The sequence below is a fragment of the Rhopalosiphum padi genome, chromosome 2 (assembly GCF_020882245.1).
Source record: "Rhopalosiphum padi isolate XX-2018 chromosome 2, ASM2088224v1, whole genome shotgun sequence".
NCBI lineage: Eukaryota > Metazoa > Arthropoda > Insecta > Hemiptera > Aphididae > Rhopalosiphum > Rhopalosiphum padi.
Genome location: NC_083598.1, coordinates 2,490,070 through 2,562,158, shown reverse-complemented (window position 1 = coordinate 2,562,158; position 72,089 = coordinate 2,490,070). Strand labels below are relative to the sequence as shown.

At 28.7% G+C, this 72,089-nt stretch overlaps 2 protein-coding genes across 3 annotated transcripts; one reads left to right on the top strand and one right to left on the bottom strand.

Annotated features, from left to right (window-relative positions):
• Positions 1-22,067: 22,067 nt before the first annotated feature.
• Positions 22,068-38,798, top strand: LOC132921655 (coiled-coil and C2 domain-containing protein 2A). Of its 2 annotated transcripts, none has more exons than XM_060984803.1 (25): positions 22,068-22,426; positions 22,551-22,679; positions 22,740-22,829; positions 23,669-23,761; positions 24,348-24,444; positions 24,787-24,960; positions 25,202-25,337; positions 25,401-25,518; positions 25,617-25,927; positions 25,985-26,188; positions 26,241-26,420; positions 26,488-26,742; positions 26,806-27,042; positions 27,117-27,222; positions 27,289-27,495; positions 28,067-28,260; positions 29,173-29,284; positions 29,345-29,532; positions 30,688-30,883; positions 31,859-32,011; positions 32,936-33,101; positions 33,883-34,004; positions 36,001-36,279; positions 37,137-37,520; positions 38,459-38,798. In XM_060984803.1, exons 1-25 carry the CDS (start codon positions 22,331-22,333, stop codon positions 38,645-38,647), a joined length of 4,416 nt encoding a protein of 1,471 aa, XP_060840786.1. In that variant the 5' UTR covers positions 22,068-22,330; the 3' UTR covers positions 38,648-38,798. The 2 variants fall into 2 exon arrangements, with proteins under 2 accessions (XP_060840786.1, XP_060840784.1); XM_060984801.1 differs by having other exon boundaries at positions 24,781-24,960.
• Positions 38,799-43,974: 5,176 nt separating this feature from the next.
• LOC132921029 (GTP-binding protein GEM) lies at positions 43,975-71,666 on the bottom strand. The gene is made up of 7 exons (XM_060983834.1): positions 71,269-71,666; positions 64,550-64,927; positions 58,298-58,462; positions 57,482-57,781; positions 55,046-55,134; positions 53,852-54,050; positions 43,975-44,296 (listed from the first exon to the last, which is right to left on the bottom strand). The coding sequence occupies exons 2-7, from the start codon at positions 64,908-64,910 to the stop codon at positions 44,037-44,039; spliced, it is 1,374 nt and encodes a 457-aa protein (XP_060839817.1). The 5' UTR covers positions 64,911-64,927; positions 71,269-71,666; the 3' UTR covers positions 43,975-44,036.
• Between the last annotated feature and the right edge of the window lie 423 nt (positions 71,667-72,089).

Genomic DNA, 72,089 nt, shown 5'->3' with positions numbered 1-72,089 from the left:
AATCCGTTAGTTGTATTTTGTTTTTATAAAGTTCAGAAAGCCGAAAGGTGACGTATCAAAATAAAACCTTTCGTGAAAACAGTACTGTACCTGCTACAAACGTTTATATGTAATCGTATATTGTGTATTCGTAATAAACGATAATATTGATCACATACATTGGTTACCGTTTAGATTTGGATATTTAAAGGTGAGTTAAATTTATTATTGTATTACAATTTGAGATGTACCCCGATATCTAAGCAAATAGAATTTGAAGTTCTCTTTGAATTTTATGAAGAGGCCAATCTGTTAGATTTTTCTCTACCATAACTGGTATAAAGAGAATCTGTAAACTCAAATCCCAACTTTTGACCACTATGATGCTAACTAGTTTTGTATTGAATTTGGCTAAAGAAAATACGAGAACATAAAAATGTCTTACCTCGATAATACTAAAAAATAAAGTATACTTTATATACCCATATAAGGGTATAGAGTTGTTTAATTATTTTGGGCAACTTTTGAATGTAATAAAAACTGATCACAAAAAAAAAAGTTATCCATTCAGAGAGCGTGCTAAATTACCGGTTTCTAAACGTTCTTTTTAAACAATAAACTATAATTTAAAAGTATGTATTTGATGACCTAACATATACTTATGTGTAAGTATCTATAAAATATCCAAATAAAGAAAACTTCTATAAAAATTCGTTTTAGGCATATTTTATTAGTTATAGCTCCGATAATAACTGAATATTCTATTAATAAAAACAAATACATAATATTTTTATAACGATATTCTGTTTTAAGGAAAATAATAATAATAATAATAAATTTATGTTAGCGAGTATTATTAAAATATGAGTATTGTTTACAATTTCATATTAACCAATATTAAACAACACAGGACAGACTACAAAGACTGGTTATCGCAGTCGATCAGCTCACTGCGTTTCACACTGTATTTAATAAATGGAAACATTATAATAACTGAGAAACTTTCAATTCGATTTTTGAATTATATAGGTTTGTACATCAACATTTTCAAAACATTTACCGAATAAAAAAATTATGGAAAAAGCTGGGTTTTCTTGAAACATAAGTTTATACCGCAACAGGATATTGCTCAAGTAGTTCGAAAAATATCAAAAATTTTGAAAATATAATTTGTACTTTAAACATTTTAAATATCAAAATTTGCATACATTTATTATTGACGGAATAAATATGGGGGCCAGTATGTTCGGTGAATCACCCCGTGAATAGGTTTTCCGACAGTCGCGCGCGCGATCGTATCTGCCGACCGTCCACCGGCGCAAATGAGTTTTCGAGGAAATTAAATTGGAAACGCTCCCTCGGGGGGGAGCGGGCGAGCGATCGTGCCCGCCGCACCAGCCGGTCGCGCAAAACAAACAACTGTCGAGTGTAGCGCAGTGCGTCGCCGCCTGCAGTGTATAATTTCGCGTCGGCCATCTGTCGGTGCGATCGCCGCGAACCGCCGGACTTTGTGCGCCCCGCCCCGTCCCGGCCAAAGTGCGCGACAACCACAACTCGCGTATCGACCCGGTCGACGACTACGCCACCGCACGCCGTCCACAATATTACACTGCGTACGTCTTGTCGGATCTAGGACAGTTGGTCGAAAACATTTCATCAAAACATCTATAATAGTGACAGTTCAACAAAAACGATTCGTCAATAACGCACATACATTTGTTCAAAATACCTACTATTTTCACCACTAGTTTACAAACAATAGTATATATTATATTATTGTGTACTTGATTTCCAATGAGGTTTTTATTTATTGCACTGGAATTAAATGCAATCAAGTCGTCGACATTTATTAATCCGACACTAATAAATAATAATTAGGGCTAGGAAAAAGACGCGCTATAAACCTACAATAAAGGCATTAAAAAATTGCCAATAATATTACAAAAAAATGCATTTCAACCAGGAAAATGCAACCAACAAAGACTTGACAATGTAAAAGTTTAGCCGAAAAACATATTTAATACCAAAAAATAATTTTTTAAACACATTTTTATATGTTCAAACAAATTAATTCTTAAAACGACTATTTACGCAATTTAATAAATAATTAAAAAAGTAAATTAAAAACTGTTTAATTAATTTTAGGTACCAGTTTATTAAATAAATATTCAATAAGACAATATAAGATAATATAATTTTCTTTGATATTTTGTAATATTTTGAAAAAAAAATCTGTACAAAATCACGAAATATACATAGTAATTGAATTAAACTAAATTAATAAACAATAATTTAGATAAATACGTACGTAAATGTTCTACAAAATAAATGCCGAATATGCGTATGATTAACAAAAAATAAATAAAAAGCTAATAAACTGATACAAAAGTACCAAATATAATATCATAAGAAAAAGCAAAAACAACAAAAACAACTGGAGTATTGTGAAAGAAAATGCAAAAGCTACAAAATCCTAACCTTAATAATAATTAATATACGATAAAAATAAATAACCACTTATTATTAATACAAACAATACAAATGTTTTTAATTTTAAATATCGTTATAATATTATTATACCAAACAGTATTTAGGTCAAACTATACATGACGTGTAATATGACTGTGACTATGTGCAATTCTACCTGTATACCAATTGAAAGATAATAGAATGGTTTTGTTTGAGGGAATTGTCAATGATTGAACGCAAACGTTAGTTGTGAAATGGGATTTCAAGATAAACCAAAAATAAGTTTTATATTATTTGACCAATTCTATTTTTGACGAATTATGGATTTGACCAATAAACCTTTTTACGAAGTGTCTGTTTTTTAGTTTTTTATGAATAGTCGCTGTTGATCAATTCGCCGGAAACCTGTCGTGCAGTCATAAATCGTATACCAGCGATAAATTATTTTTATTTCGAAACAATTTATGTACAAAAATACAAAATTGTCATGCGACGTTCGACTATATAGTTATTTATTTTTTAATTTTTAGAAGTTATTTATAGCACTATACTTTTAAGTTAATAATTAATGCTGCAACTTTAGTTTAATTACCATTCTGTTGTTAAAACTTGATTTTCCAAGTTAATGTTTTGAAAATAAATGGTCTATTTAATTTAATTCAATTACGTAACACGATAGAACATTAAATAAAAATAAACAAATGCATAATTTATTTATATAATATTTCTTAGTAAAACAATCGACTGTCGATAAAAACTTGAATTTTATAATTAGATATATTATTGTAATAGATAAAATAAACACATGTATATTCCATTGGGAATTGGTATAAAACAAATATTTTAAAAATAACTAGAAAATTATCATAAAAAATAATAAAATAAAAACGCACACATATTACAATAGTATTTAAATGGTGAAAAATATCATTATAATAATGCATTCATTTAGTATACCATTTAGCGTCATAATAAGATACTGATCACCTAAAAATTATTGATGTTTTTGAAACTATATATTTACATAATTCTTATAATCGTATTACTGTAATTTTTAGTTTCAATTGCTTGAAATAATATGTTGATATTTTTTTCTTGCTTTGATAGTTTTTTTAGATTAGACTTAATTTTATTAGGGAACATTGAAAATGTTCTAAAATGTTAAGCGATTTTAGATCTCATTCGAACTTTCATTAATATAGAAATTCCATACTCAATATATTCCAAATTTTCTATTCCAACTGCTTTAATCAATATATAGTATTATAAAATGATTTTATTATTGTTAATTTTTTTATCCGAATTGTTATTAATGTTTTGTTAAAATTGCTCACAACGGCAACGTATCCTAACCTATTAACAAATCGGCATTTTCGACATCCTATTTTCGCCCGGTACTCGATAAAATGAATGTACTTAAAATAATAATGATAACAACCGTGCTTGTTGCAGCATAGCAACAATGCACTATATTATATGAACGGAAGCGAATATTTTTTAACGCCGGATTTCCCGTCATCGTCACGCCCAAGTTTTATTATTTCTAATTGACGCACGACAACGCGTGACTCTCCCTCGGGTTCACATCGCGATATTCTGAATTTTTTAAACTGACATTCATTTGTGTCTTATGGCTGTCGTATTATTATCTTTTGTAATGCAAATTACTATTTTACCACAGCTTTATTAGTTTATCGCAAGCCAGGCAGTATCTTGTCTACTTATTTTAATATTCCTGTATTTTACATTTCTCAAGGCTATACTCAATTTAAAATAGGTAGAAACAATATTATTAAACAAAGATATAAACGTAGTGTATAGATTATAGAATTATTCTTCTTTACTTTTATCAGTTTTATCAAAATAACAGAAAACAATTTAGGGACATAATACAAGTGTACTTACCTATATTATAAGATAGCCATATAAACATTATATTGCCATAATCTTTGACAAAACTTGAAATCAAAATGAAATTTTTTAGTTTTAATTTTATTATTATGCTTATAACCATTTTAGTTTCTTCTGAATTCAGTTTAAAATATTGATTTTGTAGTCTTATTATTTTTATATTGTTAAACTATGTTTATTTAAATTGTTTTCTGATTTTCTATTAGATATTATTGATTTTTAACATAATTTTTTTTGACCAATTTTATTATTGTTTTTTTTTATTTTATTTCAATATATTATACCATTATCTACGACCTACGTCATTAAAAATTTAAATTTTGATAAAATTTTTGATTTCTCATAAGATTTGTACATAATTCAATAACATAATCTAGAGACATAAATATTTATAAAACTTCACATCACCCACATTCAATAATTGTGTAAATTGGAAATATAGAAAATGTTAAATAATATTATTTGTATTACCCAAAATTGAATAAACACTGTAGAATCTCCGGATTTTCCATATTGTTTATAACACAAAAATATTCATATTTAATATATTATTTTCTTTATTTTATTAATATTTGGCATAAGTCAAAATCATTAAATATAATTTTCCTAAGCCTTATAAGTGTGATATAATTTATATTTAATGAATATAATACAAACATTGATCACACGGCGTCGTAGTTAGGCAATTTAGGTACATACTTATCATAAGGATATTTTTTGTGGAGATTTCGTATTTAAATAATAATAATAATATAATGTGATAAATGATAATAACATATGTTTTTATTTCTAGTCCATACATATTAATACATTATTAATAAATCTAAAAAAAGATAATAATATAGATTTTTATTGATGGTCATGAGTATTTCTTACCTAACCATTCATCAATAGCATGTCCTATTATAGATATATTTCATATTGTTTTTTTATTTATTGAGCAGATTTAACAAGACGAGATTAGATTTTAAGATTGGGGTGATTTCCGCTTATTTTAAAATCATTTTTTCATTTGTTATGTCATAAATTTATATTAAATAAAAAACTTAGATTAAAACAAAATTTTTTTAGACTATATAAACATTAGTAAAATTATTAATGCGATATAAAAATAACATAAAAGAAAATGCTGTACTCATTGAATCGTATTTTTGAACATGCTTAATAATCTCTTTTTATCTCGTCTAACATTAAAAAATATTATAAAATTAATGATTCGATTAACTACGTAAAGGATATAATAGGAAAAAAAATTATTTATATTATTTATACACAGTACACACATCCGTAAATACATATCGATATATTATATAAGCCTATAATAATACTGTTGTGAAGACCAAATGGTCTTTAAAAACCGATCGATAAAATACGTGGGGTCCCGCGGAGTGTGCACGAAACTGGAACCGATATAATACATAATAATATAAACTAATGTTATATAATAATATATTAAATTGAACATCGGTGACGGCGACGGCGCGACGACCGTCTAAGGTAAACAGAGTGGGTCGGTAATTACTATTACTTTAAAAATCTGATCCCACTGATCCGTAACACGGAGTATAACTCCATCTGTAGTTCGTATGTATAATATTATGTACATACGAACTATAGAAGACTATTATAATAACCTTGTCGACTTTTTACAGGTATTACAAATAATATGAGTTACTGCTTATTTATGACGTCTGCAGAATGTCAAGCAAATACATATAGCCATACAAGGCACATAAATAAAGGCGCAGTGAGGGTTGTGGTTTTCATACCGAAATGGACATTTTTTCAAGAAAAATGTGTTGTCTAGACATTATATCCACATCAAAATCTTCATGATTTTTACAAAAAACGATTTTGAGTGATTAAATGTGTTAATGAAAGTTAAACTACGACCGCCTATGCTCTAACAAAATATAACATTATTATTAAATATAACTGAAAAATATTATATATAATTTTCCCAATCGTTAGTCGTCACTATTTGTTTTTTCAAGTAAAGTATAATAAATACCTATGTTGTATAAATATATCATAGTAATAGTTATTATTATCTATATTACTTTAACAATTTAAATGGTAAAAATGGCGAAATTATTTTACGATATATTTTCATTCAAACTGACTGATTTTCACGTTTCAATTTCATTCAATTTACTCTTATCAACATACACAAACACACAAATATAATAATACATTATACTCGAGTAGCATCTGTTTTAAATAATAATAATAATATGATGCATATATTGGAAAACAGCAATTCTCAAAACACGAGGCACGCACAACGAGTTTACCTATTGTGTAATAAATTTTAAATACGCTCATCGTTAAATAATGACGACGATAATAATAATAATACAATTTTATATTCTTATGTAATATATAAACAAAAATACACCATAATATAGCCATTTACTGCAAATCCGGCAAATCTGTTAGACGTAGGTACCATAATAATTATATTTAAGACAAAAGTACGCAAGAAATTCGACAACAATATAATAAAATATAATAATAGATACCATATAATTAGTTACATCATTATTTGTAAGCAATGTGTTTTTAGAGACCACTTATTATATAAAAAAAGTTGATAATAACAATACATATTGTGATATTTTTTGTATAAAATCGTGATGTGTACCTACAGCTGATTTCATTATCGGAGGCGTAATGTTAATGTTTTTTTCCGGGTGTGTCAGCTTTACAAGGCAGTAAGATTTTAAAATTTCACTGGAAAATTTATAAATAAGTAAGTACAGAATTTTTAAAAAGTTAAGAAATGGTCATTATATTAATTATTGGGATTGATAAACGATAATATAATAATATGATTATTAATTAACGAGGTTACTAAATATTTTAAATTATTAATGTACAGTTTGCACATTTGTGGGCACCTTCCTTATGATATTATTTCATGTTTCTGTTATCTTAAACTACCACATTTACTCAATGCATATCGTAGCATTACAGATTGAAAATATATTTTCGTTGATATACATATTATAAAGAAAAAAAATGTTATTTGTTATTATTTTATGTAGGTATTAAAATATGCATTCAATAAGATAACTACAAAGCGGGCTTTCTTTTAACATGGTGTTTGAATTAGATACTAATGAACAGTTCAAACATATATTGTGGATTCTTTTACACTTGTAAGGTTTTGCAATGCATCCAATATTCAATTCAGCTCCATGCGGATACGGTAATATCACAAAAATGTATTTTTTAATTAAAATAGGAATATCGTTTTGTTAAATATGAATACATATTATATATGTGTTAATCGTGATGACGGCCTTTACAGTAGGCAAATAATTTTCAATAATTTTAAGACTACCCCCTCTCCCCCCAACTGACCGATCAAAGGACTCCCTGCGAGTTATTATAATATATGATACAACGGCCGTAGACCGTCGAAAACGCACTGCGCGTGGTATATATTATAATAAAATTATTATAATTTGTTACTTAAACATACCATATACCTGCTTGTTGTTTACCTAACCTTGTAGGTGTACGTTATATTATTGTTGTATATTACTCGAAAAATCGCGTTCAGCCACCGCCTGCGTGACGTTTAATATCACTACGTAATAATAATATGTTATTATACGTATAGGCACACCAATGGCGTACAACTTTTTTTTTGCAAATATATTATACGGAGTGCGTGCGTGGTGTCGCGTCGAAAGCAACATAAGGTGTATGCACAACAATACGAGCGGGCGCGATGCGATTTAATTCGGATACGCGAGCACATATGGCGGGAATACTGTACATAATAATATTATAATACATAAATCGTGTTTTTGCGTTGTGCGCGGCAGATTTACGTGCGAATCGTTGTGCAATGCTCTCTCGCAAATAAAATATAATGTATAGAACCTACTCGCGCGAATCGTCTCTCTACTCGTCATAGCAATATTATACGTCGTAGTTTTATCCGAATAATTATATCGCCTGTAGGCACGATCGCCACCACAATATAATATGATATGCGTATGTAGGTATACGCGCGTGTAAAGGTAGGCGAAAAGAGAAACGATGATATAAATTCAAAATCGATTTCTACTCGACATCGCTTACCTGTCTCGTAGTACGTATCAGCGGCGAGAGTACACGATAATAATAATAATAAATCACAAGGTTTTCGAACGATTTTCCCACATTTTCGTGTTTATATTTTAATTATTTTGGAATTCCATACATTCTAATTTTGATTTTTAAGTACACTTAAAGGAATATATTTTCAAATAAGATTTTATATTATTTAAGGAATTTCCTGAGGCGATACCTGTTACTTCAATTTCTTCTGACAAAAACTATCCTTTTTTATTTAACAGATGATTTTTTAGGAATGTATCTAAATTTAATTTTTAACGAATAGTTTCCAAGTTATCATCAGTACGTATGTTCTAAAAATAGGGGAAATAGGTTTAAATTATTTAAATATATGGGAGGTTTTAATGATATTATAATAAATAATAGTCATACTATAGTTAATATATTAGAATGTTATAATTTGTACAAATATCTGAGTTTAGTAAGACAATAAGTATACTACATTAAATATTACATCTATTTTATATATTTTTTAAATTATTTATAGAAAATGTTACTAAAAAAGTAACCTAATTATTAGTTTATTGTAAAAAAAAATGATAGTCTCATTTTAAAAACGGAAGTCTATAAGTATACAGCCTAAAGAACACCCCTGATATTGTAAAACAATCTAAGTATTTAAAAATATGACCTTTAAGTATGTACTTGAAAATTCTAAAAATCATAATTTGGATAAATGCACATTATTAAAAGAAAAAAAAGGAAGTGAGGTGAGCATACTTGGTGAATCATCATGTTCATATAATCGTACAGTTATCTAAAAACAATATAAGGCTATAAAACTAAAATTATCAATAGTTAATACAATTACTATCTAGTGATTAATGTAAAACTGGGCAAGTTAATTAATTATTTTAACTTGTTAAGTTAAGTTAATACAGACAAATGTAAGTTAATTTAAAAGTTAAAAAGTAGCTAAGCTAAAGTGTACATTTTTTTTAAATATCTTAAAAAAATTAGCTATAGGTTGATTATGATAAGTCATAAGTGCCTAAGCTTTGTAAAATAATCTTTTGGTATTATAGTAATACATTCATATCGTCAAACAATGCATTGCTTTTAGCAATTTTTTAGAATATAACATCTTGTACATGTCATAGGTGTCCCAGAAGCATATATGTAAGATTTTCTTAAGGAGGAGGATATGAAATCATTTTTAGTGCTGTTGCAACCTTTTAACTTCAGTTACCCCATATAAGATATTTTATAACCATAACTATTGCTATAACTGTACTGCTTATACCTGTTCTAAAAAAAATGGGCAAGGAAGTGGATCTATCCCCCTTATCACCCCCTCATCTAAATAAATCACTGAGGTGTACTATATATAGTATACCTATGATTTTGTTTGTGAAAACTGTTTTTACGAAATAGTCATAGTCGTCGTCGTCGTCGTCGTCGTCGTTGTTGTTGTTGTTTTTGCGTTCTCGTCTAACGAAAGTGTATTTAAAACGATTCGCACCGTTTAAGTACGCCTACGACACGACGACGTGTGTGCGTGTGTCGGCGAACACGAGATTTTCGCAAAACACCATTCGTGACGCGACCTCGCGCGGTGCGGCGGGACCCGGCGACAGACGCCCGTGGGTTTTCGTGGACCACGTACGCGCGCGGCAACTCCGCGAGGCGTAAGTTTGTGTGTAATAACTGTCCGTCGACGAGTCGTCGTCGGCCGTATTAGTATAATATACGTACGCGTAGTGCGTGTAGGTGTGCATGTAAACTCGTACGACTCGCGAAATGTAATATCGTCGCCGTTATTATACCGTAATAATAATAATAATAATAATAATAATAAGGTCAGACGAGAATATTATTATTGCGACGGCGGCGTATACGAAATAATATTGTAATGTGCGAAACCCTCGCAAAACGTCGGCGACCAACGCGCGAAAAGAGCGTATATTGCGTTGTCGATATTACATTATTATTATTATTATTATTATTATCATGCGAACGTCGCCGTGTAAATACACACGTCATGATAATAGTAATATATATATATGTGTATCCAAAGCTGGCAGCTGTTATGAATTATATGCGATCGACCGATAAACGACGACGGGAAATCGAAATCGCCAATAATATATCATATATATATATTATGGTCGGTATGTAGGTATAGGTGGGTGTAAGTACGCGTCGTCCTCCCGGCTACCGTTTAACGCGATTTTTTTTTTCTTACGAGTCTTACATAGTTTTGGTTTTGGTTTTTTACAACGCCACCGCGGAGAGAAACTTTTTACGACGTTCGTAAAAAACGCGACTGTAATACACTATATATATTAGATACAACCAATCCATATATTGTCTATAATATATACGAGCGTACCTATATATGTATAACTATATATATATATATATATGTAAAAAATATAATCTCTCCCTGCGGGCCATAACTATAATAATAATAATAATATTAAATCAACTGCGTATATCTAGGTATATATATATATATATGTACATAAACACCGGCGTAATTATTATTGCTATATAATATAATCGATCGAGATATATATCTAAATGTAATGATAATATATGTCAAATTAAACGCGTGTACTTAATATTAATATGTTATATTATGACGTATTTCATATTTGCGGGTACCACCTACTTGGACCAACTAAACCCGAAATTTCGCAACGATCGATGCTAAAACCGTGGGTAGGCTTATCAAGATATTATTTTAAAATTCTATATTTGTTTGTACACTGAGTGATTCGTACCGCATCCACTCCATTTTTTCGTTAAATAATGCATTTTTAAAATTATGATTTTTGGAATTTTTAAGTCTACTTAAGGACCACGATTTCAATTGTTGAGATATTTCATACAATTTAAGAAATATCCTGTGACAAAACTAACTTCTTTTTTTCAAATGAATACCTACTAATATATATTTACCGTCAATTAATAGGCAGATGATGTTTTTACAAATTATTATTATGTGTCAAATCAATATTTGTACGAGTAATAGTTTCTGAGTTATTAAAATATACCTACTTATACACTAAGGATAATAGCTCTTAAAAATGGATGGTTTTCCAAAAATAAAAAACATGCAATATTATTAGATCTAGTATTTATTACTATTGGTAAATGTTTTAAATTCTAAAAAAAAATAATGTATGAATAATAATTGCTAAAATTATCTAAAATTATAATTTATAAATTTAAATCATCAAACCCATTATTATGAACCTATTGAACTGTGGATCGTGATACACACAATTAAATAACTCAACTAACTTTGAATTTATGTTTAAATAAATATGCATTTTCAAAAAATCATCTGATTAATAATGTATAGAAAAACAGGCTGTGAACAGTGTGAACATTAAAGGACATAACAAATTTACGTACTTATTTGAAAATATTATCCTTAAGTATATTTAAAAAATTCAAAGATCGGAGCTTAAATCAATTTATAATTGAACGAAATAATCAAGGTGAGCAATAAGCATGCTTAGTGTCATATAAAATATAGTAGCTTACTGGCTTATACGATTTACTTTTAGTAATATTTCAAATTTATATATACTGTAAATTATTTGAATAATAATATTATGTATATAAATATAGCAATCCAGATTAAACTACATACTAACATAGTATGTAACGTCAAGTACAGACTTATATATTATATAACAATATAACTATTAACTATAATAGCGATAGCCAATTCAAAATAATGGAAAATAATTCGTCTTATATGTTCACCAAATCATTAAAATTCAGAAAAAACCCCTTATAATTTAAAAAGATTAAAAAGTCTAATAACATTTTTAATTGTTCAAATGGTGGACTCTGAGACGCTAATAAATTCTTCGTCGATATTCCGTATAATACTATAATAGCTCTAATATGTGCGCAGCTTACAGTGGTTGTATGCAATATAGATAGGCATTGTGTTTCACGAATTTAATGTATACCGTTAAAACTTCAATTATTTGAAAGTACAATAAATATAAAATATTATAAATACGTCAATTCCTCGATAATACGTAATTCATAATATATCTACATGACGTACGTATATTTGGTGTGGTCATTTTTACACTGTGCCATTTACTGCAGGAACACCTGTTTTCAACGAAGTCTATTTTGAATTTTCTGCTCGAAAGTTCTACGTGATTTAATTAATTTTATATTATATTTTAATGTGTACGCGCATATATTATTTAAATAGACGCGAATATGCGGTATAATGAATATATGCTTAAAATGTCGATAATTTATTTTATTCCAGTTTTGATTCTGTAGATATATGATGCGTTCGCGTTATAATACAATTTGCAATTTTAATTTCGAAGACCCGACAATCGAATACGAGGTTAATCGTATTCTTATATTATTATAGTTATTCCGTGACTATATTATTATAATTAAAAACTCTACACATGCTCCCACAGGTTTCTATATTTATAAATACTATACACACCTATTGCCTATATTACGAGTAACTAATTTACATACGATAAGTCTATAGTATAATGAAATAAATCCAATAACCAAATTATTCACGTTCAAATTTATCACATCCAATTACAACACGTCCGTGATAATAATTATTAATTAATTGCGAGGCGTTCAGGTGTTGGATAGATATACTCAACTGCTGTATTAAATATAATATATTATTATACAGCTAGAAAATTGTATTTTAATTTTTAACAGATTTTTTCAATCGTTTAATTTATTTTTATATACTTTTGTTTTTCATTTTTGGGCTTATACTAGCGCCCCTCCTCTCTGGTATCCACAGCAACCACTTTCTAAACCACCGTCCATCCCTATTACCATTTCTATCCCTTCAAACGTTGCTATGGATACCGATACCTCGCAGAAGCTCTGAATAATAATCTGAATTTCACATGTATTATGAGTAACGACAAAATACTGAACATAAACATAATATATTTTACCATAAACATAACCAATACTGTTGTAGATAGCCACTTAATCGTTTGCTAAAATATGAACTATAGAATATAAGTATAATATAATATAAACATTTACAAATGATATTATAATTTATAGCCACCTGTTCAGTTATTTTCCTATTTCGTATGTATATTAACTTACCAGTATACCACTATAACATTGCGTCACTATTATATGAAACTTATACCATGTTTGTATCGTACGGGTTTAGTTTAAGACTAACTTTCGACATCAATACCAATAAAATCCAATACATATTCCATGTATATCCTTCTATACAGGATCTAAAAATAATTTCTAAAAGAAAATTCTCATATAGTATACAAACATCGTGGAAGAGATTTTTTTATAAACCAATATTACATCAATATATATAACTATAGATTTTAAATATTACTGTATTAATAATATAATATTACACACAATATGTTAATTATATTATAGTATGTAATATTAATAATAATGTTCATATTCTATGAGTGGCTGATCTATTGATCTATATACAATCGTGTGGAAACTGGTAAAATCGTATTTAACCTGTACCTGTTAACTGTTCGGAGTGCCTATATCTATAATATATGTATATCTTATTTTTGTTCACATTACTATGTTTATTTATATACGACAGATTTAATGTTCAAATCAGTGATTTGTAAAATAAATTATATGATTAAACAATCTCTGCATAACAGCAGCTAAATTATAATTATATACTACGACAATATTGTTCAATCATGTGCAATGTGGCGATTTCCATAATATTTTAATGAATAAATTGTATATTATATATATAATTACTTACTTGTAACTGACCTCGTGTACTTTGTCACTCATTAAAAATACGCCTATTATATGTGATTCAAAATGTGTTAAATTGGTTGTTTAATACTGGTTGTTCGCAGACAACAGAGCATTCCTTTTAAACCTTTATACATGCATATTTGCCTTTTATTTAAAAAATTAATTGTTACTTAATTTATAAGTTTAAAACTTTCTCCGCTAGGAAAACACGAATTTTCCCACCAAAGAATGAACCGCAGCACACGGTGTTACATTGTGTATCTCAATTTTAGTATACTTATCAATTCACTGGAAAATCGTTAATTTGTTTATTACATTAATATTATCGTTATTTTAAAATTTAATTGAAAAACTAATTTAATACAACATTGATTATTTTTCTATTTGTATTAAGCTCTACTTCGCCAGAGAAAAACGTTTACCATTTTTTACATTTAATTTTCCTGGACAGACAGTTCCACTATTATATTAGTTGGATTCATAAAAAGACGTTTTTGCATACATATTACATATATAAATTATAGATATATACAGAATGTATATACAGGTGTTTACAATGATGATCTGAAGCATTCTAATCTAATTTTTATGTAAAATTATCATATCTCTACGATACCATGATATATCATGTACATACTACATATATTATGATCGAAGGTATTCTTGCCAATTTTTTTTCATAAAAGGGCGTGTAGCGTGTTATTATGATTTCACACGATTCTTATCCGGTTTTTTAATATTCCCGTTGCATCACGCGCATTTATATATATATAATTATTCATAACCAGGCATATATAATACTTTAATACAGGGGGTGGTGGTGGTGGTGGTTCACCCCTATGAACTGTTTTCCGTGTAAATGTCTGCGATATTATTATAATATGTGCATATTTTATTATTGCGGTATATAATATCTTATAAATTATAATGTTAATATGATTTACGGCGAGTGATAATACGTATTGTTATTATTAGGTATGTTTGAAATCGTGATGCCGTTCTCATATAATATAACATTATTTATAATATAGAGGCTAACGACTCAAAAAATCGTCCGCCTGACCGATTTACAATATCGTAGAACGTAAAAAAAGCTCGAGTTGCAAAATTAAAAATATTATAAGAATCATAAACTATTATTTACCATGTAGCAATGACTTATCCGCTCTCGCCGCAACCCCGTGAGGCTGTAGGTAAGATGGCTCGTATACAATTACTAATGCATCGATAATATAATTACGCAACATAAATAAGTACCTTTACCCTCAGAACTTCGTTGCACACGGCTGTGATTCTGCAACGACGAGGGTCCTAAGAAAACGAAATAAACAATCGATGAACAATAAATACTATTGGCGTTCGACCTGTTGGCTATTGTCAAATTTTGAATCGATTTGTATATGAAAATTAAAAGACGATTATTTTTTCGATAAATAATGTAAATTGTCGATTTTAATTTTTTTTAATTTCAATGTAAATGTAAAATATCATCATAAAACAACCACATTTTTATTTCTTAGAGGATTTTTAACGATATTTTTGTCGATTTCAAGATTTGAGCTTTATATCGAATTCATAATTTATATTATACATCGCACGGGGGCGCGTCGTATAAAATTATTTTGTGAATTATTTTTTCCACGATAAATATACCAGCTATATGAGGGGGGAAAACGGAAAATCACGATATGGGTCCTTGCGGACGCAGAAACGAAACATGCCACGCCGCCCCGTGCGATGATTTTCATTCTTAAAATAATAATAATAATATTGTATCGTCGTGTTGCGATTGTTGTGCCGGCTCGTCCGTTGCGCTCGGCCGAGTGTGACTTTTTTCTTCTTCGTTTTGCTGGAGTGTTCACCGCGTACAAACTACAAACTAAGTGTACGTGCGTGTATTATGTATATATACTCGTATATAATATATGTGTCTATTGTATAGGGTGATCTAAAGCAGTAAAGCAGTGCCAATTGTTATGATTTTGAAAGTTACGGTTTGAAGCCAATATATTAAGTATAGATATTTTGGTAACTTTAAAATAACTTTTGATTTAAAAAAGACTTTAATTATTTGTTGTCTATTCTATTAAAAATGTAAGGAAACTAAAATGCAGTTTCTGAATAAGAAATCTTTAAAAATATTAAGGTTGTCAACTTATTGTGATTCACGCAACATTAAAGAGTAGAATTAAAAATTAGATTTTCGATTTTGAGCGAAGCGATTATGAATGAATTAATTTTACAATAGCGTATAGTCTGGTTTATTTTTTCATGTAATTATAAACTGCTCACTAAAATCTATATACATATAATATATATTTTTTATATTTTATAAAAATTAATTTTTGTCTCTTTGTTTCTTTCTTGAGAATTTATAATCCTCCATAGAATTAAAATTATTTGAACGTTAACAATAAAATGTATATGGTTATAACAATAACATTCTTTGAGACTCGAGGAGAAGTTATAGCTTCATTTTACAACCTACTATAGGGTAGCTCTCACAGGAATTCAGTTTTAACTCTTAACTTTGATATTTTTACTAAAAATGCTTATGTACAATATATTAAGTATATAATATTATAAAAAAAATATAAATCTCACAAGTCACAGCTATTGTGTATTTTTGTAAAATTATTTTATGAACTATTATCCTTAGATTTTTATAACTGAAAAACTACTTGATTGAATTTTAAATTTAGCATAGGTATCAACATTTTCAAAAAAATATCCACTAAATAATTTACAGTAAAAAGGTTAAAACACCACAAGACATTCCTTAAGCAGTGAGAAAAATCTTAAGAATTTAAATGTCCGTCTTCACGTGTTACATTTGTTAAGAGATTCCTACAAACAGAATTTGAATAAAATATATGTATTAGTAAATGAAAAAATAGGGACGAGCGTGGCTTTTGAATCACCCTGTTTGGTACCGCATCAGAGCTATAAATACGTAGGTATACCTATATAAATATTATATAGATGCACGTTGTGTATTCTGGTAGGCTTGTAGGCATGTACTAGGTACAAGTAATTATTTTTGTTTTTTCATTTTTTCTTTTTTATTTATCATTATTATTCGTTCGTAGCTAACGTGTTTCATTCATTCTGACGGAATAGAAATCACCGTAGTGTGACGCGCGCATTCACTACGATGATGGGAACAGGTCGCCCGGACGGACGGCGATCGTAAATCGTTTAAATTATAATATATATTATGGGTAGAGCTGGGAGTCGATATTATTATTGTTATGAAAGGACGCCGCTTCGCGTTCGTGTTGATTTATATAAAAAAGATTTATACCTTTACAATAATATGTTGTTGTACACGTCGAGATATATATATATTGACGCGCCCTATCGTCGATCTTCCAAACGGAACGAGTGTATTTACTTTTTTCGTTGTTTTTTATTCCCCCGCATAGGTAGCACAGGTAGGCGGTCCGCGGTCGTCCGTCTTGGGCCTACGCGAGACCACCGAACGATTTAGTCTTATATTTTAATAATATTTCGGCTGTATCAATACACATACTATTATAGTACTACGAAAGCATTAGTGTTATTATTCGTTGCGTCCTAAAATGCTTTTCATTGCATAAGCTGCATCCCAACGATATAGGTGTATACGAACGGCGTCCTGTTGTAAAAATCATGATTTCCATTTCCATTTATTGTATTATACAGACCGACATTATAGTAATTATTATAAATTCTGGTAAGCTGCTAATGGTGTTTTTCATCAAGTATTACAATTCGAGTAAAATTTTACATACTCGAATATTTGTTTAAATCGACCAACACATTTTAATTTAAAATTAAAAACTGTCAACAATTTGATTATGTTTTATTGAAATCGGAAACAAATTAACGACGTTTGATTAATATCATATACCTATGTATTTATATTAATATATTATTATATCATAATAATATGCTATTGTACAAGGTACTTCACCAATCGTACTCACCAAACCAAACCTAACCTAACCCTAATACTGATTTTTTTTTTTTTAAATCCAATTGATTTAAATTTGAAAGTTTACATACCTATACTTATTGACCATATATTTTCAAATATTTAGTTAGTTTCTATACCATTCAAGTAGTATACCTACATATCCTGTGGCATAATACCAACTTATTTTTGTTAAATCATACTTTTTAGTATTTTTCTTGTAAATTATTTATCGAATGACTTTTTTTAAAAATGTTGATTTAATCTAAATCGTCATATTTTGAATGAATAGTTCTTTTAATTAAGTTACTTAACTAACTTTATTATCAAGGTAATAATGAGCCTATCATAATAATTGGTTTGAAAGATATGGAGATTTATAATCCCGGATTATGATTTAAATTTTTATAAGTATGTAATTCAATTTTAATCTATCAATATTTTAAAACTATTTTGAAAATTATCTGTGTAGGTTAGGTCTCAGTATGGATCCAGAGGAAGCTAAAGGGCTTAAGGCCTCACTTTTCTTTAAGAAATGTTATATATATATATAATATATTTGTTTATATAACAAATTATAAATATTTCATTTATCTTAAAAATGTAAATATAATATTGTTAATATTTACATAAAATCGTATCTATAAATAATCTGGAAAGTATATGTATTTTTTTCTAAAAACAATAAAACTCATAGTTGAGTAAAAATAAAAATAGCAATTAACTTTCCAAAGAGTGAAATTCGTGTGTTTTATTAACCTACCTAACCCGCAGTGTCGAGCAGCACAAGCAGGATGTATCATGTTTCATGTATACTAACACTCGAACGTAGGTTTTATATCTCATATAGTCGTATACCTAATAATACTAATACTATTAAGCCACGTTCAATACTCTAATAATACTTTATTAAATGCGCTTGCCGATAAATGATAACAATAAATTGAGACCATATCGCGTGAAATTCGAGAGTGACATTTTAAATTATAATAATATCGCCTGCGGTGCAAGCCCTCGAACCGGCGCCCTGGTCACAGAGTTACACAGACACCACAGTATTTCGGGGGCGGACGGAAAGTAAGGACTTTATTATTGTAAGAATAATATGTTTATTGTACATATGTAAATGTATATATATATATCCATTATACATGATATATTATATACAGTGCACATAAGTGCGTGGTCTAAACGTGTATAATATATTAATATAATGATGTATCTACATTGTATGCCTGTTATATGTATGTATTTGAATAAGTGACCGTCACTGCCATATGCTATATTATATGCTGTAGCCTAATCAATAAATCTATAGTGTGGCAATGTACATTATATTACGTATATTTAAATGTAATTTCAGTGTAAAATCGTCAGATCTCTAAGTAAATATTTACCCCGTAGATGTATAATGCAGCTGTAAAAATAATATCTAATAAATATACTTAATGATATCATTACAAATTAGACAAAATTTTACAATTTTGGCGCCCTTAACTATATTGTTATAATATAGTATTAACAATGAGGATACATCAAAATTATAATTTCATACCATAATTATACCATCGTTGTACTGAAATTGTGGGGGAGGGGGTAGTTAAGAGCTTAACATTTAAAACCATGTATCATGGAATATTAGGTATATAAGTATATTAAATTGTATTTTTATATTTATGATAATCAGTTCTTTTGTACATCCCCACGAGACACCCTGCCAACCAGACCGGTTTCACTATGTCATGTAGGGATGCGCAGAATAGGATGTTCTCTTGTTGGTCAGAGTATAATGTATAAATGTGATATTTATGTATGAAAAAATAACTATTTAAGTCATAAATTATAGGTAAACTACAAAAAAAATGGAATGCAATTTACAGCGATCCATAATTTTATTTAAATGTTGACATGTTGTCGACTAGTATTCGGAAAAATAAACCGATGACGAAATTGTAAGTTTGTAAGTTTATCGATATTGTTATCGGATTGTTGGAAGAAAAACATAGTTTTGTAAATTGTGCAATGATTTGAGGTGGCATTATTCCAAAAACGATGGAAAGCAGCTAATTATTATTATAATATTGAAGTTCAATAGTTATATAATTTCAATAAAACATAGTTGTGAATTTGTGATACAAGTCTTATATCTCTCGGTGTACATTTTTTAGTCACTATTCAACAATCAGTGAATACGATACTCACATAATATAGAATACTTAGCCTTATCGCCCTAACATAAAATTATGATCAAATTCATTGTTTGCAGAAAATAAAAACTAAAATTTAATACCAATGACAAAACAGCATTCGAATATTTCTATAAAAACCAAAACCGAAATATTGTTATTATTATTATTATTATTATTTATTGCTAATATTATTACTAAACATTATTAGCCACCACAGTTATAACTACATATTATACAGTTATTATTATGTGTTTTTCCCGGTGGAAAATATTTTATTTATAGGTACCTCACAAATAGTTTAGAAGAAGTATATTTATTTAACTCATTGTTTGATAATTTTGTTAATTTAAATATTGGCAAAAATGTAAAATAATGTTTCAGTTGTGTTTAATTGATTTTCTATACAAAATAGTTTTTTAGTTACAAATGTTAACATTTATCAAGAACACTAAGTTTTTAGAATATCGATAGGTACTTATTAAAAAATGTTTATTAATAATAATATTATTTTTAAGTTCATAGTACTAAATTACAAAATATGTAGGTACATATACAGTGGAACTTCGTTATCTCGAAGTTTCTTATATCGAATTTTTTTCAGTCTCGATCATTCTGCATTAGACTTATTTTAATTACAAATCGTAATCCATTTATCTATTATTATAATTTTTAACTGTGTTCGTATTACATTAAAATTTAGTTCTATGTTTTAAGTACCTGCATTTAAAATTTTTGTTTTTTGTCATAAATATATTTTTGACTTTATTTCAAGTTGCACTAACTAATGATTTAGTCACATCTTAAAATGTGGCGATTTAACTTATAACATTGATGATTACAAACGTTTTTTTTTTTATTATTCACTTATTGTAGATGAATTTCGTATAATTTGTTTTGCCTAAAACCTTATTCATTAAAAATAAAAAATTAAATTATGTGATGGTAATAACCTAATCATTGTGTGTCTATGAATAGGTAATTATTATCATGTAAAATATTATGTGTGACATTGGTCATTAAGTTTTTGTAAACGATAACCGTTGAAAAACCCGATGTCACGAATAGGTGACATGACCTGAAACAGCCGAAAATACTTGATATTTATTTTAAAATACCTATATTACTATAAATTATAATGAGTTCATGTTTAATTTAGAGCCATCTCATGAGAAGGTTTATTTAAAAAGACTCCCAAATTTACCCCTTGACCGTGAGTGTGTTAACTGTCAAATTACCTCGGTAACTCGAAGTTTCGATATGTCGAATTTTTTTTTTATTCTCTTGGGACTTCGAGATACCGAGGTCTTACTGTATAATATTATAGTGATTCATATTTGATCATTAAATTTCATAATCTAAAACAGAAATTAAAAATCTGCAAGGTCCTCAAGCAAAGACAATTGTGATTCTAAAATCTAAATGCTAAGTTCATCGACAGCAAAAGGTTGTTTTATAAGTTCTAAGTTTGTAGGCAAGGTTCACACCTTTAGGTACCTAATTTTAATAATTGTATTATTTCATATTTGTTGAAAAAAAATGAAAATAATATGTTCATATTTCGTGAGTCGTGATAACTGATAAGAATATATTTGATATTTTGATAAATCATGTCTTATCATTCGGCAAATATTATCAATACTATTAATGTGTTATCATGCGTATCCATGGAGATTGTTTTGAAAACAAAATTTACTTTTTTTTATAAATTTGTAGAGTAAAAATTCAATATTATTGACCATTAAAAGTTAAGTAGCCAGTTACTGTTTTTGTTTTATTTTTCCGCTATACGATGTTTTAAACATTATTATTAGTTTACTGTTTATATGTATTGCTTTAAGTACTTTTTTATGTGTACTATTTAAGCGTTCTTTCAAGAGTGTTGTACAACAATAGTATATTTGTATTACACTGACGCGGACTGCATGTATAGACTTTTTTTCCATTTATTAAAATGGACGACAATGATTTGGAAGTACTTGATTGTTCTGAAACACCTCGTGAAACACCGGAACCATCTGAACGGACGTCAAATATCGCTGTAGACTTGGTAGCTTACAATATATACCTTACAATTATATTAACCAAAATCCTATTTCTAATAAACACAACATGTATTTAATTAATATGTGTATGTGTTCAGTTAATGTCAATGCGTATTTTTTTTCTTTTAGGCTATGAGTCCAGCCAGTGTGTTGGGCAGTCGTAGACCATCGATTGATGGGATGTCCAGCACGTGTACATCACAGTCAGAAGTACGCTCATTTAAAGATCGTCTCAGAGAACATGTTAATCAAGTCAAGGTAAATTGGATAATAATTATCTACTTTTGTGATTGGTGTTTTGACAATCCATATTCCTAGGAAAGAGCCTCCAACACGGTGGTAGTGGAACAAACTAAAACTAAAGTTCAACAAAATATCAAACAGCCTGCTGAACGTCTGGCCCAATTGGTATGTTTAAACATATTTTTAAGATTGTAAAACTTGTAATTTATTTATTCTTATAAACTACTTAACTCAAATATTGTTTTGCATAACTTTGTTTGATAAATCTAAATTATATTTCCATTACATTTGAGTGTAATTGAATATGATTTTGAGTTGAGCAGATGTAACCTACCTAATAGTTTGTTATGAAATCTGCAAAGTTTAAATTTGTAAACATAACTGCACTTATTAGGACCTGTAAATAAATTTAATCATCTACAGTAGTTATCACAATCCATACATAATACAAATCAATAGTAATACAATTAAGTATTTTATTAGTTTATAGCCTAAACAAAGGACATAGGATTTTTAGTCTTTATTTAAAAAAAAAATGTATTCCTTATTTGTTTACTTTATGATTTATTGTTAGTATTATATTAAGTAACATTAATTTGTATAGATTTAAAAATGTTTTTACATTTATATAGTATATATCTGTATTATTTTATTGTTATGACAAAATAAAAATAGATTTATATTTTATATTTATGTTTCATCATTCGCAGTTGCGATAACATATATTGCTTAAAACATTAATTTATTATTTTATTTTTAAAACAAAAACATATTTATTCTTAAAATTGTAGTGAATAAAATAAAAAAAATAAAACAATACTTTATAATTATTTTGTATTCACAATAACAATTTAATAAATAATAATATGCTTAATATGCTTATAGTTTCTATGTGTTAGACCTTAGTATTTGTTATTTTTATTTGATAGAAATTAATTGATTTCCTTTTTTATATCATTTATCACCTATTTATTTTGTATTCAAATTTTAATTTTGATTTTCAGATGAGTTCAGAAAATCAGGCAGTTGCTGCTGCATTAGAGAAACATGAAAAGGATAAGATCAGTAAAAATGTGGTCATAAACAATATGCAAGAGGTACCTACTTATAAAAATAATAATATGTACACAATTTAATGTAGTTAAATATATTATTTACACAGCCCCAGACTGGTAAATTGTACAACAGTATCAACACTTGCACTAATTGTGTTAATGTGCACAGATAACCAATAAGCAAATGAGTAAGAAATATCACTTAAAATCTCCAACTGATTTTTGGTAGGTAAAAATAAAATAATTTTTTTTTTATAATTATAATGATTCCCTCTAATTATTGCACTTGAATTCTATTGTTAGTTTTACCATTAAGTTAAGTTTCTTTCACGGGCTGTTTCATCCTTATCTATCAACCATAGTTCCTGCAACACAGCACCTGCATTTCCTCACCTGTCTTAGACAGGTGTACTTTACGAAGCATGGACTTAACTGAATCACGTCATGAACATATGCATTTAAGCTTTTGCATCTGCTTTTTTTTCTCACATTTTTGTAGTATTAATTGAAATCTTATTTACATCAGTTATAATTGAAAAATAAATACTAATTTGTTAATTTGAATAAATATTCAGATTTTAGTACATAATGTCTAAAATTGAAATCTATAATATTTTATTATATAAAGGTAGATCATGAAATTGAAAGCTACAATTTTTTCACTAAAGTATGGGATCCTCCTTCCAAATCTGAAGAAATACATGAAAAATCAACTGAATCTAGCGGTAACTGTCTAAATTTTTATTATTTTATTTATACATATTAGAATTAATTTTAATATATTTTTGTTTATACAGTATATATAATATAATATAATACATATAGTGAGAATCTAGTAGCTATAAAATGTATTAATATAAACTAATTTTATAAAACCTATCATTACTATTATTACATGTTAATAACAATAAAATTAAAATAATAATGATAATAATATGTAGTAGGTATTATAACTTAGGTACCTACAGATTAGAAAGTACTAATTTTTGTTATTTCTTTAAATTAATTGCTAATTTAATGTTGTTAATTTTACACTAAAAATAAATTTAATCATTTTATTGATGCAGAAGTTGGATTTTCCAATGAAGAAAATAAAAAACTAGTCACAGAAGATTATTTAGGACTGACAGATGGGGAGGATGTCGATGTTTTAGATCATTCGTTGGTACCATTTTTAGATACATCAATAAAAATAAAAGAAGCAGCTGAAAAAATTTATTTTATTCCAGATGGATCCCAAGGTAAAAACACTGATGATTAATTAAAATATTGTATATATCTATTCATTCAAATATAATTTGTTTTTTAATATATTTTTTTCCAAGTTGACGTTTTTAATTTAAATTTTCTGCAATGTTTTTAAATTGGTTGTCTTATGAATTTTTTTTTTAACTTTTAGAATAAATTCTAGTTCAATGTTATTGAAAAAAATAACTGTAGAATAAATCATGTACCTAAATTAATATAAATAAATGATTTTAGTGGATCTTGCAAAACGGCTGAATTCGAGACAACCAAGATATCTAGAGAGAGAAGGAATTTATGTTGGTACATATCCTCCAGTCCATGAAAAATGTCTAAATAAACTTCAACAAAGACTTCTAAAGGCTAATGAATTGTAAGAATTGTTATGAATATTAATATTGTATAGTTAACTAATAATTTTCTATAATTTTGTTAGCCATTGGTTTGGTGAAGACGGTGAACCAATTAGATTACCTGATCCTTTAACTAGCCCATCTTGCAATTTTTTAGACTCAACTGAAAACAATGGGTATTTGGACATTAAGTACATAAGCGTAAGTATATTGTTATTATTGATGCCTTATATTAACAATGATAGTTCACTGTTTATATTGTGAGTATTTTTTCTCATAACAATTTATTATACTTTCAGGCAATGCCATTTAAGAGCCCCTACAGTTTCAACGATGACTCCCAAGATTCTAAAGAAATAAAATTTCTTTTAGAATTAGAAATTTCAAAAATTCAGTTTAGTCATCATGCTCTTTTTAGTCGACAACATATTTTAGACAAGCGACTGTTACAACTGTATGATAAATATAAGTGTCGTCAAGATATTGCAAGAACGAAAATGTTGGCTGGAAGGTTGGAGGCGTTACGCAATGCTAAAGATACTTTGGTTAAGGTTATGGCAGAAGAAAACAATAAAGATTTGCTGGAAAACCATGAAAATCGTTTACATAGGTTCAACAATTTACCAAATATTGTGATTTTGTTTTAATATTTTTACTTTATATTTAGATATAAAACAGAAATTAAAGAAACTCGAGCCCAGAGATTGCTGGAAGGCAAATCTGATCGATCTTTAGTATCTAATATTTTGGAAACTTGGAGAGACTTGAAAAAATTGAGAGAAAGGCAAGAATACATTGTTACAAGCACTAAGTTGGAAATAATTGTTGATGATCACGATAATACTGAGGAATGGGAAACAGAGTTCAACAGGTAAGTTTAAAAAATACTAAATCGATAGAAATTTAATATTTTAATAATTTAGATTAGTAGCAGAGACTCTTGAAGAAATGGGGGAGAAAAATATTGAAACTAATATTCCTAAAGTCCGAGATCAGGTGTTCAGTATTCTCTCAGATTCATTGAGATCGCCAGGAGAGCCGATTATTACATTTATTATGTCTAAAATTGAACCTACCTCTGAAGATTCTATTACTGCAAAAGAGTAAATAATGTTTTGATTTACATTTTTTATTTGTATAAATACTAAAATAATTTACATGTGTTTTTAGTGAGCTTCAACGAAGATTGACATTATCCAAATATTCAATTTGGTTTGATGTGATATTCAATGGTCATATAGTGTGTGAATCTACTTTGTTACCAATTGACGACAGTTTTTCTGTTGATGTTAATCAGAAATTTGTTGTTGAAATTCATCAGTGGCCTAATACATTGTCATTGAACATACATTGCGAAAACCTCAGTTCAAAAAATATGTTTACAAAAAATCCCATAGCAGAACTTTACATACCATTTCCCTTGAGGTATTATATTGGTTAACCATTGCAAGACTAATAAAACACTTTCAATCATATTTTTATTTTTAGCAATACTACATTAGATGTTGTTGACATAGAAAACTTGGAGTTCAGTTGTTTTGGCAATCAGAGCTTTCAAAATGCTGGTGTTGGTAGTGGTGTGGAATTTAAAGTATTTTCAGAAGACATGGAAACTCAATGTTTGTATACGTCTGGTGAAGTTTTGTGTAAGGCTGGTTGGGGCACATTTAATGATAAAGTATTATGCCCCCCTGAAAATTACTTTAATAGAATTTATTCACAAAAGTAAGTATTATATATATTTTAACTTACATAAATAGATTATGATATTTAATAAAGTATGTAATTCATTAAATTAGTACCAATATTTTTTCAACTAAAACAGAGAAGATTTTGAGTTTGATGAATGATATGCATCCAGATCCAAACGATCCAAACAATGTATCATTTTTTGAGGCTCTAAAAGTATGTAAAATACAATTTTCCAATCAATGTTTTTCTAAATGTATTGAAAGTATTCTTTTCTTTTAGAATGTTGATGAAGAAATGATTTTTAAAATGAATTCAAAGTTTAGTGTTAACATTTATAAAAAAATGTTGGAATTTTGTTCAGAAGAAGAATTAGATTCTAATCCTAGACTAAAGTTATTAAAACTACGTGATCGCGGAGAAATAGAATTTAGAATGGCCAAAGCTGTCCCATTAAAAGAATGGCTTATACCAAAAGACATATTTAATGTAAGTTATAAATGAGTTATTCTTATAATATTTTAACACTGAAGTTAATTTACCTAAAACATTTTTGTAACTTACAAATAATATATATACATGTTAATTATTGATCTTTGGCAGTTGTGGTCATATTTAGTATTAAAATACTTTATTTTACCATACACCGAGAAAAGTGTATAATGTATTATTATAATTATTATAAGATTTTTTTTTTTTAATTTACCTTATTTTTGTAATCAATTGTTTAAGCTTCTTTTGTTTACAAATTGGAGGACAATTTAAGTTTGTTATGGATCTTAAGCCTAAAGTTTTGGTGGGTTTGGAAGGAACTTTTTGGAGGTGGGTATAATCAGAATATTTAACGAAGAGGATAATTTGTTTGGTTGTGAGTTGAAAATAAAATTGAGTTATGACTATATTATTATTATTATTATTATTATTAATAGTATCAATAATAGTAATAATACAACAAAAAAATGTTTATTTGTGGAGTAACATGTTTCATTAATTTAATTAATCATTATACTAATACTAATTAAATTGTGTGAAATTAACAAAAAGTGATTTTTTTTTTTAGGAATTTGAAAATCGTGTGGCAACTTCTGAGCTAGCACTTGAAGTTGCTGGTCTTGGACCTTTGGAAACTAGTAGAATCTGGGGGCGTTATTCAGTTATTAAACTTTATGACAAGATCCTAAAACAATGTAAGCTTGGTAATAGGAATAAAATAACCAGAGACATCATTGTTGAAGACACTGTACCTGACATTGGGTAAGGTTCATTTTTGTGATAAAATTTATTCTAGTGTCAGGGCTGTATTTAAAATTTTGATCGGGGGTACTAAATTCCAATGCTGTTTTACCAGTATAGTCACCTATTGTTAAATGATTACAATTATAAATACATAGAAGTATAAAAAATTTAATTTTAAGGTTTTAATCGGACTCATAATTTTAATTTGAAAGAAACATATGTTAAAAATGAAGTCTTTGAAAACAAGATAAGTAATTAAAAAAAATAATTTAATATACTTATATTATAAACAATTATTTAATTATTATAATTTAATTTTGAATAACATATTTGATTAAAAATTACTTTAAGTGATTATTATTTATTTGTTATGTGAAAATTAATTAATTTTAAGGAGTGGAAACATATTAAATATTCTCATTGTTTTAACTGCTTAAAACAACAGAATACCAAAATATTGTTTTAGGGTTAAGAAAAATTAAAATACTCAGAATATATTTTATTGCATTAAATATATAATGCCGGTGTTAAATTATAATGTTTGTTGTGACTGTAGTGAGATAAATTGCAATTAACAAGTAACAACTACACAATTAGTAGCTATTGACTTTGTCATACGTATCACTGTAATCAGTTTTCCAAGAAATCATTTGTTTAAAAATATATTTGAGAGCACATCTCATAACACATTTCAGCTATTCCATTTTTTAAATTTTCGACTACAAAACCATAATATAATATGATGTACAAAGAAAATATTTGGTTACACAAAAAAAAAAAAAACAATTTTGTGCCCTCAAAGTTTTACTAGAGATGGGTGCTTAAAAGTTATTTTAGTTTTTCTTCTAAATACAGACCTGCATACTGTTATACTGTTTTATATTGTATATTTGTCAATTATTATAATATTGTTATTATTATTATTTACAGAACCTTAGGTTTGACATTTATGAAAATGTTTCAGCCCAAACGACCATTACGTCCTAAAAGAAAAGAAAGAAAGAAAATACCTGCTAAAAGCTTATCAGGACAAGAAATCAAAGTAAATTCCATAAATATTGTTGATTTTTAAATGTTAATTTTGTATAATATTTCGTACTAGGTTGTTATCAATGTTATGAGAGCTTTTGAGGTACCTGTGAGAAAAAACTCTGATATGATGATGGGAGATATAGCAATGATTCCAGTACAGCCATTTATTGAAATATCTTTTAAAAATCAAACAAGTAGAACAACTACAGCTGAAGGCTCTAATCCAACATGGAACCAAGATTTACAATTGATTGTGAGGTTAGACATTTTTCTAGCATGAGATTACTCATTTTTATTATTCCATCACTGAAGGACTACTTTGTGATGGTATTTATATTTATGAAGAGTAAAAATGTATATTATGTTCATTAATTATAACAAAAATATACCTGTTTGTGATCTGGCGTAAATTATCTGATGTTTAACTTAACACACTAAAAACAAGTAAACAACAAATGTACAATGTACACTAAGTAAATCTTAAATATGTAGTAAACTTTTTAATATGTTTTTTTTGTTATTTGATAAAATATGCATTTAAATGGAAATAAACTTAAAAAAAATAAATAATAAAGTTCCAAACTCTGATTATGATTGACAGACAGTCATATTGTTCATTTTTATATGTGCCAGGAACAAGTTTATAATAATTATCACAAGTTTCAATGGTTTTTAAATAATTACCATATTATAACATATGTTATGGTATTTAATTAAAAATGTTATGGAAATAGATTTCCACATGAAAATTGTTTTCAGTTAAACATAATAATAATAATGTATGTTAAAAAAATTGTTAATACAATTTTTAATTGCTTCTATGTTTTTTGATTACTTTTAATATATTTATTTGACATGTTTATAAATGTTTTATTATTCCCATTAACTAAATATGTATACCTATTATTTATATATTATAGTATATTATATAAAATAATAATGAAAGTAACAATTTTTTTACAAAAATTATATACTATTATAAACAAAAAATGTATCATATTTTTTAAAACTAAATTAAATGTATTCAAAATTTACAAATTATGATGTTTATTTTTAATAGCATTCTTGTAATGTAATATTATATTATTTGTGTTAGAATTTATTAGGAATACTTAGATTTTAAATGTTAAACTAATAACTGATCATAATATCAATATTGAGTGAGTGATTATTAAAAAAAATAAATCCCACTGCATAAATAATTATACACGACTTAATAATTTAAAATACAACTTTTTTAAACAATTTTATTTCTAATTTTTTTAGTAAAAACTAAAAAATTCTACTGCCTGCTGTTGTACATTAACTACATTATGTAGTATTGTAGTGTTATTTGATTAAATCAAAAAATTAAACAAAACAAATGTTATAATTAAACATTTAACAAAAGTCTTAATATTTATTTTTTTACAGATCAAATTCAGTTGATTTATGTCCTAACGAAGTTCAACCTATTGATGACTGCATTCATATAAATATGTATGATGAAATAGTTATTGATATATTAGAAGATGGTAGAACCCGAGAAACAAACATACATCAACGTTTGGAGAGACATTGGTTAGGAAGCTGTGTAATACCTATATCAGCATTATTCAATAGCTCTCAAGTAATTGCATTAGATATTCTTATATAAGCAATATAACATATCTTAGTATAAAAGCATTATATAATATTTAAAGTATCATTTTATCGTCATCGTACTTTACTCGTATTAAGTTTTGGTTATTTTTCAAGACAGTATAATAATTATGTATTCGGTTTTGATGTATTTTATTTCTAGCAATGGTTGTTTGATAACTTATCATTCTCTATCAATTGTAATAATAAAATTGTTTTATGTTTCTGGATGGTCCTAATATTATTATATTTAAAATATCTTTATTGAAACAAACTCTGTTTATTTTTTTATAATTAAGTGAAAATGAGGATCAAATAGATCAATTATGTTTAATAAATGAATTATTTAACAATAATCAAATTCAAAGTTATCAATTGTGTATTAAGCAAAAAAATATCAGCTATCTAATGAAAGTATGTTATGAGTTAATATTGTGAAGCAAACTTTTGAAAAATTCTATTTATATCAACTGCTTTCTTATTAGTTTGTTATCATATTTAATAAGTGTTTTGATTTTTGAATTTCCTGTCAATTTAATTTTGAATCAGAAATATTAACCAATATTTAATAAGTGATTAGGTTATATTATGAAAATGTATTTTTGTAAAGAGAACTTTTTATGGTTTTTGTGAAATAAATATGTTTCGTATGCTATAATATGAATAAATCATTATTTTCTATTGACTTATGTTTGTTCTTAATAGTCCTTGTTTTCAACAAAATTATTAAAATTAGACTAGACATTTTTATAATTTATATTTCATTATATCACTCACCACAATATTAAAGACATTTATTAACTTGTTATTTGCTATGTAAGATATTAATAATTATTATGGGCTAGCATAACTAATGTCATCTTAAGTTATTCTAAAAATACTATAAACTATGCATGTGTATTGTGTCCTTATTTTATAATATTATTCAGTATATTTATTTTATTTTATTTCAATATTTTTCCAGATCGAGGGAATATTTCAAATGAACACACCTAGACACCTCTTGGGATATGAAAGACTTGTGTCAAATTCTGAAAGCTCTCATTATAGGAACTCAACTTTTCTGAGCTTATTTATTATGGTCCAGCCTCCACTGCATCATCCTGAACCTATTATGGTGAGTAAAATCTTAAGACTAATGAATGATAAAATATTTACTTGCATAATGTATATATTTATCAGGGGATTGTTCCATTTTAAAATTTTTGTCAACAGGTTTTAAAACTATCTTTCTTTTTTTACTTTAATTCTAAATATTTTAATATTGAGTATTTAAAGTTACTTATTTTAATAATATGTTAAAGTATTTTGATGTATTTATATTTAATCATTAATAGGTACATATGACATTTTTTAGTTTTTTTTTTTTACTATTATTAATTATTGAATTAATTTTAGAAACTACATAATTTCGTCATATTTTGATTATTTGATTTAATTTTCAATGTAAATCTATTATTTTATATTATTATCTATTTAATTACAAGGTACACAATTGAACTAATCTAATGTGTATTTTAACATTATTATTTTTACACGGCACCACTAAAATAGCTTATATAGTTATAAACTATACTTAGGACTGAATAGAAACATGTCATTAGATTTATAAGCTGAGCACGTATGACTTATTTATTCATTATTTTTATTTAAAAAAAAAATATATTTATTCAGTTATTCAATGGATTTATAAAGTTAAATGCGTTTAATGGATTACAATATAGATATTTATTACTTTATTTTATCCTTTAACACATTTTTTTTTTTAATTTGCTCTTTACCTAATTAATAGTCTTGAAAATCTCAGCCTATCTAAAGCATAACGTTAAGTTGTTTTGCACCCTTGCTCGTTTATTAAACCGTTCAATTTTCTCTTCTTTTTAATCAGTGTAATTGAAAAGTCTTACATAAAACGTGTGATCATATAATTAATATCGTTATCGTTTGATAAGTACCTATTTTAATTATATAATATATTTTTAGGATTTAAAATTATTATGTTATGTATACTTAAGTATTTTGTTATGTTATAATTTTATAGGAAAGATTAGACTGCAGCGAATCGTTTAATTTTGAGCGATATTTAGAGTATTGGTCTGCAGAAGGGGCTAAACAGTTTCCCGGAAGGCCCGTGAAAACATTAGTGATACACTGCAGCGGTAAATCCGTTTGTGTAACCCGATTCTTTAGGCCGTTGCCACTTCCTGGTACGTAAATGATATACATTTTTATTATCACTTACCTACAGTATTTTTTTGAGCTGCTGTACACAATTTTTAGCTGTGTGGTATATAAATATATAAATATATTATACAGTTAGAGTTTAATGTGGCACAAAATTATAGAGGGCACTGTGATTTTTATTTTATTTCTAGCGTTCTACGAAAATTTGTCCCATCTTTAAAATTATTAGGTTAAAAATAGGTTATTTATTGATTTTCCAAACCAATAAAATATGTTTCTTTAATATAAACTATATCAATATAATAAAAATATTAATTATATTTTCCTAGGGACTTCATTGTACACAATAGTTGTTTAGCGTGTAAACACTGTAAACATAAAATATTATTTTATGGGATGTTGCGTCCGGATGGCGAGTTTATCCGGCCGATTATTTATATCAATAATTTTTTTTATCAAATTAAAAAAAAAAATACTATTAAATACTGATAAATCTGAAAGAATAACATTTCGGAAATAAATAATTATTAATTTTAAACGGAGAAGAAAATATTTTGATTCAACTTTAAAGCCTCTGCCTGCCGGCTACCAGCGTACCATTTGAAGGATAAGTTAAAGGGACTTAAAAAGACTTTAAGACCAAGTTTTCTTGTGGACTTCAATCCCTGTATACAGTAAAACACTAAAACGATAATATCAGTAGGTTTTTTTTATCGAAAAATTACCTCGATAGACTAATTATTTGTTATATAAAACCTTTTTTTCATTTATATCTCTTACTCAAAGTTTTTTTTTCTTTATCAGTGATTTCAGAGGACATAACCAACACCACTGCCGAAATGGTCGCCAGATTTGTATCGCTCATACCTGTGGTCAACAGTAACGTTTTGCTCATCGGCCGTTTTGACGTCTGGTTGACCGGAGATGTGAGTCTTATTAATAAACTTTTTTTTTACGTATTAGTTATTTTATTTTTGCTTGTCTGGAATACATATTTTGAAGCTTAAGTGGACTACAGTCAATCGTGTTTTAAGAAAAGTAGCGTAGTTAATTTAAAAATATTGTATTCAGGTGACTATATAATTATTGTTAGTGTGCGTCAAGCAAACAAACATAATTATAGTGTGTACAAGTCTAATATGTAAAATAGTTATTGCTCACTATAAACTGTCTCGTCGTTGACGCCTAAACACTAAACAAGAAACAAATTATGAGGGTCAGTATTATTAGATACATTTTAAATTCTCAATTATGTGATATAGTCTTATTATTTTTAAAATTTATCGATTTGCCATGTTCAGTTATTTATTAACTGTGAAAAATCTGGCGGTTATTCTCATAACCGTCCATCCAACGTCTGTCATCGATTTATTTTTTCTTATTTTTTTAGACTATGCGAAATATGGGAAAAATAAAATGTACTTCACGTACAACTGCATGTAGCTGCGTAATGCATTGGCTACAGCTCTTACCACGAGTATTTACAAATAAAACAAATTTATAGCTGATATCGAAGGTCGTTAACTACACAACTGATTCTTAATATCGGTCATTTATATTTTATAATTTATAGCCATCGAGTTACATTGATTTCCAAATGTGTATATTTTTAATTTATTAATTACTTTGAACGAAAACATTTTTTAGATACTGGCCTATCTTATCATTATATCATCAAGGTCTGCTAGTATATACGAGGTATGTCCAGAAAGTAAGTTCCGTTGGGCAATAAAAACATGTAAATGTGTAAATTTTATTATAAATTTTATTTGAATATAAAATACATGTATTACTCTATTTTTCAACATAGTTACCACTTACCACCATTATTTAAGCACTTATCATATCGAGGTACTAGTTTTTGTATTCCTTCATCATAGAAAGATGACGCCTGTGATTGTAACTATGCGCTAATAGCCTTTTTCACCTCATCATCTTCGTTGAAGTTCTGGCCACCCATAAATGATTTCATGTGTAAAAAAAGATGAAAATCACTGGGTGCCAAATCTGGACTGTAGGGCGGATGATTAAGTTGTTCCCATGCAAAATAAAAATAGAAAACGGAACTTACTTTCTGGACATACCTCGTATTTGTTTTTAAACTTCATATGTCAGTCCGTTAAATGTGTCACATATTATTTGTAATTGCTATCTGTATGAGTATCTTTTAATCAGTATTTTAATACCATGTTAAAATTGGGTTTTATTTAGTATTTACCCATATCCGGCCGTATTGAAAATGATCGGTTCAGTGTCAGTACAAGCAATTCAATTTACATATGTCTGTTTTAGACCTTTTCAATTTTGTACCGTTAGTCTGCGCATTTGTATATGCATTAGTGTTATTCTCCGTGTTATTCTAAAGGGTGTTTTTCTACTGAAATTGTTTTTATTACTAAATTTATTTTATATACCTACTAATTATTTGAGTACCCTTTTAAATATTTAAATATAAATATAACTAAACACTTGGAGATTTAGCTGTACTTGCCTGGTCGCTGCATGTTATGTCAACATCTCATTTCAGATATAATAAACAAAATATGTTTCTTGTTAATGTTCATCTGTTTTGTATATTTTTATGTGATAAGCAAACATTCAATATACTTTTTAGTTTTTTTAGAAATAATAATTTTTATGGATATTGTCCTAGACGTCGAATTAAAATAATTGCTAATCATAGAAATAAAAACACAAAAAATGCCGACCATTCATTAAAAATTGTTTACTGATTGGTGAGTGGTTGGTAAATGATTTGGCATTCTTCCCCACACCACCCTTTAAGATTGACCCTGCAATATGTATGGCGTCATAGTAATGGACGAAGTACGTCCGGATTAGTTGGAAAAATTATATTTAAATCGTAATCCGTTTGGACCTTGTTAAATGCTAGATATAACGTCTACCCGTCGATTGTTCTAGCAACTGTTGGGCTTGCTGTTCGGCGGCGGTTCCGGTATCGATCACGGTCTGTTGCTGTGCTGTTACTTCGCCAAGCTAAACATCCGGTCTTGGCTGCTGCTGGGCACCGGCGTATCCCGGGGCGAAGCCGCTTACGTGCTAACATCGCGCCCGGCGCCTGACCAACCGACGGCCGGGCCCGTGTACGACGTCTGGGACCCGCTCACCGGTCAGAAGTACTCTACTTGCGATAGCTTTTCGCCCGTACAGGAAGCATACTGTTTGATTAACGCTGAAAATGTGAGTACCTACCTATACACTATAGTTATAGGTATTATGACTAGATATAGTCATTATAGATTGTTTTTTTTTTTTAAATAAATGAGAGGAGATTATATTTCATTGCAATGGTGTAGTATGTGTAATCATTTTTAATCATTTATCTATACCCCCAAGGACTTAAACGCGAAATTTGTGACACGCTTTTTTGAAATGTATTGGTAAATTGTTCAATTATAGTGGTCTCAGGTGAATCATTTGAATTTCTTTTTCTCCGTTCATTCTAGTTACTATCTTTTCAATTAGCCAAACGTATTGATGTCTTATTTTATGTACTATGTAATAAACTAAACTTTCGACTGCAGAAGATAATATATTATTTAATTTTTGAAATAATAAATATTATATTTCTCTTCGACATATTATTATATATTTAGCTATCTTAAGATATCCATTGTGAAATAATGATTAAATAATTAAAAAAAAAAACATTCATATACCCCCATATCTTACGTTGTACTATAGTAATATATTATATTGCAATTTTTTTTATCTTATACCGTTTTTTTTTTAAATTTTATGGTTATTCATTATTAACTGTTATTAACTATACATTCTAATATTATTTATCATACAGCAGAATATTTATGATAAAAAGAACAAAAATATTTATCATATTGTTATTTATTATCATTGTCTATTGAAATTTAAGCATACCTCCTCCTTTTATAATTTGACAAAATCTTCGACTACCTATCATACGTCTAGACCGTTGTTTATATATATTTTTTTTTTTTGGTTTTTACCATTAAAATAATTACTCATATGCGCGTATATTTTATACATATACTTACTACCTACGTATAATGTATGTATAGATCTGGTTGAATGTCCAGTACGAGAAATCTGTGCCCAGGACCCGGTGGGACGTGACTCAGACCCGGGACTGGAACCCAGCTTTCGGCCGATATCAGGCGGCGCCCACAGTAGCAGGTTCCGTGCAGCCAGACACTGTGGACTATACGCCAGCGGCCATAGCGGACGCCCGTCTCCTGCAGGACAAGCTAGAGACTATGTTGCGGAACGCGCTGATGAAGTGGCGGGTCAAGTCTAAGACCGTGTGGAACAGGTATTGCGTATCAGTGCTGCGAAAAATCCTGCCAAACCTGGAGCGGGAGATGTGGAATGGCGGATGTAAGGACATTAACGCCGTGGAAAACAGTTACCTGGCCGAGTTACAACACTTGCTCGTTTCTCACAAGGTATAGTGCTTATTTTATACGAGTATATTCACTGTAGACGGACTTTTGCTGTTCGTTAACTATTTCTCGGGGACGACGGGGTAGTTGGGTAGACGATAATGTAAAGGGTGTCCCAAAAAGAACATTTCCTTTAAATAATCTGAAAAAAAAAACACTTTGTTTTTCAAACACATACAAAAAAAAGGTTATAAACAGTTTCGGTATAACATCTGCAGGTTTGCGTATGAAAAATGAGCAGTGTTCCGTCCGAGTAAGATATACGAAGTCGTCGCACCACTTTCGTTATAGATTGGTAAAAGATCATAACAACCAACACGTCACGTGTTTCAATTGATATTCGGTCCACGGTGACACTTGACAAAAACTGATTACACAACAACAAACCGAAATGATAGTAGATTAAAAAATGATGAGAACAATGTTGTAAAAAAAAATGGCAACCCATTTAAAAAAAAGCGTTCTTTTCGGGGACACCCTGTATATAGTGCATGAGTGGCAAACCTATTTCGGGTCACGTGCCGACCATTTGTTATCAAAGTTTGAAAAAAAAAAAAAAATTGACGTGCCAGTAATATGCTGATATAGAGTTTTACTACACACTAGTTTTTAATGAAAAAAGGGTGTTTTTGCCTAACTTGCGCTAAATTGTATTCAAAAGGTGTGTAGCCGCATAGGAGCTTTAGTAATTTGTCATTCCTATGATCGATTGTACTATTGGGTTATTAATATCGATTTGAAATCTGAAGCGTTCTCTTGTGTTTTCACTTCTGCTAAAATACTCGTATGTTAACAACTATACGTTTTGTTTCATTCTAATAGTATATTATAGTCGCACATAATAATAGTCTCATACAAACATTGCTCAAGTCCCCAGTGTTTTGCTATTATAAGGGTTATTATAACAATATAATGTCACGCCCTTGTGTATATAATTTCAGATGTGTGGTTTCCCCATCAACAGACCGTATAGTAACACCGAAGTTTTGGTTGACGCCATACAGTCTACGGGCATGCACTTAAACGAAAACCCACTGGTGGAGTTCGCGTTGGCCGTTTACGTGCACCCTTACCCGAATCAAGTTTTGTCGGTTTGGATTTACCTGGCGTCTCTGCAACCCAGACGTTGATCGCACATGACGATGTATATAATATGATTTGTGAATAATTAGTATAATTATTATAATATCGGATATAAGAACAATTATAACGAATCGAATAATTGTGTTGTTCGTTCAGTGCTCACGTTTTGAAATAAAGGTTAATATTAATATGCTATAATAGATGCTCATCAACTTCTATCCGCCTTTGAGTTTCACTTCAAGGATTTCCCTTTTTACATTTTGAAATTTTATTATTATAATTTAAAATATCAAATAAAATATCGCGAAAGATTATAGGTTATCCTAAACATGTCAAATTCCTTTTATTCGATCTTATCAGAGTTCACTAATTTCCTAGTACTATTCACTGATGTACGCAGTTTTAAATGAATCTGTTTATATATTTTTTTAAATACCTTAAACTTCTTATTACTGTTAAAAATTTAAACATTAATTCTAGTGTCGGGCTTAAATCTTAGAAAACCGCGGAGTGCAGCTACTACTATAAATCATATTTATATTTAGTACTAGATAAGTGCAGATCAATTATTTTATTATAAGAAAATATTTCTCATCGTAAAAAGTTAGAAAATCCAGGACACTAGGTAGCGCGAGGACTCTTAAACAACTCGGCTTTGAGGCTTCGGTACATTATTACATCCTTAGCAGCGCTGCCTAATCTGACGCTGCGATTACTACATTGAATAATATATCATTAGTTAAAAACGTCGATTTTATTATACCATTCACTAGCTGTACTGTTTTAAAATTAATGATATTAATTACGCGGTATATAAGTTGTTTATCGTAATAATAGCAATAGTATAGCGAACGGACTTGTACAATAAGCATAATTTTTGTCAGTTAGGTAGTTTTTAAATGTCTACACGAAGACTTGAAAAAATGTGGTTTTACGTTTTCTCACACTTCTTGTCGTTCACGTGGATGCGTTATAAATTCTATATACAGAGATACTTACGCCTATGCGTATATTTATCTTCTATATATTATTATTATTATACTATATATATTAATTTAGCGATACCGCCGATACCGCGGTTAAACGCCACGATTACACCGAATGGAACTTAAAATTATACGTGGCACGATAATATCAATCGTTATTATAATATCTCATGTACATATCGTGGTGTAGTGCGCAAATCTGTGAAAAGCTCTTTTATGTGTAGTATTCGAAGGAGAAAAACCGATCCGATTAAAATGTACAAACTGTGAGATTTGCGCTGACGTTTGCGTGATTATGCGGATTAATATGATTATAAATACATTTAGGCGTATTCATAAAAAAAAATTGAAACGTCGATAAGGTGTATTACGAGGTGCGTACTCGTAATAAAATATGATAATATGATATGATGCGTAATTATCTACACTTGTATAATATGTTGTATGTAGTGAAATATGTATATAGATAGACGAAGACGGTGCGTTTTTTTTTTTTACATTTGAAAGTCTGTTGTGTGTTTTTGACGTCGTATATTTCTTTAAGTATTTTGAAGTTGCGAGGCTCCGTATCTTTCTTAGGTAACAAAGTGAAATTTTGGATCTTTCAAATGAACAGTGTCCGACTAATTTTACTTAAGAGGGCGTCTGCGCAAGCTATTTGTTTATCTCTCCAACTCGCATCATTATAGCTACGCGGAAAATTTGCGAATAATCTCGTATTTTTAGCATTAGGTATATATATATATATATATATATATAGTTTTATAACGACCGTGCCTTAAAGTTTAAAGTTAACAATATTGTTTACGCTCTCGCGTTGAAATTTTCTACGGTGTTTAAATTTTTTACTGCTATGCGCACGAGCGTTTTAAAATTGCGATACTCGACACTCTCATTACTTGCGTGCGATTCGATTGAAAAAACCTATCGTAAAACATGCAACGCGTGCACACTGAAATACCGATAAAGTTGTTGCAGACCTAAAGTTTGATATTAGTTCAATTCATATTTCATATTAATACTAAAACTGGAAACGCGAAATAAGTTCTACTGGACGCAAATTTGCTAAGTTTCGAGCGGGTTAGAATGAGAAAACAAATTTAGTGTGCTGACGTCCTCTTAAAAATATATAACGTTACGTGTATAATAGTCACGCAGACGATTGTATAGTTTGGGCAGAGAGAACTTAAATTTGAAAAATGTTATTTTTAACTAATGTCATGATAAATATAGTAAAACTGTCACTTATTATTATGCCTAAAGTATGCCTTCATTCATTTTTTTTTTGTCTTTAACATTTGCTCACCCGGTAGTGGGCCGCTAAATATTAATTTCCTCTCGGGCCAATACGATTGATTTTCTCGAAAACGATTTAGACATTATCGCAGAACGCTCGTAGCAATCTACGATGTATAATGTATAATGTATACAGTCGCAATTTTTACGATTATTTTATCTTAGTAGCGGTGAGGGGGTTACCGAGCTGATGATTAGCAACCCCAATTTTGAAATTAGAAATTGAACCATTTGAGAACTGATTGAAACAATAATGGCGAGGGGGCTTCAGAATCACCGACTTTTCCGTTGCGATTTTGTCACCGCCGGCATACTCTGTCGTAAATCCTCAGGTTCGTACACTATATATTATAATAATCGTTATAATATCTCGTTTTGTAGAATCTCGTCGGTTTGAAATCTCCGTTTTCCGCGCGGATTTATTAAATTGGTATTACGGCCTATATTATTATGATTATTATTAGTGTTATCGGAACTCGCGGTCCCGGGTGCACTTAATATCATACGGTCGGTGCTCGTTTACACACACACACACTAACGAAAGTACTTATATTATACCTATATAAGTGCATTATATATTATAATATTTAATAGTATTATATTTATATGTGATATTACACGCAGACGAGTATCATCATCTGTATAATATACTGTTATACGCGGACATGACGATATCGCGTTCCCGTGTACGAGGGAGGGTGGGGAGGGGTTATAGACGTATAATATATATTACATAATATTATATATTATTCTACGCGGTCGAGCGCTTTTTTCCGAGTACTCTCTTGACCCGATGACTAACTTGTAGACAAACTTAACGTTTTAAATGGGGAAACAATGGGATGCAAAACAATATTGGCGTTACACTCACGCGCGATGTACACACACATATATATATATATATATAGCTATTATTATCCCAACTGCTCTCGAAAATGGGTCAGCGTATACGTTTGTCGATAGAATGGTAATAATAATGTTGATAATAATAATAGCATATATATATAATATTGTAGTATAAATAAATATGTGTGTGTGCGCGCGTGTGTACGAACAGACTATAAGTCGCGTCGATATCGAGCGGGACGCCGTGAAAGTGGTACAGAGCACTATTTGCGCCCCGGCAATGTTTTAAATAGATACGCGCGGGATAGGTATAATAAATATACTGCATAATTCAATACGAGACCTTATACACAGGTGACGATCGTCGTTTTGCGAATCCGTTGGGGATTTCTGATTGTACGCGCAGACGATTAAAAGTGCGGTTTCTCTGCAAAAATGACGTTCTCGTACAGGAGGGACGTGCGCAGAAAAAAGTTTTGGGGGGGTGTTTTCGAAAATCAGTCATTGAAGCGTAGAACTTTTTGTAATAAATACGCATACAAACATTTCTTATGAAAATTAGGTATACTTAAAATACTTTTTTTAAATACAAACATTGGTATAATAAAATTAACATTGAAATTGAATAAGTAAATAACCATCATGCAAAAACCCAAGTATTTCGGGGAGGTGTTCGAACACCCAAAACACCCCTCTGTGTACGGTCTTCTTCTCGTAGGTATGCGATTTAAAAATACGAATATAGTTAAGTATCCACGACGAACGCTTTAAAAACGTACTTGATTCTGTGCACGAATTTGGAAACTTGGTTTTGAGAAAATATATAAAACATGACAATAATATAAATTTTCGATATAATGGTAATAGACGGAAATTTTAAAATCTCGTTTCGCACGTTTTTCTTTACTTTTATATGTCCGGTGTATCGAGGTGCTGCTGCTCAATCAATATTATTTTATCTATTTCAGTTTCAGCCATAACAAGTACTAAGTAGGAATTCATAATATTATTATTTGTGCGAACAGTCCGCTGTAGTCCACTGCCAGATATGACTCGACTGAAAAAGTACGAATAGACCGCCACTGCTATAGTAAGTATACCTAGTACCTACCTATAACAATCGAATGATGATTAGTGTTTGAAAGGATTGTGCCAATAGCTGTGTTTGATGATTAAAGTGTACTTATTTTTCGCGTAAAAATCTGAACGAAACAATGAATTTATTTGGAATCTTTCATATCGGAGGTAAAAATAATAATAATAACAATTTTGTTAGTTCAAAATATTTATTGTGGTATATAATATAATATATGTTATAACATAATAACTAATACCTATAAAACATACATATAGTTACGGCATAATTCTGTATAAAAATTTAAAATAAAAAAATATAATAAATATACATTCAAAAAGTAAAAAATACGATTGAAATAGACAATTAATCAACAACAAAAAACAAAACGAGTGATTTTTAATACTTCTATATACCGTCTTATTTTTGTCTATGTTAGATAATACTCCTATATGCATCGTATGTTGTAAATCGATATCCATTGGCTGTCATCGATTTTTTAGCATTATAAAAATGTTGTTTTAAAAAAGTAATCAATATTAATTTAAGTATACGTCTCATTTTGCGTCCGCTATTCTTGGATATTAAAGATTAGTATATTTAAGATAGAATTATTTACGTTTATTTTTGAAAATTCTAAAGAAACCCATACCAACTATATCTGTTTCGTGTCTCGACCGTCGTCGATTATTTTTTATTAGACATTTTAATACTTCCTCGTTGGCTGCTATAGCTCCATCCATCGTTTGCACGTGAAACATTTATCTAAAATTAGTGGGGATTACATTTCGAATAAACTCATAAACTCCGCCTACTTTCTAACGTTAAATTTGGACGACCATATATGTACAATAAACATATATTATATAATATTGTACGATAATGTATAGTTGACGAATGATAGGACGATCGAAGGGACGACGTAAACAGTCACCTATCAAATTATGTGGTTCTTATCGTATTAATTCGTATGTTATTATTTTAAATATTCTTTATACGCGGTAGATATATGATATTATTGATTTAAATTATATCATCGAAAATATTAAATGTCTATCAACGACAACAGCAATGATAGTGTAATATAACCACTAATCACAGCAAACTTATTTGCACAAAATATAATAATGTATAAAATCGTTAAAAAAAATAAACAAAATAAAACCACGAATTAAAAAATGAAATTATATTTATATATAAATACGCATATATTATTATATTTTTATATATTGGCTAGAGGACTTGGAGATTTTCACAGTTTTTCATTTTCGTGTCCTCTTTGCCAAACACCCACGTGAGCATCTGTCTAGCTTTGAGACTGGCTTTTAGGATGTTCCGGTTTTTGTACCAATGGTCGTGTCCCACCCCACCGTCGGCCCTCTTGAGTCTGATCTGCGTGAGGATACCCACTAGCAGCTCGTCGACGTTATGATTGATGCCGACCGACACTTCGATGTACTTGGCCCTGCACGTACACGCCAAATATCTTCCCTCTGTACGAAAAAACAAAAAAAAAAATGGTATTGTTATATATTAATATTTCTATAGATAATCGATCTTAAGTTTTTAATCTTGAATTTTTTGTCCTAAATAATTTTAAAAGAAAAAAAATTACTCCGAAAGCCTAATAAAACATTCTATAACTATAATATCGTCGTTTCGATTTTTTGTAAATAGAGTTCCGGATAAACGTCCATTAAGTGTACCGACGTAATTTAGAAAATAATTTTCTTGTTTCGAAACCTGTATATTTTTAATTTTTGAATATATTATATCGAAAAATTTTTTAAACACGTAGTATGAATATATTTTTATTTTGTTTAAAACAAAATCTGGCTATAAAATCAAATATATAGTCGTTAATCGTAATATCAATATAATCAGTTAAAACACTTAAAAGTTGATGGTTAACATACAAAATTAAGTTTGAAGAAATATTAAATGTTAGAGTTGCATGTATCTTAAACATTCCTCTGAAAGAAAATTGTAAAATAGAAACGAAACAATTTAACTTTGCGAAATAATGAGCGTTTGTCGTTAAGAAATTGAATCACCTCGTATACACACTACCGTACCTCGTACAGAATGTACGATGACCCGATTACTATACAATATATTATAACTACTTTAACTAATCTAATTGACTGTTGAAATAAAATAGCTTTTTCAGTTGATTCAAAAATAAATAGGTATAGGTAGTTACATGATTTTAAACAATAATAATTATTTCTTTAAATCATATATAGTATATACTAACTGAATAGTCTGAATGTCACAGTTTCCAACAAGAACGTGTAGAAGAGAGGGCTTTTCTACGACCTATCAAAATCCTCTGCCTGAATTCTACTGTTAAAATCTAACTACGCAAATACTTCATAATGGTCAATATCTTTCAATAATCAATACAAAACAATAATGTAATCTTGTATTTTATTTTTGAGCTCATCTCTGCATACGAGTATTTTCTGATATATCCAATAGCTGTTGCTGTCGCAAATGTATGTTTAATAATAATAAAAAAAACCTAACACTTTAAGTTCTATTATATTTCTTAAATTTCTTATTTTTAATTATTTCCTAAATAATATTATACGTATAGATAGGCACACTATACTCTGTATGTGATCTATAATATTTACTAACTAAAAACGAGTAAATAAACTTTTTTTAATTGAATTAAGTTAACATTTTTTTCCATATTAACTTTTAAATGAATGAGCTAAATTTATTATTTGTTAACTATCAACTTCTAATTTATCTTAACGTTGTGTTCACTTAATTTAACATAAATTGAGTTAATTATTTTCCTTAACTTGTCCATCTTTGAACAGTAATGTACATAGTAGTGCTAAACAGTAAATAGTGTAATCGGGATTTTTTCAAGGAGCGGAGCCTACTTATAAGTTATATTTATGTGCTGAATGTTAAAAAAATGTTCTTCATAGCTATATTACCATTTTCGTTATTATAATGACCATAATAACATAATAAGTTATTATTAATAACTAACACAATCGTTATTATTATTATTATTATTAATAATTTATTCGTTATATTACGTATATTCCTAATTATACGTAAAAACCTATTCAATAAATTATTTTTTAAATATTATGCTCTATATTAATTGTTAATTAAGATTCGACAAAGGAAATATCTAAGGTTTTCTTTACATTTTATAGGTGGAGTTTACATGGAGATTTTTATAAAATAGTATCTAAACTTTATAGAATTTAACATTTACTAGTCACTAGTTTTTTAGTGGCCTTAAATAAGCAATCTTTAGAAATGTTGAGGAAAAACAACATTTTAACAAAATTATTAGTAGTTACTTACGTCTGTAATTACTATTGATGTGACACACGTACTAACAGAACTGTGTAGAAAAATATTTAGTGCCAACCAAAATCATCACTCGGCATTTTACCAAATTTAAATTGTAAATATAACTTTATAAGCGGTGATGTGCATTTTAATTTTAATTTTTTCGATAATAGTTTGAAAACTTGAAATTGTATTGGTTATACTATAAAAAAAACATAAAACCAAATAAACGTTTATAACTTAATTGTTTGGAGTTTAAAAAAAGTTATCCAATTTATTGTTATTATTAACGTCGTGTATTTTACGAAGATGACTACAATTAATTACCATTTGATATTATTTCATTTTCACGTTTAATGAAAAATACCATAATTATAGTACATAGGTATATCGTATAACCATCACAAATTCATTAATTTGGTTTAACAAACATTTTTGTCGAAATCTACTATTTAAAAGTACGCAGAAATTGTAACATAATCTAATATCATTAGGAATGTGAATATTATAATGCACTAAAAACAGTATAAAATGCATTGAAAATTAAAACCAACAACGTGTTTTCGTACTTCACATTTAAATAACAGCTATGTGGCATAAAATATGTCAACAGTTTCAGTTAACTAGTTAAACATTCTGAAATATTTTACAATGCATTTAAAGAAACAACAATTATTTATTTATAGTTATATAAAAATAAAACAAGTAAAATGAATTCATTAAATGTATTATCTAATCGTAAAAATTTGTTTAGTGTACATTATGTGACGTGTAAAAACTAAATATATTATATTGGTTTTATAAAAATACAAAGTATGATGAAATTCACATAGAATATTATGAAGTATGGTATGGTAAAAAAATAAATAAATAGTTTAAAAAAGATATATTGTGTTAATTATGTGATGTATATTATACTATATGATATTTAATCGGTAGTTTGTATGTAGATAACTAATATAGTTTACCGCTTAGGCAAATTAACCCAAAATGTGGTCAATTTGAGCAAATAGTTACATTGTCTAGACGAGTGTTTATTCTACAATAAATACTGATTGGACGAAGAAGTATGGATAGGTTTATAGGTAAATCAGTTAATATATTGTATAGACGTATAGTTATGAATATATTGGTAATTCAAAAAATAAAAACAATTAAATCAAATCAAATCATATAGGTAGATACATAATTAATAATTAATATTGAATTGATATTGTAATATTATAGTAATATCGCCCGCCTTACTCACGCAGGTAAAAATAATTTCACTTGCTCAAATGGTCTACACATATTTATGTTTTAGTCAAAATTATTACACTCACCCAAACGGCTTTCACCCGAATAAGACTACATTTCTATAAACCCAAATGTTTGGATATCACTTTAGAGGGTAGGACACATCATGTACCTACGAATAAATAATGCGTGTGATGTTCACGCATTCGTCACGGACGCGTTAATCACGTTCGAGATTATAACTAACATAAATAATAATAATGAATTAGTAAAAATCTATATTATAACATATCGTCGGGTGCGTATCGATTTCTTTTGTTTCAGGACGCTGTCGTGCGTACAAGTTTTTAATTGTTTCACAAATCTTCTCGCGTTGGCTATTAATTAACGGTCTGTGTACTCAGGACTCCATATATGATATATTCTCTAATTATTACTGACATTATTATTGTTGTTATTATTAAACAATCTATACAATATAATGCAAAATAATATATTATCGTTACGGTACAACCGTTACGGGTTTCGTTAATGTCACTTTGAAATAAAATGCGAATTCTGATGCATAGTCATTCCATTCACATAGTAAGTGGTATTGCTACGTGCTCTGATATTCTATAACAATGTAACAAGATGCCGCGGCGTAGGTAACATATTCCAGAATATGATGGGGTAGAGTAAAGTAAAACAATATTACGTATGATGATTTGTAGGCCTAGTATATCCTGGTACTTATCGATATACATCAATCATATAAACAAGGATTATACTCTCGTTTATTACAAAACGCATTTAACACAGGAATAAATGCGATGCGTAGGTACAAGAAACGCTACGCAGTAGACTTAACCAGATATGAGCAGCTGCACGTTACAATAACCTTAAGGATTTGGGCGTAAGAGGTATGTCATCCGGACGCCATAAGATAATAAGGATTATCGCACGTACCTACGCCTGAACCGTGGGAACATGACGCGCGACGGTGTGCATCTCTTGACCAGAAGTGCTATGACCAAGTATAGTGGGAAAAACACCTATATAGAGAGCCCGAGATTGGACTTTTTATACCGTGACTTACAAGAGTTAGAGCGAGCAAGAGCAGAGAAACTTCGTCTGATAGAACGTCGATTTTCAACATGTTTTCTGGGAGAGGAGATTCTGAAAATGAATATGTACCTTTTGTACCCATTTCAAAAGTAATATTTTTATTTTTATTAAAACAAGCATTGACGGTATTTTTTTAAATACCTATGTACTTATATTGATATTGGTGTCTGAGGGGATTCAGTAAAAAAAAAATAACTTGATATTATAAACTATGAAGTTTCTACTTAGTATTAGTAGGTTTTAATGTATTATTATATAAGTTGTGCTATTATACTATTATAAAAGTTGCAAAAACATCTCAGTGCCTATAGTGATAACTAGACGTTTGTTAATACTTATGCAAATCATTGGATTATTTCTACATATTTATTTATTTGCATCGAGCATTGCTAAAAAGATATAATTATTGGAATGGATACATTCAAAAACATCTTAATAGCAAATATTTATCAATTAAAATATTAATTTTATATAATATAATAACATTATTTGTTTAAAATCTAATACTTCATAACACACAGCATATTCAAAAAAATTATGAAAAATATAATAAACTTATGATTATATTTTTAATTTTTAATATTATAATAATTTTATTACCAAAGATTGAAAATTATTTGATGGACTTAATTAGATCCAAAATACTGAAAATAGTGTATCGGCTATACAATTATATAATATACCTATAAATTATAATAGGTACCCATCTAATTTCATTCTACTAATAATGTTATTATTTTGATGAACTATATCGTTAAGGATCACTAGAACGTATTTGTATTTTAATAACTAGATAACTAGATCTTAACTCTATTAAAAGTTATAATAAGTGTTATAACATATTATAAACATGAACTACTAACTCTTGAGTTTTCAACGAATGTGAATCTATAATGCAGACATACTATACAAATATGAATAGCTAATAAGTCATTAGGCATAAATATTAATACTAGTTTGATGTCATTATTTAAAGAAGAAGAAGACAATATATTAGAATATTTAATACTGAAGAAGAAGAGAAAATCCACAAAAATCTATGTTTTAAATGAGAAGGAACATTTAAAAAAAAAGAATTTTTACGACTTTATTTCACCACCATTATAATTGCACAGCTCCATACATTGTTGCATATACTTGGACCACTATAATACCATAAATCATTGTTAAGTGTGATCTACCTATCAGTATTCAATGATACATATAAATAATTTATTTATTTTTGGTTATATATTTATTATTATTATTATTATTATTCTAATATTGATTTTATCAATATTAAAAAAATTATAAATAATAAATCAAAATAAATGGTAAAACCAATCATTTTCGTTCTTAAGATAATATTATTATAAGTTTTTTTTAATAACAATTTCCAAAGTTTATTATTTTATCTTTATTACCTATAGCAATAATAATCACGCTATGCTATAGATTATATATTTTTAAAAACAACTTTTGCTCAAACACTAGTCATCACTAACGTGTAACCGATAGATCACTTGCGCTAGGTAGATCACATATAACAATAATGATACCTAGTAAGTAACCCAAAACAATTAAATCTATATCTAGTCGATCACGATTTTAACAATAACACCTTGATATAAAGGGTACTTTTAAAGTTAAGATTTTTTTTTTTTGTGAAACTTAAAAACGCAACGATTAATGACAGAATAAGTGTGACCGGTAGAATGGATTACTCTAAACGTGATGTAATGAGCTTGCTTGAAACTCCTCAAAGATTGGACATTTTTTAAAATGCCGTTAGCTCTCGATTAAACGAGAGGCCTTTTTTAAATTCTGAGTGGAGCGATAAATGCACTGGTTTTACAATAATGTATAATGTGTATGTGTTTTTTTTGTGGTTGTGTACACTTTTTATAGTAGGGTAAATGCTTCGATCTTCAACTTCAAAGCCTCAAAGGTTTCTGATAACAAATCGGATCAAATTAGTACTTTGAGAGGAAGAGGAAGGTAATCAAAAGAAAGTGCTTTTCAGAATAATCGAGATAAAAAAAAAAAATGAGAAAGCTCTCTTTGCTGTATAGCAGTTGTTGAGTTTACCTCGAAATTGAGTAGGTTGGTGTAATGGATATGTTAAATTTGAATTCAACGATAAATCGTAGCATATATAATACGAGTCTCAGCGGAGACTATCTATTAGTTTTTTTTTATCATATTATTATATATTTTATATGCTATTAATAATTTATTTTACTATTAATAGTTGTGTAGTAGGTTGAATTAATTTTTGTTAAAAACTTCGCTATAAAAATAAAAATTATACATTTAAATCATATAAATTGGTAGTATACAACTGGTGTGAACTAGAAATATACTAGAATTGGACTGAATATTTTGAAAATGTCATTATGTATAATATATTGTTAAATCATAATATATGTAGAAGTTCTAAGCCCATAAATTATATTTTTGAACTACAAAAAAATAACTACAATTATTCTAATTGTTTAAATATTCAATAACGTAAAAATTGTTCAGATGTATTTTTTATAGAAAAAAAATGTATCAATAACATTAATATACATAATATATTATAATACAAATATTCTTAGAAATATGTAGAAGGATACATTATCTCGGTGCGCTAAAAATCTTCTTCGTATTCAATGATTTATCATTAAATTCAAATTTCAGCAGTAACTATCTTATTACTGAGGTATACAAGTACATTCGATGTGTTTTATAATATAGCAATAGCAGTGTGTCTTTCGCGATTTTCTTAACGTTTAAGACAAACAGTATAATAATATGGAGGATATGTAGATAATTATCACTGTCAAATTTACTTTTGATGTTTAAAGACATATTATAGACATTTTGACAATCAAAGACTGTGGTAAATTTGGGGTGTTTACAATATACAGACCGCCGTTGTTATTATCAATTGACGGCGCATGTGGTGGATTGGCCAATTGTTCGAACAACGTTGTTTTCGATGGCGGATAGCAATGAACAGTGAATAACCGTTTCCGATTTAATATTGCTTTAAACATGTCTGCGTAAATATTATATTTATTATTAAATGATAACAATAATAATGTATTAAACACAATTTTTCGTTCAGATGTTTTTATAGCGCCCTTGTATACGGACTTGTAAGATGTATTTATCTTGTTCGTCTCGAAGGGTAAACAATAATATGCAGGAAAAAATGGGTTTTTAATCGTACAACTTTTGCAACGTGTAAATAATAATGTAAACAATATTGTGCAGACTGTTTGAAGTAAATTTGTGGATTACGCTTAACATTTAGAAAAACAACAAATAAACTATAAAAACGCGAATAGCTTCCGAAGTGTTATGTAGGTGGTGGGGAGGGGTGGTAAGATCTTACTCGAGTGTCGTATATGATTTTTTTCTTCTTATTAAAGTTACTGTATACGAATAAATATTTAATTTTTGCATCAATATTTATTATTTGACCATCTACGAACAAGCATCTAAACCTTACAAACGGTTCCATAAAAACTAACATCTTAGTTAAAATATTTTGATTTTCTATTTTCTCTTTTGATAGTATTTAATATCTGTTATATTATTACATATAATATATGAATGTATATTGTATATATATATATATATGTCATTTATTTGTATAATCATTAAGCAAACATATTATTCCGGTTGAGTTATTACTACTACCTCTAAAGATATTTTTATTATATATTATGCATTATGTATATAAAATGTTATTGGTTAGATATGTTTTTTTCTATTTTAAAAATCTAAACAATATATCTGAACATTTTTACACTATCTGATAATTCAACAATAATAATAATTTTAGTTATTTTGTAATAATTCAAAAATAGAATTTAATACCAATAGAATTTTTCTTAAACAATGTTTCATTTTAATATTTCTTATTAAATAAAACACATTAAAAAGAAATATATTTATTTAACTGTTGATCACTAATATCACTCGACTTTGTAAACGAAAAATAATCTTAGAAAGAATACAATTTTTTTTTAAGATTTTTAGGTATCAATAAAAAATATCTATGATGACATTTGTAATTCATTTTAAAGCCTTAACAATAAAAATTTAACATTTTATATATTTTTAGTTATAATAAATATTGTCAATATTTAAACTTCAAACGTTTGGAAAAAAAATCACGCCTTTGTCATTTAAATATTCTTCAACTTGTGGTACTCGTGTTTTATATTAAATTCTTATGATTTTTAATCGATAATGACATTTTTTAAAAAAAAAAACCAACAAATATTGAACATTTTAAATAACTTTAAATAGTTTAAATTTAGTCAACATATTGGAACAAAATTTGTTGTCTGAAATTGTGAAACATTTTTGATGTGACCGACGAATAGGAAAAGTATTGGCGTTTGACTGTCATGTATTGTATAATGAAAGTATGTATCTAGTTTATATTTTCTTCCCTATGCTCTTGGTTACTTAATTCTTTTTTTAACTTTGTGTTTAAAACATTTTTTTTTATGAAACTTTTTAGTTATCTAGTTTAGCTAACTACAAAAACGTCAGAATTATTATTTTATCATTAATATTGATATTGACTTATATTTTAAATAATTTCAGACTCAGTTCAGCATAATAGAGATAAATTATGTGTATAGATAAAAAACTTATCCATCCTCTTCCCCTGTATTAATTTATCACTAAACTAAGATAATTCATATATTTGTACACCTTTTGTAAGACAGGAGAAAGAATATTAATATAAGTTTAATGTAATTCCTTTCTTTATCGGTGGTTCGACAAACGTATACAATATATGTTGACTGAAATGCACACATTGCACACTTAAATATTATGTGAGCGTACAAGTACTAAATAATAGTAAACACTATATTACATAGAATATTATTATTATTATTAAGAGGCTGAGTCTTGGACTCGATTGTTGTTCAGTTAAATAATATATATTCGTGAGTATTATTTTCATTTTTAATAACATTGGTTTCAATAAGAGCCTTTGTGTAGTGTAATATACATATATATCCTAAATAACACTATTAAATATATGAAGTGATGTGTTCTAAGAGATTACACTACATTTTTCAGTCAAAATGTTGTTCTATATAAAAACTGATTTTGCATTTTAGTCTGAAATACTTTTAATACTTAATTTTTAATCATTTTCCGTGAATATTTATAGCCTCGCGTACAAATTTATTTTTAATTCAAAATGTTGATTTCATATATTGTGAAAAATAACGAAAAAATAATCTTGATAAGAACATTAAAAATGTATATCTAAATAAAATATAAAATACGGCAAAATGTATTTATATAAAAACATATATTTTAAAATTTCTATTTGTATAAATAAATAGTTTAATATATATAATTATATAATATAATATACATACCCTGAGCCGCTACTTCTCTGCTTCTGGCCATGTCGACTTTGTTGCCGACCAATATGACTGGTCTCGGTCGTGACATTTCGTGTTCCCGGAGATTTTTCAATATCGTTTCGGCCATTTCAAAACTGTTTTTGTCCACCACTGAGAAGATTACTAGGTATGCGTCTGCGGGTTTGCTCCCAGTCAGTCGATCTTCCTTCGTCTATACACATACATAATAATATAATATTCTGTATTATAAGTTTTTTTGATTTTTTCAAATTCCCATTTAAAATTGTATAGTGGCAACACGACAAAATATGTAATGTTACACACTTTTTTGTACACTCTGCAAAATATATGTCTAACATTTGACGATATAATACTATAATATAAGCATTTACAAGCTCCATGTATAACAATACAACAACGTGGAATCAATAGTATTGTCTATGAAAGTTATTAGCAGCTACTGCTAATTTAGTTATGACAAAATAATATAATAAATTACAGTATTATATTATGCATGACGATGGACAGCTCATTGACTATGAAAAAAACGCATTAAGTAGATTTATTAGGATTGGCGAAAAATCAAATTTCGTTCTGGGCCACTTATAAGAAATAAGTACCCTCTCCTAAAAATCGTTAATATACGGTTGCATCCACATTTATTCATACACAATAATTTTTACGTGCATGAGAGTAACTTTGGATATTATCATTAAACACTAATGAAATTCGATCGTATACACAGTTAATTAAACGTGATAAGCGAACATTCGTATTTCTATCTATTTATTGCTTTAAGAAGATAATGAACAAGTTCGTGTTATGAGTTTAAAAAGTACAATCAAATATGTAATTTTATGTCAAGCCTTACAATTATAAAGAAATTACCTATACAACTGTGAAATTATTCTACATAAAATAAGTAACATACTAAACTTCTAAAACTAAAATTATATCATAAGAAAAACAATTAAATAAATATTTTGCACAGATAGTGGGTTATTATTTTAAATATTTATATTTTGTTTTACAATAGGTATCTAAGTTGAAATTTTGTGTTTAAAAATTAATATTTTTAACGTTTTAATTAAAACACATTATATTAAATAATATTTTTTTTCTTTATAAAAGCAGCGAGTTGTATTAATTTTTTATGCATAAAAGGTACATTTTATATTATAAATATAATAAATAAAATCGTCTTACCAAAATTTCTCCGTCATTTATAAACCTCAATTCAGATTCCTCGCCGTTTAACATTATGCACACCGACTGCATTGACGATTCATAGTTGTCTAAAATAACACATACGATTTAATGTTATGTATATTAATATAGCTTTGGTGTGATATATAGCAATGATTTCAAGTGGAGTAAAATACACATTTGTAATTTAGCCTGGCCAGCGTAAATACATGTCTCAACCAGATTTTGAAAATTGGTAGCTTTTAAAAAAAAGTCTAAAATCACGCCCCCCACTATAATAAAATATGATATATAATACACAACAATAATATATAATATTATTATAGTTATAAACGTTGCATACAAATATGATATAGTCACGACATTGGTCTGGTCGGAAATATAATGTCAAAATTTGAAACGCGAGTCGTCGCCGAAGAGCCGGGCAACTTATCGTCGTTGATAATTTATGATAGATATCGTATTTGTAGTAGATGAGGTGGTGGTAGTAATATAAGTATTAGTTGTAGATTGTAGAAGTTATACAATGACAGTGCTATATAGCCAAAGGGTTTTCTGCCGCGTCGCAGTAGGGTCGAGAAAATAGTTCGAAATATTTGAGTACCATTTATCGGAGGATAGGTCGTATCAGCCTCGACGGTATTGTCATCACCATCTAGGCGAAAAATTATAACAACAATAAAAGGAGATAATAATATAATAATTTTTATCATAATTATATTATATTACAGCTATTTATATCACGATTTTCACATTGTCATTTAATACATATTAGAGGAGTCGGGAAAAGAAATAGATCATTCTAAAAGAAGTATCTCGGAGAATAAAGTATTTTATGAAATCATTGTTATTGATTTTTGATCTACCTAAGAATAGCAACATAATCGAAACTTTTATCATTTTGATTAAAAATCAATATTGTATTAAATTTTTTAAAAATAAAATATCGAAACAAGTTAATGGAATTTATTGATGCAATATATATTATAATATATTGCATTTTTGCACCAAGTTCAGTTGCAGTGGAGGTATGTCGAGTTTTAAACTATACTTATCAAACATAAACTTTTTCAATGGCTCAAACAAATATTATATTATATCATACAGTGAAACTTCCATACAACGAAGTCGAATAAGCAACAAAAAAAAATCGTAGTATGGAGGAATTCCTTAAATAGAATTACGTATTCATTAACAATGAAAGTCATACTTCCTAAAAATATTTTGTTAAACAGAAAATTTCGTAAAATTGAAGTTTCACTGTATAACTTATTGAGAAAATATGTTTTAATATTATTTTATACATCTATTTTTGCATATTTTTGTTTGATTATTATTATATTATTATTAGGGCTTCGTTGTGTTTATAATATATTATATTTTTATACTTAGCTTGGTCGATCGTATTATTATAATAGTATAATCTTGGCGAAGATATATATAATAATAATAAATTATTATAATAAAATTCGATGAAAAATAGTCGACCTTAATCAAAATTGTACCAGTGTAGCGTTAGTAATATTATATTATTCTTATGAACGGTGGCATGTATTTTTATATGTAATATAGTAATAATACCAATATACGTATATATTATATTCGTAAACCGTATTGGGATCGAATGCGATAAACTCGAGGACAAAAATAAGCCTCAAGCATTTATTTTTTTGTGAAGTTACGATAGGTATATATTATTTGTCTATTTAGGCACTTAAAGTACCTTCAATAAATGGTCATAAACTCATAACTATACATTTTGAACAAAACTAATTTTACTGTTTAACCAAATCTAAAATTACGATTGTATATAATATAATTTATTTTCTCAATAGTATTGAATGATTTCGGAGAGAATAAAATATTATTAAAAACATTAGGCATCTGTTTTCAAATACAATTTTTTTATTCATTTCAATATTGAATCAATAATTTAATTTTACTTTAAGTATGATAAGCGGATACTTCACTATAAACTTAATAACCAAGAGTTCCTCGAAAACTTGTACTATTTTCTATGAATCAAGATTCAAGACACCGGATTGAATGTTGATATAAACTTATGCTAGTAAAAAAAATTATTCGTTCAATACGCGATGAATATGTATCAACCTTCTTTATAGAAAGTATAATACAAAGATACTATGTTACTTATGTCTTTAAGTATACAATAAATAGGTAGCCTTAGTTTTTAAAAAAAATGTCTGTGTTGAAAAATAGTAAAAAATTAGATTTTCTTTTCAAAGATGAAGTAATTAAAATTATTAAATAATAAAAAAAACTAGTGTTACTTATTAAATAGATAATTGAATAACTCTTAAATATATAATATTACCTAAAGAGAGGTGAGGACGCAACAAGAAGCTTATACAAATACCCGTATGTATAATATATATATATTATATTAATGTGTTATAAAGGAATTCAACGACAAACCTCTTTGCTTCTCATAGGCATTAATGTATTCAGAAGTCATAAACTGACTTATGAGAGTGGTCTTTCCCACTCCTCTTGATCCCATAAGGGATACTGTGTACGAAACGATTTCGTCGCCGCTTTCGTTTTGATGGTGTTGCTGGTGATGCTGATAATGAACTTGCTGTTGTTGCACCTGCTGCTGTAGGCTATTATTGTCGTACGGGATCGGTGGCGTGCATTCCTTAGGGTCGTCTTCTCGGGCCAGGCTGTTGCTCCTCGACCGGCGTTTCCTGAACGAATCGCCTCTATTGACGATGCCTGTAAAATAAACATCATTGTCGTATTATTGAGTTTTTGGGAAAAAATATTAATTGTGTTCACTGTTCACATAAAAAAAAAATTGTTATCTTAAAATAAAATGCATTTATTGTTCTAAAATGTATAAATTATTTTATAAAAATTTAATTTTTAAAAATTGTACACGATATCAATACGTTTTTTATTATTTAGTTCTTATTTATTTTTTACCATTAAAAACCATAATATGGGTAAAACCATTTTTGACAACTGACATCTTAAAATTCATAATAAGTAATAAAAGAGTGAAAGATTTTTTTAAACATTCTTTTAAAATACCTATTCTAACCATTCTTTTAATAATGACGATATGAAATCCTCTCTACTAATTGTTGTAGTTTTAGAAACTTTTACTTTTTCAATAATAGTAAAAATTGATTACATTTTAAACAACACATTGTATCTCAAAATAGTTATATTTGATACGGTTTTTACATTTTACCAGTTACCACTATCAGTTTATCAACAATATTTCACCTTTTGATGTGAAACTAAACGACCTAAGTCTGTACGAGTTTTCTGGATCTTCGGGTTCTGCGAGTTTTTTGTTTTCACCCGGCGGCACGTCTAAGAATGCTCCGGATTTCCTGTGGTTTGAGTTGACTTTCCTGGAAGATGGTTTCCGTTTGAACGCCGTTCCATCTGAAAAAAGAAGAACTTTATTTTTAAAACGATTTATACTCACCGAAGAGAAATACAGCGTATTCACGCACTAACATATTATATATATATACAAATATGAATGATAAATAAAACCTTAGTCGGCAATGGATCAATGGCAAGGCGTTTTGCCAAAGGGCCACTCCAGACATGTTTCTATATATAAATCCATGAACCGACGATCCTTTGTCAGTGGCAATAGACAGAGAGTAGAGTCGTGTGCGCATATACTACGGTTCAAGTTATCATATATATAAATATGAACATGATTTGGTCTTTCCGCACGCATAAGAGAGACGGTATATGAAGCAAGATGGATGCATTTTACACACATGCTATACGTGTCTTCACATATTTATTATAACAAATGTAAAATGTAGATTTTTGTATGTATAGAGGTTTCAGCGATTGAAGAGTCGTCCGGAAATCCGTTTTAAAAGCGTTGTAAAAACGTGTCGTTGCCAAACCAAAGATCTATTTCCAAGTCTATACACTCTATTATTATAATTTATATATTTTTTTATTCGTCAAAACATCGAATTCATATTGTAATATTCAATATGGATCGATATTTTGTTCGTCGTAGAAATGAATAATAATAATGATACTGAAAATAAAAGTGGAAACGGTAGAACCAAGCTAGTGCTCAATGTTTGTCAAACTTGAACGAAAATTTAGTAAAAATATTCCTAAGATTTAAATTATTTGAATGTAAACACCTATTATATTTGTCAACGATTTTTCAATTTTTATTTACATTAAACTGTCTACAATTATAAGATCCTAAATCACCAAACTGTATAGTGAGATTAGGTTATAGAGTTTAGAGTCCAGTGTACTAAATATGACGTCTTGATTAAATATTGCCAATATTGGAATATGTGAATAGAAAGATACATTCAAATAAATTTAGATAATATTATTTTAACCATTAAAACTAAAAGAAAATAATTGGGTAGTAAGAAACATTCAAATAAATCGTAAAAAGAATACGAGTCACATTAAAACAAGCAACATTTTTAGGGGGGGGGGGGGTCATATAATATATTTGATGGGGCCTTAACCCCGTCTCCGCCCATGGCACTACCGTTTTTGGCTTCCGTTTTCGCCCTCTGATAAGTGTACGATCTATAATATCGCGTAGGCTCTGATGATATACACAATACACTGCTGTTGTATATAGAGGTACATCAGTAGCGTGCTCGTTCGTATTTGGCTCAGCAGAGACGAAAAAACAACAATCGTTGTCGACGATTTTGGCACGTTCCCATTGTAAATCACCACTCCTACTGCGTGCGGCCGTGTTTCTGTTAATTGCCGTGCGTTGTATAATATTAAGTACAACGTATATAGGGTGATCTGTTCATTTGACTTCATTAATTTTCTAAATGGAAAATAATGATTTTTAAACCTATTTTATTATTCCGTAATCGATGCCGAACCCTTTTTTACATTATATACGTTGAGATAATATATAAAATAATATATCAAATATAATTTAATGAATAATTTTTTTTCTTATGTTTGAGAATTTTAAGTTTAGATCTACAGAGTAGCGAATCAAATTTTTTGCAGAATACCTATCAATCGATATTTCAAATTAAGAAGTATTCAATTTTTGTTCCCTATACAAATTAAAGGATAATTTATTAACTTAAAAAACGACTTAGATGAAAAAAGTAAAAGATAATTTTTTTTTTAACAAGTATTTATAATTTATATAAAATATATTTGGTGTAATATGCGAAAATACAAACAATGATTTAGGAAATACATAATTATGAATTATATAGGTGTATCTCCACATTGAAGCTGCGCAATGAACGTGATTCAAAATAGTTTAAAACGGAAAAATAAGCGAATTTAATCTTTTTTGGCGAATTCCGAGGTTTTTACCTTAGCGATAAGTAGGTAATGTGTGTAATAATGTTGCGTCTTGAGAAAAGACTGCGATGCGAATATTATATAATTTATGTAAGACAGTGTTTTTGTATTTACAGACTATATTATGCGTACAGTATAGGACTTGAGTTTTTATTGAAGCGCAATGTCAATGTACTGCCATATGACATCATCTATTCAGTGTGTAAACACAGCTCCATACACGCATTTCGAGGAATAAAGTTTATATATATGAAAAAAAAATATCTCGTTTTATTTAGAGATTTTATATAATATAAGCTTTTTTTTGGAATGCATTCTACAAAGCGCTTGGGTAATGTTTGATATCTAGATGTCTTGACTAGAAAATATTATTATTGTGATATCGTATTTTTGACTTGTAGAAAAAAATATTTTTTAAAAGTAATATAGACAAATTATATTAAAATTATATTATATTATATTATTATATTTAAAAAAAATTATTTATAAATAGAAGATTCAGGATATTGATTACTCTAAAATAGTTTCATATTTTTCATACAACTTTTTTATTTTCTTATAAATTAAGTATTAACTGAAACGTTTTTTTTTAGCATATTGATCTTCTCGATAATTGTATAGAGTATTTTTTCACCGTATAATTTGGTGTTATCAAATATTACTATCTGTTTTATTTGTCAAGGTATTTGAGTTGAGTATTTGGTTGGGTATAATTTACAATAAAAAAATATGTAATATACTACATAATATTATAGACATATATTATATTATTACTAGCTGTCCCTGTGCACTTCGTCGGCTAGTCGCCCGTACAAAATGAACTCGTGTTAAGTTTGGTTACCTATAATGCTAACAATGCTAACATTTAGCGTAAGGATAAAAACTATTTTTGGTTTTCTGATTTAGTGTGAAGATGATACTGACATATATCAATTTAACATAACTGTCCCGCCTAAAGTTCCATTTTTTCAATCGATTAACCGATTATGTATCATTTGTTAAAAATAATTTATTATTTGAATAATAATAATCGCAGAGCCCAAAACATAATAAGGAGATCATTAACCGGGATAAAAACGTTCCTATCTTATAACGGAGATAAAATTACAGAAATTGAGTAATATTTCAGAATGCATCGAGAACATCATATACCTACTTGTACTAGTCGAATACCATTTTTTCAAATATATTAGTTAGGTATTTTCGTATTAGTAGATATCTATCTTTATTGAATATTACTTAGAATTAATGTGACAAACTATGCAATTGGGGTTATAAAAAAAAAAAAAAAATAATAAATATAAATATATTTCTTTAATTTATTAATTATCAATATATCACTTAAGGTATACGTTAAATATTAAAAAATATTTGTGTAGTGCCACCCTTTAGACCTATGGGTATGAAAAATAGTTAACATCACTCTCTCAGATTTATTGAATATACACACAACATTTTCCATTGTGATACGAGTTTTTTATATATTAGATTATATTATATTATCGATGTATTTTTATTTTATTTTTCATGATTAAATTAAAAATAAAAAACTTGTAAACTAAATAGAAAAAGTATTTGAATGTTATTCGAGTATTTTATAAAATTGATATAATTAACAACTTTTTCAGTAGGAATAATTAATAAACGTGTTATTTAGTATGAGCTTATAAAATATTATAAATAACATATTCAGATTTTGTATAAAAAAAAAAACGTCATTATTACGGCGCGGCGCTTAATGAACGAGATTGTATTTTAAAACTGTAGTATTAACTGATTTGAAGATTCTTTTCTGGACAATTTAAGATGCCCGCATAATAGAATCTTAACATTTTATATTTTCTTATTTAGGGTGTGTTAGTTAAGCCACTGTCATCTTTTGATTTTTAAGCAACGTCTACAGGAGAATATTCAACGAATCGTTTAAGAAATTATTAGCATAATTTTATACGTTATGCGTACAAATTATAATATATTGCTACGGTGAGAAACTATTCATAGAAATCAGTTGTAGATGATTTTTACAAAACAGACTCATTTTTATTTTAAAAGACATACAATTGTTATTTATACCTATTTTGATCATACTATGAAGTTATAATATTTGAACACTTCGAAGAATTTTGTCTTTTACGATTATATGCAAAAATAATTGCTGAGTCATAAAATAAAACCAAAAGTTTAAAATAAAATATTTACATTATATAATATTATTATTATATTTGCTTACATCGCATTAAATTCTTACATACATTATAATGTTTAGCAGTTGTCGTATTGGCGTCGTCACAAAGATATACTTTTTACGAACCCAATGCTCACGTCCCGTTATACACGTATAGCTACAGTGTTATACTTAATATTATATACGAGTTATACAAACTGACGTAAAACTATAAAACATCTTACCTACAATAATTGCCGTTCAAAAAAAAAAATTAAAAACTCTGTCATTGCAGTAATAAAAATTGCCTTTTTGCGTGCCAAAAATCCGTCGCGTGTAATCGTCCGAATCTACCAGAGTAAATGAAAAAAAAATTCGTATCCGAAAACCGGAATTAGAATGTGCGGAGGGTGTTTTCTTAACGTGTTTTCGGACGAATGCATACAAAATTAAAACAACGACCACTGCGAGTAGGTAACCGAGTAAATTATATACGAACGTTTTTCTCGTCCATTGGACTGCAAAAATACGTCAACGAGGAGACGGTGTGGTGGTGGAAAATGGAATAAAAAGTTCACCGGCGCTTATCGGATGGTTTCAATCGGTGAACCGACTTTTTCACCGGGGTCATTTGCCTACTAAATGCGACGGTGCAACAGGCGTTTTTACAAACAAAACGGGAATTTGACAAACGTGTATTTTCTTTAACATATTATTATAATTTTTCTGCCGAAGGTTTTATCACCACAGACGACGATAATACACATCAAATCAATAAAGTATACACGACTACTTCTTCTCATATGCTGCTGATAGTTTTTCGCTTCTGGTCGTATAATATATGATTATATTATATTACGATTTTCTATATGTGTTTAATAGTAGCGAGTTCGGCGGATTATTCTCGTGAGCGGAAGTATAATATTTTACGACCCGCGAGGGGCATTATAATATAATGTATGGAATAAAATCGTTTTTCCGCCTACCGATTTTGCAGACACTGCCAAAGTCTCCGTTGGCCGATTTTCTATTTCTACGACGCATATTATTTTACACACGTGTATTATATTATATTTTATAAACGCGTGACGACGACCCGACAGTAGTTAAATTAATCTCGCAAAGTTTTTATGACTATTTTATCGGATGCAAACGTATAGTATCTTATATTTAATATGTATACGATAGCTCATCTGTATTTAACTAACTTGGTTGATTTTCTAAGTAGATTTTTTGAAAATTAAGTTGATTTTTATAAATAGGTGTATTAAATCTTATACAATTTATAACCATAATCGTTTTTAAATTTCTAATACCCACGTATGCTGTGTCCACCCTACAAACGGACAACAAGTTTGTGTTCAGCATTTTAAAATTTATGTTTGTTAACTGTAATATTACAATGAACTGACTTATTAAAAAACTAGAGTAAATTTTCTTACATTATATTTTGTATTATTTTGTTGGTTTTTACAGTATTTTAATTTTTATACAAGTTATGATTATTTTTAAATATTAATATTGGACATATTAATTATCACTCGGTTAACAACTAAAATATTGTAAAAAATCATCGAGAGAAATTAGTTAATGTGGTAGATTACCGAAACTGGAGAACGGATTTTGTTATTTGGGGTCTTGTTAGATTCACATAGGCTAGGAGAAGTGCTGTGAAGATTTTCAGAACTTTATCTTCAATTTTTCACTACAAAGCTATAAAGCTGAAATATATAAAAAACGCCCAATAAATTTTTTTTTAAAGCTCTGTAGTGAATTAACTATAAAAGATAAAGTTCTGAAAATCTTCACTGCACTTATCCTAGCCAATGTGAATATAACAAGACCCTAAACAACAAAATCCGCTATCCGGTTTCAGAGATCTATCTGACTAAATAAAAATGAAAATAAAATACATTATACATACATTTGCATACAATTAATACATTTCTAAAAATTGAAAATCAAGAAAGTTTACACGCCGATCTCTGACTTGGCAAGCGTTTTTATCTTATTATTATTACCTTGGGGCGAAGACTCGTGGAGTCTCGGATCGCTGTAACCACTGCGGACGCTCGACCTACTGTCGCTGAAATACTGGCCGTGTTGGGCGCCCACGGCCGCGGCCACCAACGCCTTTTTCCGGATAGACCGGCCGCCACTGGTACGGGCGCTCTGCGATCGAACAGCCGGCCGACGGCGCTTGTTGTCCTCGGCGGCCGCTATGGCGGCTGCACCGCCGACGTGCCTGTGTGGTGGAGGTGTGGACGCGGCCGCATTGGCGCAGGCCATCAGGTGTTCGGTGCTACCGGGTGGGAACCCGAACGCGCATATGGACGCCGATCGAGCCTTGTTGTACAGCAGACCGTTTTCCTCGGCCGCCATCTTCTTTATCAGCAGCCCTAGCCAGCAAGGGCGTAATAAGTAATTATTAATTGGATATTATAGTCATCACTTATAATAATATAAGAAAAACTTAAAATGTACTATATGTGCGGGTTCAGGGTTCAGACCCCCCCTCCCGAAATTTTTTTTTGAAATAAGATTGAATATGTTTAAATGCCTATTATATTTAAAACTTGTATAATATAACATATTTATACTCTACACCCCCCCCCCCACCCCATAAAAGGCTACGGGCTTGTATATGTCATAATATTATGTATATTATGTAAAATTTAAATGTATTGTACGATATTAATATTTTGATCTATTAATCCAAATGTCATTACTCATTACCTTTTCACCACACATATACAAAAATACGTACGCACCCTGCTGTAATTTTAATATTTTTAATTTATTTATATCGATTTTCGGATCTTGAATTTTATCTCGCCCTTAAAAACTAATACTAAAAAATCTCAACATTATAATAATATATACTTTTAAATTATGCGATTTAATCGACATAGCTTACAATCTACTTGTCAGGCCTCATTATTTTTATTACGTTTATATATTTTTCTGTTGGGGCTAAGATTTATAAATTATAAAGTAACATTATCATAGATTATAGATAGATATAATCGTTCTTTACGGGCTGAATATGTAGGTAGGTGGTGGATAGTGAAGGAGCCAATATGTTTGAAAGTAAAAACGATATCGCTGTCCGGAATAAAAAATTGATGTTTCGAATTTGTCCAACAACCGTTTAAAGACGCTGTAAAATATATATATGGACCACTGAAAAATATTGTTACGTGACGTATTGCGATCAATTATCGTGCAAAGTATATTGTATACGATGTTCGCTTTGACGGATAATAAATTTAAAAAAAAAAGCAATAAAACGTCAAGACTTAAAAACTAGATTTATAAAAATAAAAAAAACTAGTGCATATTAACAAAAGTATTATTGATATTATTGAGAAAAAACATATATTTTATTACTATGTTATTCTGGTGTAGTGTGTTTACAATACTAAATCAGCGATTGAAGCACGTGGAATTATATCGATTTTAGTAAACGATAATTATTCAAAAGAAAAGGATAAACAGTAATTTTGATTAAGTGATGAAAAAAGTTAACAGGATACCTATTATTATGTTTACAAATGTTTGACCCCAAATTGTCATTTTTTTTTATATATATCTTACACGTTGCTCCTAGCTGCGTTTTGTTAATTTTTTTGGCTCACCGTATATTTTTGCTAAGCACTTAGATTTATTATGCAATTTGACGAAATACAATTAATTATAAAGGACGATATATAATAACTAATATTGTTTTGGAGTTAGGTGTATTATATAATAAGTTTATCAAACCAGACTATGTTTGACCGTGTACCGTGTAATATAATCATTTATGATGACGGACGGTACTTAATATGTTTGTTTGACATCTATTCTGTCAGCAGATTTATATAAATTATTATGCGAAACGTCTATAACTTAGTTGCTTCATAGTCCGAAAACTCGAATTCATGAATTATGTAACTATATTTTTTTAATTTTTTTTCGTCAAATATAGCTACAGTAATAATTAAGAATTATCTCGTTAAATTTTATATTGGCTGTTTGGCGCGAATAATAATATGTAATGTACATATTTTATGGTATTGTGTTTTTTTGTTATAGTCGTCATAAAAATGTTAAGTACACATAGTATTGTATTTGAATTACTATAGTTTTTATATTTTTGATTTTTAATTGTTTGAATGTTTTTCTGAAATATTTTTAACTCTGTTTACGCGTGTTATTGGCGTTCGGCGCACTTATTTACAAGGGTTTCTATCACAACCGCGCTATGGTCATACAAATATTATTTTGTTTTTATGTTTTTTATTCTTTATTTTGACCGATGTAAACTTTAGTATAGTTTCTTGTTGAATAGAACTAATATCGATATGGTTTGAATTCGCTTAGTCGAACATTTAACATATTTTTTACTTAAAAGTTAATATTATTATTGACAGTAACTTCTACACTGCGTGTAAATTGTTCGTCATTCGACAACTTTGTTTTTTATTTTTCAATTCTAAAAACGGAAGGAATTTTGAACTATTTTTACGCGTGAAGAAACTGTGTGGGATTGAAAATATTCGGTGCTCACTATGTGCGTTGTCAACAAAATATTATTTAGAAATCCCTACATTGAAGCAGCACCAGCAGCAGTTGACTTTTCTTTGTCGTATAATATAGTTTCATCATAAAACCTTTTATTAAAAATAAAATGAATCTCTAAGCGCGATGGTATTATTTCATCACCCTATCATTAAATTTAAAGACGTTAATATTTTATAAAAACAGATTATTTATATTAATTATATTATATGTACAATTGTATATTTTCGTCTGAATTTATCATCGAGAAGTCAAACACACAATTATTGGCCGAGAAAATGAAACAATAATATGTACATGCATGTATTAGAGATTAAAAAATAATAATAAATCGCTTTTAATTATATTATTAACTTACTGTTTGTGATACAAGTATAATGAGTATATTATTGTTCATTTGGCGTAAATGTTACATGTAAGATAATTTTTAATAGATTCTAGATACTCATGTATAGGTATCGTATTATATTATATTATATTAATTTGGGAGAGTTTTGTTTTTAATTTATTTGAAAATTTATAATGTTTATGAATTCACATTATGTATTGTAATTACAATTTTAAAACTATTTTTTGAAATTATATAACCGAGTGATTTGAAAAGTTGTACAATATTATAGTGTATGAGTTTTGTAAATAGTAATTTGAGTAAAAGAAAAAAGCTAATGGAAGAGACTTAAAAAAAAATATACAATCACTATATGTTCTAAATGCATTTAGAATTTAAAACGTTAACTAGTGCCAACTGACAATTACCGTTTCGCCTAAAAACATGCATATGACTGGTGAGATTGGTTATACATTTAAAAATAAGCTTATATCCACCGTTTAACGACGCCAAAAAAAACAAAATAATTTTCCATGTTATAAAAGTACTAAATCAATAAACATTTGAATTTATTAATTTATTGTATATTATATATTTATTTGCTACATTTTGGTATAAACAACAACAGTGCAGGGGTGGTAACTGGTATATTGTTGAATATTTAGAATTGTATTATAATAATATTTAAATTTTTACCAGATATGTGAATTTAATGCAATTAAGTGTTTGTTTTTATACTCTCTAGAAATAATTTTAGTTAAACAATTAGTTACGCGTTCACTTAATACTACAGTACAGATGAAGTGCAATTAAACTTAATATATATTTTTTTTTTTGTATAAAATATTGTCTATAAATACCATTATGATTAGTAATATTTTTTACTTATAAATAATAATTTATATATTGTATTATATTAATTAATATTTAAAAAAAGTTATTTTGAATAAAATTACATGTTTTTATATTTTTATTGAATAAATGTTAAATAATTTATTGGGTTTATAGTACGTTAAATTCACATCTCTACATGGTATATCAAAAACATTTGGTGAACGTAATATATTTATGTAATATATATTTAACCAAAAACTCATAAGGACGTATATTATACAATTATAATAAATGAGTTGCACACCAAAAGATGATGAAAGAATATCATTAGGTTGATATATTTTAATTTTTAATACAATGAATTACAAATTTTAAACCGAGTGGTTCAGGTGTTGCTGAGAAATTAATTTTATAATACACTCATCGTCTTACGACTTGACTTAATATGACGTCAAACGGCATTATACAAAGTCGGAGCGCATTACATGCACTCGCCGTAGAGACCGCTGTACGAGTTTTATAGGTACCTATAATACAGTAGGAAGAAGGACGATGCACTTAAAAATTAAATAACCGGTCGTGCTGGTTGAAGAATCAGTTTAGGGTAAGAGCAAGAACGGTTATATTTTTTTATTTTTGGCATAAACATCGCGTAATATAATTTTTCCGACGTATAGACGAAACTTATTTGGCAAACCGTTTTCAGGTTGAGGTCAAGTGTCTTACATCGAAGAAATTACACATTGGCCTTGCCGAGTTCATAACGCCGTGTAGGAAAAAAAATACATAATGGCACCGCCAAAATATCGCATTTTCTCTGTTAGCGTATGTATTATTGGATGCACGTCTCGTCAGAAGATCACAGGTGTTACACGTCATACAAGTTTTAAGTTGTAAGTGGTACAATGTAATTAATAATTATATTATCATTATATTATATACTATTTGTATTATTATAAAGACGTTACAAAGAAACTAGGTACTTAACGATTTTATTCAAAAACACTACGAACACTTGAGTAAAATTTACATAATAAGTACTACTGAAGAATCCATTTGATATCTGCAGGCTTCACAAGTTTTTTATATTAAGCTAAATATTTTATTAAATATATATATTAACTTTAAATATATATAAATAGTTTATTGTATTAATAAGCTTTTAAAATAAAGATTGTTTCAATATTTTTTGGAAAAATATTTTGCTTTAAAATAAAATTAAATAGGTAAACATTTTTTTATTGAACTTTAAAGTTCTAAATGTACACAAATACTATTAATAACTTTTCTTTTTAATACCATAAATATAAACTTTCAGAACGGTAGTTGCAATTAAATGGGTTACACCCTTTGTTATAGTAAGTACTAATTATAATTGATATAAGTAAAAACGTAACTATTTATAATTATTACTTAAATATTATATATTATACATAATATTATAATATAATACATCCTGATTAATAAACTATTAATACGCGTGTCATAATCTACCACGAAAAAAAATATTACTATGAAAACTGATAAATTACCTACAGATCATGTACATGGCGCGAACGTGTTGAACTCGATTTATATCGTTGTTAAAAATATTGAAAAACATTTGGACGATCAATCAAGCAAAAATCAGAAGCGTATAAACCGTTTATAGAGCTATTTTTATACCTGTATGTTGTGTTTACTCTTTATATATACGTATAAAAGTTCAAATCGTAATTAATTGAAAAATTGTGGGTTATTTTCTCTCAAAAATACAAAACAAGCGCGCAACAATTGCTTGAACGTCATGCGCGATCGAAATTTCACCATCTCAAAATAGTCTGATAGAGAGTACTCCCATACCTCATTTAAAACTTTCAATGCGTTTTCAAACAATTTATTTTTATTATTTGTTACTTATACAATATGTACAGTTATTAGGTTTCTTTTAATGTTTTCAAAACATAATTTTTTTTAAATTTTCGATGTAATGATTTTGAAGTTAATTCAAACTTGCACTAAATCGAACTTATATTTCATCTTGAACTAAAATATATTAAAAACTAATATAATGATATTATTATATGCACTGTCTATTTTTGTTGATGACGAAAAATACAAAAAGAATAGAATATTTGACATACATTAATTCTATTTTATTTATCATTGTTATGTCAGGAAACTTTCTTCAACAAATTAAGTTAAAAATTTGAACAGTTTGTAAAAATGTTTACATAGGTAATTACAATATCGTTTTTATATTTAAATTGAGAGGTGATTTATAGAAAATAATGAAAACCAGTAAACAAATCGTTCTAAATAAAGGGCTTATTTAAATTCAGGGGGTATTTTTTATCTCAGACAACCCCATATAGAGGACTCTTATTTTCACTATAAAACTAGGAGACTTAAATCATAGATTATTATATTAGCGTTGGTTACCTGTAGCATACGAGTGTGCTTGAATCCGCTAATCGTACGCGTTATACGTACCGACATCAGTGTAAGCGTAATAATCGATATAATATTTCACAATCAAAATGATGTGATTATGAGGCAACAAACGCAGCATACACCAGAATGTTTCCCATTTTCGGGTGAAAAGATGATTAGCAAACAGATCAATCTAAATAAAGGGTTCTGTAAAATCCTCGGGGCATTTAAACCGGAAAACCTCACACAGTAAACCCGTCACTCCACCATAATATTATTAGGAGACTTAAAGGTACTATTACTCCTGTCACCGTTACCCGTGTAATCCGTGTTCAGAATTTTCTCGTTATTCACCAAATTAAATAATATCGATCAGGTAAAACGATTTCACTATAGTCATTACTCATTATTATAACCATTTTTATTTTTTTAACTAACCACCTAACTCACGGTCGAATCGTTGCATATTAGTTATCTACAATTTGTTGTTATAATACTATGAAAACGAGTTAACTCGCGACACGGTTTACACGAAATACGGCGGAATTGCAAAGCAGTACATCTACCTCAATCGCTAATCATTATTAGATCGGCCATCGTTACCTGCAGCGTGCGCGGGTGCGCGAATCCGCTTCTCCGCGACCACCGATCTTACAATCAATTTTTTTTACACCAAAAACGGTAAATATGACGGCGACTTGCAGGTCTCGTCGGGTCAGCGGACGCTATAGGACGTGAAGAATACCCGCCTGCCGCAGTGAGCGACCGCGGTAACCGCGCAGTGAGCGACTGCGGTAACCACGCGCGGTTTCGCCGCCGGAGAGACGCCGCGTCGATAAGCCGCTGTGATACCGCGGTCACGGGCGTACTCGTATATTATACGCGCGCACGCCGTCGTCTCGTAATGCGTTTCGATTGTACGCTCAAGTACAACTCCAAACACGAAAGACAAACTACTGATGCGGCGCTGCAACGGCCGGTACGGACGTCGTCGGTCCGCTGCAAGTGGCCGCCGTGACGAATCGTCATCGTCGGGCCTGCGCGCGTCCGTCTCGCGGTTTCCCGTGCTCCCCGCCGTACGCCGTCCCGTTGGTCGGTCGGTCGGGCGTTTATAAATAATCCACGCGCGTATGCGGCGGCCCGTCTTCTCGCAGCGCGTTTAATTTTAAATATTTTAATCCATTTCGAGTTCGCCAACCCGGTGGCGGGCGCCGCCGAGTCGTTGTCGTCGTCGCCGTACGTTACATAATAATAATAATAATAATAATAGAATAACAGTAATAACGAAATATTTTAATGTGTACAATATTATTATGAAATTTACGTCGTCACGTCAGCGCCACGCGTTTTTCAACCGAAAACGTTTTTCACGTGCGTCTCTTCCCAACGTTGTCCGCGAGAATCGCATATATTATTATCACGAC

Excerpts from the sequence above, each read along its gene's own strand:
- LOC132921655 (XM_060984801.1), top strand. The coding sequence starts at position 22,331 with ATGGACGACAATGATTTGGAAGTACTTGATTGTTCTGAAACACCTCGT. Across the intron at positions 24,445-24,780 it reads AAAATCAACTGAATCTAGCG|ATGCAGAAGTTGGATTTTCC; the intron begins GTAACTGTCTAA and ends ATCATTTTATTG. Across the intron at positions 29,533-30,687 it reads GATTTACAATTGATTGTGAG|ATCAAATTCAGTTGATTTAT; the intron begins GTTAGACATTTT and ends ATTTTTTTACAG.
- LOC132921029 (XM_060983834.1), bottom strand. The coding sequence starts at position 64,910 with ATGGCGGCCGAGGAAAACGGTCTGCTGTACAACAAGGCTCGATCGGCG. Across the intron at positions 55,135-57,481 it reads TGCCTATGAGAAGCAAAGAG|ACAACTATGAATCGTCAATG; the intron begins GTTTGTCGTTGA and ends GTGTTATTTTAG. Across the intron at positions 54,051-55,045 it reads TAAATGACGGAGAAATTTTG|ACGAAGGAAGATCGACTGAC; the intron begins GTAAGACGATTT and ends GTATGTGTATAG.